We start from the raw sequence: 72089 nt of genomic DNA on the forward strand, positions 1-72089 counted from the left end.
GAGGATCCTTGAGCATGCTGACCCATGGACCCTTGTTGAAGGATATGTGATCCTGGCTGAAACATTGAGGATCCTTGAGCCTGTTGACCCACGGACCCTGGTTGCAGGATAGAGGATCCTGGCTGAAACAGTGAAGATCCTTGCGAAAACTGAGCCATGGATCGTCGATCCTTTATATCCTGATGTATATTTCAAGGATAAACTATCCATAAGACAGTTAAGGATAAAAGATCCTTAGTATAAAAATCGTTGCCTAACAAATATATCATACTTTATTATAATTTTATAATTTAGATATGCCATAAATTTATATTTAAGATATACCCTATTATATTTGATGATTAATTATATTATTGTAAATACATAAAATAGTAATTTATATTTCTACATTATTAGTTTAATTCGTATTTAAATATAGTGTAGATTTAATTGATATGAATATCATTATTTATACTTATAATCTAATTTAGGAACATTACATTTTAGTAATTCAAATTTTAAAAAATAATTAATACTAATTCCCTACTTTTCGTCCTTATTTTAACTTGATTGAGATTCCTAATTTTTGGTTTCTAATTAACTCCCTATACACGTTCCTTCTATAATCCACTCTCCCAAAATTTAATCTCTATAAATACTTAACATTCATACGGTAATTCTTACACTATCAAACCTTCTTTAACAAAAACGATTATCTTTGTTTGTAAGGTTTTTAATTTTTGTTGTGTTTATAAACTCCCATTTTGTTATGTATTTTTTTTTGCTTAAAATTCTTATTGTTGGAATTATTTAATTACGGAATTTGTATATTTTAATTAAAGATGTGTTTCACAGCCCAAACACATCTCTCAAATTCCTACGAATTTGAAGTTCACTTGTATGGACTTAAATTTGTTAGTTTTGATGAGATGTAGAATCCTCTGTTTGCAAGACGAAATGGAATTCTTACACATTCATTATTTTTCTATATCATTCATACAATTTTTTACTAATGTTAATATTAATGTTTCAGGGTAATAGAATTCAAGCATATCTACGGAAGTCTTGCATTCCCAAGCTATAACATCCTACTTTTGATCATAATAATAATATAAATTTCGTCTATTTTACTGTGGGTCGTTATCGGTAGAGATAAATAGAAATGAGTTGGGCTAGTGTTGGGATAAATGGATATGGGTCATGGACTTTGGATATAAAAGAAAGAAGTAGAGTCCATGGGCTTAAGCTCATGACCCCTAAATATAAATACCATTACTCATCACTTAATCCATATTCACACATATTACATACACCACCAAAATACACACTTAAGATTTCTCTCTAGTTCTTCCTTATCCCTGCCCGAAATCAAGAAGGAAACCGAGCACCGACCCGAGGTAATGATAGTATGATGTTGTTTTAGCTTAAACCCGTTAGATATAATCGCGAAACGGCGAGCCGACACCGTTAAACCGTTAAGTCACGAGGTTCGGATGGAATCGGATATAAACCGAACCTAAGATGAGCTTAGGGGTCACCCTAGCTCAGATCTGGATCGAACGAGACGAAAAACGGTGAAAATGGTGGAGAAACGAAGAGATCTCGTTTTTCCGGCGAGATTTCCGGTTTTCCGGCGACGACGGCGCCGGAAAGGCGGCGCCGCCAGCGAGGGGAATGTTTGAAAAGACATCTGACATTCTGTCAGATGCCCTAAACCCTAGGCGCGTGTAACGAACTGGACACGCTCATTCGTTAAGGAAAAGTAACAAATTAGCCTAATTCGTTACGCAATTCGTCAGACAATTCGCTATGGGAAATGACGAATGAACCCTCGTTCGTTAGAAGGGTCATTCGTTATAAAAGGGAGTCATTCGTTACCAGGTTCAATTCGTATAAGGTCCAATTCGTTATAGGGTTCAATTTGCTATAAAGATCAATTCGTTATAAAGTAACGAATTAGCCGATTCGTTATAAGACACAGAAGTAACGAATGAACCCCAAATTCGTTAAAGACTGAATAACGAACTAGAAAGTTTAATAAAATGACAGAACAGTCCCTGGACTTAGAAAAGAATGAACTAATTACAATTAGGCCCTTGAACTTTTGAGTTAGCGAATTAATTAATGATTCAAAATTGAAATGGAAAATGTGTTACGACGGTTAATGGAAATACATTAACCGTCACCCCAGCCAGGGGCTCTGCCCCTTGGACCCTTCTAGGGGCTGCCGCCCCTAGACCCCGCTGCCAGGGGCGCTGCCCCCGGACCCCCGTTCGTTGTGGGTTATAAAAAAGATAGAAATACGATATGAAATAGAATAGTTAATTGATACATGTAAATATTATACAGTTAGCCGTGCACAGCTCAAGAAAGGAATTACCATTAACGGTGAACGTAACCGACTTCAGGTGAGTTTCTAGCCCCATTCCTTGTTATGTTTTCGGGGTTGTGTGCATACTCGATGTGATTAGTTAATACACTTATCCTAAGTGATAAGTGTATGCCATATATGTATTATGTGAAATGTATGAATGATTTCGTGTCGATACATGAACGATCTTCGGAATAGCATGTATTGCCAGGAAATGGTTGATGTTATATGTATGTTGTAAGATAAAGAATGAATGATGTATGTATGAAACTTGCGATTAGGTATATAGAAAAGTATGTTAAAAGGTATGGAAGAAAGGGTACCGGACCCTAATAATATCCGAGGATGAAGGGTACCAGACCCTAATAATATCCGAGGATGAAGGGTACCGGACCCTAATAATATCCGAGGATGGAGGGCACCAGACCCTAATAATATCCGAGGATGGAGGGTACCGGACCCTAATAATATCCGAGGTATGTAGGGCGAATGCTCTTTATAACGTAAGGATAGATATGTATGTGTATGAAAGATTGATGGACAGGTTAAGTATGTAATGCGTACCTACGGGCACGTGTATGTGTATGTAAAGTAAGTTATGTGATTAACTAGAACTCACTCAGCGTAGCTGACTTTTAGTATGCACGCAGGCAAATAGGTTGAAGCAGCTCGCATGACTGAAGACACATGGCATAGAATCGAAGATACTGGCATCCCAAGAAAATGTTATAGTGTTTACAAAGACTATGTTTATGTTTAAATAAATTTGAATGTTGTTAAGACAAGAATTGACAGTTTTTGTAATATGTTATGGTTGAAGTTATATTCCGCGTAAAGTTTTAATTAACTCTGATATTTAGAACTGCGTTTATGAGTAAATCCAACACCAAAGTAGGGCTACCGGTAACGGGGCCTTACACCAGCATGATGTTTTATATCAATTTCAATTATTTTTGTTTTGTGTTTTTGTTTGTATTTATATTAATAATTATATGATTTTTTTCTATAATCTATTTAGGTTATATATCAAAATTGAAGATTCAATGGAGAGCTTCACTATTTCGTTTTTCCGGTAACACGATTCAAATTTTCTGGTTGTAAATTCTAACATCAATTTTACATTTTTTTCACAGGATTCAAATCTTCTATAATTTGTAATTTATTAATTATGTGATATTAATATTTAATTTTATCATTTCCGGTTATTGTCCCCAACTTGATATAGCTAATTAATTTCATGGATTGAGGATTGTTTGATAAGATGGTTTTTATTTTTGTTTAATATTAATGTATTTTTTTGTTAGTTTTCATGTATTTATTTATTTTTCACAATTTATGTAATTCAATTGATTATTATATAATCCGGAAATGAAATTTAGTTGATTATTCTATAAGACATTAAATTATCTATAGTAAGATAATGAATTAAATTGTTGTTGGTCAAAGTCCAATTAATTTACTAATGTCAACGCAATTTAAAACGTTATTATACTTTCCAATATTATTTTACGTTACATTTTTAGATTTATACACATTTAATATGGCATTTTAGAAACCGATTTTCCCCATTCAAATGTCATATATATATATATATATATCAAAATTCAATTCTCATCATTTATATGAAATTTACAAAAATATGTTATAGAGTTTGAATTTCACCATTTGTTAAAAAATATCTTTGTTAAATCCAATTTAATATATTTTCATGATTTTAATTACGTAAACACAATAATAAAGTTTCCATTATTTTCATTTCCACATTTCCATGATTTTTATTATTGGTCAAATTCTACTTAAAAGTTGATTGTATTAAGTAAAGTTCCTATGGTGTTTTAAAATTTTATATTATCTACATACTATTTCTTATTAATATTAAATGTATTTTATATAACCGTGTATTAAGCATTACAAATTTATACCATATTAAATACGCAATTTGAAAAATGTAAAACATGTTTATAATTTTCAATCTCATAAAACTTTACCTTTACCTTTTATTTATTTTAACTATATATTATTTAGTTAGTCAACTTCAAAAAAATGGAAAGTTTTTTGATTTTTGAATTCTAACAAAATATTTAATACAGTTGATTATGGAAATTAATTCAGATTCCTAATAAGTTACAAAATTTACCATCAATTTAGTCTTAAGTATAACATATTTAGATCCTATTAAATACGGAAATTGACAAATTTAAAATATTTTTTATAGTTTTAATCCCAACTATCAATATTAATGTCTTCAATCTCAACAAACTTTTCATCTTATATATTTGACAAATTGTTAATTAGACATAAATGTAAAAATTAATGTATAAAATTGAAAAAAATAAATATATAATGAAATTGATTGTTAAAGAAGGTACTAATCATCATTATTTATTTTTAATATAAGCAAATATTATTTCACCAATCTCAACGAAAGTTAAAAGATTTTTATACTTTATAAATAAATTGTTATCATTTTCCATATTATTTGTTCGATATATTTTCAAAAACCGTTTATTATTGACACAATTAACATTATATTATGATCATATTACCAAAAATCAAATTATTTAAATATTAATGATTTCCAAAATAGTTATAAATCTAATGGTTTTGACTATTAACGCTTTTCAAAACATCCGGATAATTATGGAAGTCAAATTAAATCATTTAAACTCTAATTTATTTTAATTCACACTAATAATATTGTTATAAAGATTTTTGTATTTTAAGAATAATTTCAAATATTATAATAACTAACTACCATTTGACCAAAATGATATAATCATAATTAATGATACTATATTTTGCCAACTTCGAAACCATTTAACTTTCAATATATTTAAATCGTTTGATTTTAAGCATTTACAATATATGTTGACCACTAATTAAGTTTTTAGTTATGAGTTATGCCGTTTCTTTAAAATCAATTTTGGAGGGCATTTATGACACAATTAGACGTTTTACTTTTTCAATAATTCTTAAAACGGACTTTTTTTTCAGACTTTTCAAACGTTTACGTACCATATATAATAATTTTTAACTTTTGTTCTATTTTTATCATTCGTAAAGAAAGTTTATGTCTCAAATTCCTATGGCTCCGCTGTCAGTCGTGTGTTTATTTATGACTATTTGTTTGAAATTGAAGATTACAAAAACCGGTATCATAAAAAACTATGATACTCATTAATTATACACGCACACACACATATTGTTTATATTTGTTGTCAAATTAGTTATGCAAAATGTGTATAAGACAATACATTTTTATGTTGATTTCATTAGAGTATTATATTTTAATTAACATGTGTTATTTGTACTTATGGTATAATTTATAAACATGTTTAGAATTTTCATTTATCTCTGATTGCCTTTGCATTTGTATTTGAATTAAAATAACAATGCTATGTCTTGTAATTAATGTAAAATGATGTTTTTTTTTAATTTGACATCTACATTTCTTTAAAAATATAATATATACATATATATGATTTTATAGTTTCCAATATCATCAAACTTTACATTTTATTTATGTGTAAATGTAAATAATGTCTAAATTTCAAGATTTATGCCTTAAATAAAACACACATATTTCCGATAACCAATTCTAAATATATATGCTTGTATTCACATTGCAAATTATTATCATTATTATTTTTGGTTTGAATTAGCAAGTAACTAATGTAACCACAAAACATCTTTGTTTCTATTTGTTTGCTTTCTATGGTAATAATGAAGTTATTTGCTATCCGGTAACCATTTTCTGTTTAATATTTTATCATTTATTTATAAATGCAACATTTGCATGGTAACTATTTCTTAGTCTTTGTATTTTTTTGTATTTGACTCAAATAAGTTATGATGTCTTATAATTCATGTAAAATTATCATTTATTTATAGATACAACATTTGCATTTCATTAAATTTATATAATGTTACTTATATATTATATTTTTAAATATGTTCGACCCGTGTTTAACACATGTATTATCCTATTATTAAATATGTTATGATTTTAAATATATGGTGTATATTTAATTAGGATGCCATTTTTTTATATTTTCAGGTGGTGAAGCAAAATTAGTTTCTTTTGATAGAATGTTGAAGAACTTGATGGTGGGTTAATATGAAAGAACAAGGTTAGTCTTTATGAATGTTTTTTTTTTGGTTCGGTGCACATTAAGTTATTTTAACTTTGAACTTTTATAACTAGACAATCTAAATGCTTAACTTTTTAGTCAAAAACTTGTATATCATATTTGTGTTGCTTGAATATGTTATGTATATTTATTAGATTTGTTGATATGTTTTTCCACCCGTGTATATTAAACATCGAAGAAGTTGATGGTGGGCTAATATGATGATAACATGTTCATGCCTTCGTTTGGTTTTTTAATTTAGGTGTATAGTAAGTTTGTGTAAGTATTAAGTTTTTATGTACATAATCTAAATGTTTAATATTTTGGTTACAAACTTATGTTAAATATTTGTGTTAGTTTGATATGTTAGTTATGAAATTTTATGGTTGTCTATATTTATATGGTTGTTTCTATGTTTTCAACCCATGTGTAACATGAGCTACTATTATAGAAATATATTGGTGGGTTATATACTTTTACATAAATGAATTTCTTATCATTTATGTCTATTCAAGTTAGCCGATAGTCTTCATATCCAGTTGAGTAAGTTGTGTTATTGTTGTTTTCTGTGTAATATTTCTAATTTTCATGTCTTTAATATCTCTGTAAACATCAAATATAAATAACCTACAATTGTCACTAAAGTTAATAGTACTTGGTTTTCCGATTTTCTAATTTTTCTGTTTTGTGTATTAAAATCCTTCATTTAGTCAGCAAAATTGAAACATCATGCTTTATAAATTCTGTTTTAATATTTATATTGTTCATCTTTTTAATATACTAACCATATTATATTCTATTATAGTTGTCTTCAAAATTAAAGAAAACGTAATTTTTGGTCAATTAACGTCTTCCAATAAGAGGGGTAATTCAAATAGTTAGTCATTTTAATATTTTTTAGTTACCCTTTAAAATGTTTTTAAGAATGCTTTTTTTTTTTGTAAACGTGTAGCTTCAACGCCAAGATAACTACTTATTAGCATTTTGAACGGTAACATTTTATTTTAAACGCTTTAATACATTATATTGTATTAAAATATAATTTGTTTATTAACTAAAATATAGTGAATAAAAATTAATATGTTATTAACTAAAAATTAGGCACTTGTAACAAAAAATTATAAAAGACTTTTAATATATTTATCATTAACTACATTATACCTTTTTAATAAACAAATTTGTAATAACACTAAATGTATGTTCGCAAATTTCTTTTTTTCTATTTTCTTTTTTATAAATGATACAAAACATAATTTTTAGTTACTTTTTTATTTTCTTAAAACTAATTAAAATATATGTTTTAATTAAGATGTGTATCCGAATCAATTTATGTTAATTAGAGGCGCAAAGATATTTCTCCATTATTTTTTAGTTATATTTGGTTAACTCAATTTATATTGTTTCCAAACTTTGCAGCAAAAAAAATTAGTTTGGTCCATATAAAAAATCAGTTTTTTGGTTTTTTAAGTAAGATCATACAAATTATTTTTTTTATATTTGAATTTGAACTAAAATTTTCATAAACACATTATGCTAAATAAAATCAAAAAGACCAAAATTATTTTGACTCGTAGATTGGTTCTAAAAGTCGGTGTGCCAACAATGTTACTAAGGAATATGGATCAGAAGAACGGTTTGTGTGATGGAACTAGATTGCGAGTAATTAATTTTGGTAGGCGTTTTGTTGTAGTAAAAGTTATTTCAGGTACTAATACTGGTTATCTCACTTATATAATTCGTTGTGGTTTAACACCTTCATATAAAAAACTTTCGTTTAAATTGAAGAGAGGGTAGTTCTTTCCAGTTGTACTCTGTTTAGCAATGACCATTAAAAAGTGAAAGTCAATCTCTGGCAAGAGTTGACATATATCTCAGAGACCAGGTGCTTACACATAGACAACTCTATATAGCTTTATCAAGAGCGAAAAGTGGTGTTAAAATTCTTATATTAAAAAATGAAGACAAAGTTACAAATAAAGAATAAATATGGTTTATAAGGAAGTCTTTTTAGTAGCTTATGAATTTTACATTTTTAACTTTTGGTTATGTTTTCAAATATTGTAATTTGAATGTTGTTTGGGTTTATCATCGTATTTCACAATCATTGGTTTTCGTACCAATATTATTTACAATTTAAAGTATGTTGCCGTCCTGAATAACATATAATAACTTATGTTGTCATTTCAAATGACATGAAATTTAAATATTTCTACCCGTGTCGTACACGGGTTAATAACCTAGTTATTACTCCAAGTTATGAACTTTGTATGTTATGGTTTACCCTTTCCAAGATTCATTTAAACCAAGAGTTTATTTATGTAGGACACAAGAATTTCTTACGAACATCTTTTTAAATGTTTGTGCGAAACTGATGTAGGACACAAGGATACATCAATGGCGTTTCGCTTTCATAATTCGTGGCACTTTCTTTGTTTAGTGATGTCGTGATCATGATGATTATGTGACAATAAGGTGCTACGTAAATGAAAAAACATATGTTACGATCAAGTTAATTGTGTTGTTCTGTTTTAATTTTATGTTTTGTTTTACATTTTGAGTTAAATCACACATACGGTATACCATACATTCTAGAAGAATAAGGAAACCATACAACGAATACAAGATTGTCTTTCTCTTTCCTTAATTCGAAGAATATAAATATTTTATTTTCAGGAGGCAAACATGGTATCATCGAAAAAATATAATTCCCAACACTCCTTTATATATAAATAAATGAATGAATATAAATATAGAAGTATAAACTAATACAAAATTAATAACAATGTCAGTAAATGTTTCTTCAATTTGAAGATCAATAAAAGAATCATAAAAATAAAATAAAATTAAATGTTATCTGCAGAAGCTCCAAAGATAGATATCACCATCTTCTTCTTCATAAATTTTTCCGGTACTAATTGATGAACACAAATGATCAAACTCGAAAAATGAGTTATCATACATCACCTCTTTATAGGTTGGTGAATCAAAGTTGTACCATGGTGCAACCATTGACATCAATGTGCCATCAAGTGGATCAGTTGCTGAAAACATTAATGTTTCATTTTCTTCGAATGGATTTGTTAGTAGCGGTGTTGGGGTGGAAGAGGATAAAGATGAAGTATATGATGGTGATACTGGTGGCGGTGATAGTGATAGTGATATTGTTGCGGTAGCAGTATTAGCAGCTTCTGTCGCAGCTATCTTTTGAATTGACTTGGGTGACATGACGGTTTTGGAATAGTCGTGGTCATATTCGACATGTGAAAAGTTGAGATTTGCGGTCGGGCCCTTTAGGCAAAGTAGGGCTGCATCATAGGCTCGAGCCGCTGCTTCAGGGGTCGAGTAAGATCCTAACCATATTCGTGCTTTTTGATTTGGTGCACGAATCTCTGAAACCCATGAACCCCAACTCCTCATCCTCACTCTTTTGTATTTCTTCTTGCTGATCATTGAAGACGAAGTTCTAACCCAATCTGTTTGAATCTTAGGTTCTTTTTTCACCATGTTTATGTAAACGCCCAAATAACGCGGCTTGCGATCTTGCAACTCTTTTGGAACAAATTTCGCTACAAATGTGGTGCTTAATTATGTGATTGATGCAAAGAGTGATGGTGAAGATGAAATGAATGCAAGTTCTTATTATATAGTCTTCAAGTGAACGAAAGCTAGTGACAGGTGCTAATGTTGACTCGTTACTGGTCTTAATAAATTATTGCAACAAAAGAAGCAATATAAAAATTATTAAATAATAGAAACCAAATATAATAATTATATTTACATGAGAAGCGTTGATAAGTGATAACAGGAACAATGAGAATATATTGAAGTTATCATCTTAAAAATATACATTTTAAAAATTTTAAATTCTTCAAATATTATTTAATGATAATATATCATACATTTAATGATTATAAGGGGAGGAAAAAGTGAATTTGAAGAGAAATTTGACGTTCTATTGTTGCATGGTTTTTGACTTGGAGAACAAGTCACCCTCCACATGATGAAGAAAAAAATAAATAGAAAAGGAAATATGTAGGCAGATTAGTCATTTTACAAAAGTTAGAACACATGGTTGTTAAATATAATATTTAAGAAGATGGAAAAACATTTGACATAGGATTTGGTGGTACCAAGCTTCCTGGATTTTGCGTAAAATTTAATATATATATATATATATATATATATAGGGTAGGGTTAACGTAAAAAACAATAGTTTTGTGAGAAGCATAAGAATAGATTTTGACGCTTGGATCTAGGATCTAATGGTTGACATTAGTAGTTTCTAAATATTGTATAGTTTCCTATTTACAAGGTATAGTGTTATATTTTAGTGGTGTGCTTGATTTTAAAGCATTCTCACACTTCTCACAAAACAATTGTTTTTTATTTGAACAATTTTCTATATATATATATATATATATATACATATATATATATATATATATACTAGTAGAAGAGCCCGTACGTTGCGGCGAGAACACAACAAGAAATCGACCGGTAGGGTTTGGTTCGATATGGTACCACCGTTTGGTATAACCAAATTGCAGTCGGTCTAGTTTACAATATAAAAAAATAAGGATATGCAATAAATCTAGCATTAAAAAAGAGCTTGTAAAACAAAATAAAGTCTTCAACCCATTTGGCAATTGGTAATTAAGGATTAACTAGTGTTTAGATCCCGCCGCGACGAAAAGACAATACTTTTCCCAAATTCAAGTAAATCGTCATTGAACAACGATAGTGATGATTATACTTGTTATCATTATCGTGTTCTTACATAGTTTTGTATGAGATTGAAGGATTGAAGCTCTTAGGTTGAGATTTTTTTTATACCAAAATGATTTATAGTAGTCCTATTTAAGCAAAAAATGGGGGTTATTAATTAAAAAATGTTAAATGTGAATTCATAAACAAACAACGTATTTCATCTGGGTTCCCAATCTTGAAACACCATAACAGATGGTATGAACGTACTTCTTAACAAATCTTCCAAATACAAAACGTTTCACACAAAAATAAAATAAAACAAAAAAATAACATGACCCACTCAAATCCTAAAACTGATACAAAACTTGATGTCATAATAGCAACCAACAACATCAACTATTAAAAGCACCACATAGAACATGAAATTTTGGGGGCAAAGTATACCGAATATTATCACAAAACAGATCACATAGTAGAACCAGCATAGATCAAATACAAAACTCAACTAATAAACCACAGTTCTTATTATGCAATCCTCTTGTAGTTGTCCACGTCGCAAATCGGGTTGATGCAGATAATAGCATAAAGTCCATAAATTATCCCAGGAAGATAACCCATAATAGTTTAACACCAAACATATGAACTCAAGTCGCAATATTATAGATACTTGTTCAAACATTTTATCAAACAGTTGGTGTGCATAATCGAAGTAGGGCTCACCGTGCACGAAGAAATTGCGCAACAGCAAACCAAATTTCACATTTGTTTACGACCGCTGCCATTGCTAACTTTCCAAAATCCTCCTCGACTTGCATTATATTTTTGATACATACCTGCGTATAAATAGGTCATTTTTAGAGTAGCATTCTTATAGTTTAGAAAATACAATGCACTTATTACTATCTCAAAACATGTTGTATTTATAGGCTTGCAACTACGTTTAAATATAAGAATCACATGGATTGAGTAAATTGCCACAGAGAATTTTTTACAATGTACACTAATTCAAACCAGAGATTTATAAAATGAAATCCGCATAAGAAAAATACAAATCACAGCTTGAAAATATTAGCAAACAGTAAACCAAAGTGTAGAAACAAATAAAAGAAGCATGTTCAAAAGGAATAGTGAACTTGTGAGTTATCAGTTATCACCCAAATTAATCTAAATCTAGACTCAGATCAACATCACAGTCAGTCATCGAGTCAAAGCAAAAGGCAGACCAACATCCACCTCTCCATTTCTATCTATAGAATCGACTGGCACTGGAAACAGTTGCAACATCATAACCACATGCGTCTATAACTCTTGTAGATGAAGCGTAGAAGAGGGTGAGATGAACAGTCGCCGTCCACCGCGCCGCCATAGACGGCCGGAAAGCCACCGGCAACGCAGGGCAACAACTCTCACACTTTCTCTCTCTACGAAAGCCACCGGAAAGCCATCGTATTATCCGCCGCAAAAGCCTATGACTCAACCAAAAATATTCGTCTGGTTTCAATGCAAGTTCAAACATATATGAAACATGAAACTATGAAAGCACAAAAGAATGAAAGCAAGCAGAACACGTGTGAAGTTAGGCTACGTGGAAACAAAAGAACCTAATCAGGCTCACGCTGCTACCACGTGGATGGATGCACACAAACTCTAGTACGTGGTAACCGGTAAGCTAGCAAAGCATACTGTACAACTTATCTATGCAGCAAAAAAGCAAGAAGAATCAGGACATTGGGGGTACAAAACAACTTGCATAAGGTACAGTCAGCAATGCAACATGAAGTTATAAATTAATATATATATATATATATATATATATATATATATATGTATATATGTCTACACTATAATTGAAAGAGTGCAGCAAACGGATATGCAACTTGTTTTTAAGATAAAAATCTCATCAAAACATAACACAGGACCAGGGCATAGCCATATAATGCCATTCACACATATGCCGGTTATGCTTTGGATCTTTGCCTCAATAATAGGATTGAAAGTAATAAGAATGCAAAACGTAATCCGCTCTTTTTTGTTATGCTAATGAAAAAAAATGTTTTACAGTAGCTTGAGATGAAGGTAAAAATGGAGATTTTGCATCTCTTAAATCAATCATAGAAATGTGACATTAGCAATGCAAATCAACCTAAAAAACGATTATACGAAATCATTTTATTGTGGGTGCTCGTTTATGTTCATTTGTTAATAGTATAAACGAATGGTTCCTGTGAACGAACATCAACAAAATGTATAGTTATAAGGAAATAAAAAGTGTTTTGAGTCAAATGAACTTGATAAATGGTTCATATGAAATATGCATACTCCAAAGAAACAGAAAAAAAAGTTATATTAACCATTTAGAAAATTATCAGGGTTATATATGTATTTTTTATATTATATTACAATAAAAACCTACTTTATTTAATCTAAATAAACTTAGTTTTGTCGGTTAAAATTTTTTGGTGACAATTTCTGCTATCAAAGTTTCTATTTTATAAAAATCCTTATTAAATATCTACTTATACTAATAAAAGAAAATAATTCTGACACATGTCATTATGAGGTTAATTATTCATTATCAAATTCCCTCCAAAATCACTTCTCTTCTATCAATGGAAAAAAAAATCTTGGTTCTAAATATAGCATTGATTATAAATACAACAGTATTAATTGGTCAATCTTCATTTATTAAATTATTAATACCATTAATTATATTCTAAGCATACTTAATATAAAAAAATATTAATATAATAATTATGTGTCATAAATATATTTTCTTTAAGATTGAAATGTACATATAAAAGATTTATGTTTAAAGAGTACATTAGCATTCAAATTTTTTAGAGTCTTCATATTGAAGAAAACTATAATATATTTTTTTAAATTTCTTTTACAAATATTTAGTCTTAAAACCATAGACAAATTTTCATTTTTTATATTTATTATAAGATTATTGTGATAGTTGAACAACAGTGTATATATAAAGACAATATGAAAACTTTTAAAAAGGAAAATCTGTTGTCATTTTTGTCTATGGTCGGGTATGGAACGTATAACATTTTTGTGAAAGAGTTTAGCTATATCTTTCACATCGAAATACCTTATTGTTTTAAATATTGCTTCCAACGATATTGTTTCATTATTGTATATCGATAGTAGAACAACTCATTCTCAATTTAAAATTCAAATATATTTAATGATATAAAACAACTATATCTGTAATATATTTTTTTACATAATATAAAGAGACTTAATTATCTTTTTTTATTTGTATTAACTTATTCATTGTGATTTATACATTAATTTATTCCGTGTAATACACGGGTTTCTAGAGCTAGTAATGAGATATATGAATATAGTTGGATTATACACAAGGATTTGCAAGTTGAAAAGGCTCATATACATCCACATAACTACTTGTTAGCCTCATATATAATTAGAAAGGTAGCGTAAGTTATGTTCTTTTTTAAGTTAGCCTTTTCTGAACCGTGTCAAGTTTGAGTTCGTTTACTCTTGGTTAAATCAAGTTTGAGTTCGTTTACTCTTGGTTAAGCTCCATATGATAACACCAACACCTAAATCAAAATTGGTTGTTTTTCATACAACGTAGCACACACCTCTCTTTTTTATCGCAAGAAATTTTCTTGAAGATCATATTTATTTTTGAAAGCGGACAACTATTTTAGGACACTAACATAAAAATATAAACAATAATTTTCGGACATAGGGAGTGTTAAATTATTAATTATGCATATTGTTAATACAAAAAAAAAATCTGCTTTCCTACACAAAAGGTAGCAAAGATCCTCTAGTGTTCGGTCTTAAACCTTCCACGTTGTCGTGTTCTGTGGAAGGTGGTTAAACAGATGAATGATTGGACCGAGTCCAGGGCCATATCCCATCATTTCCCCCGTATATCATACAACATCTGTAAGAAAACTAAACAATCGATGAGGAAATATGTGTGGTTCAGGTAACGGGTCAAAACTATATTAGTTTAAGAATTAGTGCCAGATATGATTACAAAGAGTTACATGTTACATCAATGCTAAACTTTTTGAAAAAATGTTTAGACCAGTGAACAAAAGAACGTTCAGTATAGCCTTCGGCTGGAAATTCGTTAAATTAATAAATGAATGAAGAGGCGTTTTTGTTCAAATTTCAAACTGTTAACGTTCATTTAGTTGGTCATGTTCGATCGCTTGTTCGGTTAAAGTTAAACGACCACACACGATCATTAAACGTGTAGACCAGTAAACGAACCGAAGGTTTAGTAGACCATTTGAAAGGAAGTTCGTTAATTTAATAAAGTTGTTCAAATTTCGAACTTTTAACAGGAAAAACCCCGTTCGTTTAGTGTAATATGGTTAAAGGGGAAGAACATACGGTTAGTGATTACAATGCATAAACCTCCACTGCACATATGCCATATGACAACATTTCAGTCACACAATAAAGAGATGCTTAAAAGAAACTGTTGGGGATTTCTTCAATCGTATATATCTTAGGAAAATCTGAGAGTCGTGAAACGCTTTCAGGTCAAAACTATTTGTTGGTTCCCAAATGTTTTGACCGGATAAAACTCAGATTGAGTGCAAGAATCAGTATGGAGAATGAGAGAGTTTAATCATATGATCAAACTACGTTATATTAGGGTTTGAAAACGCAGGGATGATGATAACTGCAAAGCAGTTATCATAACATTTATCTGATTGATAACTGAAAGTACGCTCCTTTTGATATTAAACTTTGTAAAGAAAATTAATTAATTTTCTGATACGTTTTTAATAAAGAAACATATTTCCGAAATAATTAATTTTCAGCTCGACCCCAGCCAGGGGCGCTGCCCCTCGCACCCCGTTAACAGGGGCGCTGCCCCCGGACCCCGCCAAGGGGGCGTTGCCCCCTTGGAACCCCCATGACTTAGGGGCGAAAGCCCCTAAGTACCAATAGGATTATAAATTATAATAAGATCAAATAAGTGTGCACCCCGCACCCGACTTATTTAGATTTGTATTAACATTAATTTGATCAACAAGGTAATCCTTAATTACACTAAAATCACTAACAGAAACAATATGGTTATAACTTATAATTTAGGAGTACTTACATGCATGGTGACATTTTGAAGTTAATATATTAGTTATGGGGTTAAGCTAGGGTAGTTAGGAGTTTTGCTAAAGTCGGTTGAAATTAAAGCGAGACAAAGTGGACATGCACAAGCATGCCAACAACCTGCACAAGCATGCTGACAACCAAAGTTTAGAATTCAAACATCTTTTTGAACCTGTAAACAAAAACAAATTATAAAAAAACAGCTTTTAATGGAACTAACAATCATTAATTTATAACAATGATGTTCAAGCTCAACATTTTTTGTGTGAGTAATAGCCTCTTCATTAATAAATAATCATAACTAGGATTTAGACCCGCGCGCGTTGCGCTGCGGTAAATCGCCAAAAAGAAGTCATTAATTTTAGTAACATTATGAGAATCGTATAAAAGCTTTACGCAACATTCAAAGTACACAAAAGTATGGTTTAAGCATGCATTCTCAAGCATAGCTGCTTGCATTTCCAATTATAGCTGCTTGCATTTCCAATTCCAACCGTATCCTAAAGTAGCTTCTTTAGTTTAGCCTGAACACTAAAACACAACATGTTGATCATATTTGTTTCCTGCTGTAATGTCTTTCTTGGTAAACACACCACAAAATGCAGGCATTAGGTTTATTTAACTGTAAAAGCAAGTAGAACTTAAATGACAACTCAAGGACTATATAGTCACACAAAAGCCTAAAAATCTAAAAATGTCAATTAATCGACACCCATGGTCAAAACTGAACAGGATTTTCAGTTTTGTAGCCCATCAATTTCAATCGAATATTATGATTGTTGACAACTTTCATGAACATAAAACTAAAATGGATCTTTAAAATTTGATTTTAAAGTTGTAACAGACTTGACTCGACTTTAAGTTTTAATACAAAAGTTTTAAACTGAGTTTAGACATAGTTTGATAGATCTAACTAAGTTTACAAAGCTTATGCTTCCCTTGTATATCAAAAGGGACCATATGATTTGTTATGAAAAACTTGCCTTGTTGTGGTAGTAATTTCACATGCTTGTTGTCCCTTGTTTTGTTATTTGTTGGTGTTAGGTTTTATTTTAGTTGGTTACCACTGCATATACATGCCTTTTATATGAGTAATAATACGAAGAAATGCATCCCTTTGTTATTACTGAAAAATTTACTGCATTAAATTGGGCATTCTTTATTAAAATTGTAATTGTAATACTATATAAAAACCAAAATTAAATTAACAAAATGGAAAGGGGACAGAAAATATATTTCTTTACTTGTCCTTAAACAAATCGACACAGTTAACATAATTCAAGCTTCAACACACAAAAACAATGTTAATACCTGGATACCTAGCTCATTTGTGATAGATACATGCAATCAAACCCTAAGGCAATTCAATTTATACATGCAATCATTTGTGATAGAAATGCTTGCGTGATCAAACACCAAAGTGAGGGCAAGAAAGAAAGAGAGAAGAGGACATCAATTTGTATACAAGGAATCTGGGTACACGTGTGAACAGGACATACCAGTAAGTCCAGGTGTAAAAACTGAAGATTATTAAAGCACTGTACAACACAATCTACATGATGTACAAACAGTAATGCAACAGAATGTTGTAAATTAATATATAGTATAATAACAGTTAGTAATAGAAATAAACAAATTAAATGCCTAACTCAAAATACAACACTAATAAGCGTCAAAAGATTCAGACATAAGGCAGAGTTTCATATTGAACGTTTGGATCAAGCATGTTAGTCTTGAAAACATGATCCACAACTTCAACATCTATTAACACATTTCATCACATAATCAAATTCTTAATATTGCAATTTCAAACCAGAAAATATATTACTATGATACTGAAAAATTAAACAGATTCAAACTTACGCATAACAAGGGGTTATAGCCAATCAGTCCGGTTGCAAGCAATCTATTTACAAGAAAACATATCAGTAGAATGAAGGCCAACACAAACCTAGAGAAAGTACCAGAAGTGTTATAATCTACACATAAGAAAAACATTAAAAACAAAGCATTAAATTAAATCAAAATGCATATATTGGTATATTTCATATTATGATTGTTTGTTAATATTAGCATCAGTGCTCTCAAGACGCACCTTTGTTCCCAGTCTAGAACCAATAAGTCCGCTAGTGCAAGCACCGTCCAAAGTTTTATTTACCTTGAATCTAACTACCAAATTCATAAGAAAAATTAATAAATAAAAAATAAGAATATTATAAAAAAAGTTAATAAGACTACCTCAAGTATTTTTTACCCCCTTTTTTCTTCAAGTATTTTGTCCCCCTTTACCATGTCTCGAACTTTTCACCTTTACCTCCAAGCTTGAGCCAATTAGTTCGCCAGCATTGTTGTCCATAATAATCAGAGGAATGATAAGGAATTGGATTGAGGAACTTGTATTCTTGTATTTCTGTATATCTTTTACAAAGAAAACAATGCAGAATTTATAAACTTTTACAATATGCTAAGAAAGAAAACATAATCACAATATTAACACAAATGGCTGTCAATTAGCTTGATCCTAAAAATCAGTTCTTTTATTGTGGAAAGGAATCAGCCTCTTTAATGGATGTATTTTGGGATATGATGTTGACTGATCCACATATTCTAACATTCCCCCTCAAGTTGATTAGTGGGATTCCCAATATTCAACTTGTTAAGACAGTGACTAAAAATCTTTCCATTGACTGCCTTTGTTAGTATATCTGCAAGCTGATCTTCTGACCGGACAAACGGAAGTTCACTGATCCCGGTTTCAAGTTTCTCTTTAATGAAGTGTCGATCTACCTCAACGTGTTTCGTACGATCATGTTGGACCGGATTTTCTGAGATTTGAATAGCTGCTTTGTTGTCACACATTATCTTTCTGGTTTGGGTTAGAGGGTATCCAACTTCGGTCAAAAGTTTTCGTATCCACAATATTTCTGCTAGCGCTCGTGCGATTCCTTGGAATTCGGCTTCAGCGCTTGAGAGCGCTACCACCTTTTGCTTCTTACTTTTCCACGTGACTAGGTTCCCCCCGACGAGTGTAAAGTAACCGGAGGTTGATCTTCGATTTCCTTTGTCCCCCGCCCAGTCAGCATCAGTATAGATTTGGGTGTCAAGGTGTCCATTAGCCTTGAATAAGACTCCATGGCCAGGTGTCCCTTTGAGGTATCTAACATTCTCCGTACAGCTTCCATGTGAGACGCTTGAGGTTGGTGCATGAATTGGCTTACAACACCTACTGCGTATGCAATCTGGACGGGTATGTGAGAGGTAGATCAACTTTCCCACCATCCGTTGGTATTGCTCCTTGTCGGCCAACTCAGCATCTTCTTCCATATATAGTTTTTGATTCACCATCATAGGAGTATCCACAGGTTTGCAATCGATCATTCCTGCTTCTGCTAGTAAATCAAGAACGTATTTCTTTTGGCAGATAAAGATACCTCGTTTAGACCTTAGGACTTCAATCCCAATGAAGTATTTGAGTCTTCCTAGGTCTTTCATCTCAAATTCTTGGAAAAAACTTGCTTTCAATTTTGTTATCTCATCCTCATCATTACCAGTGATTATCATATCATCAACATAAATAATTAAGCAGGTTATGAGTTCACCCCTTTTCTTAAGGAACAGGGTGTGATCTGAGTTACTTTGTTTATAACCATATTTTTTCATGGCTAGAGTAAACCTGCCGAACCAGGCTCGAGGAGACTGTTTTAGGCCATATTAGGATTTCTTCAAGCGACACACTTCTTTAGAATTTTCGGTGAATCCAGGGGGTGCTTCCATATAGACTTCTTCTTCAAGTTATCCATGTAGGAAGGCATTTTTTACATCAAACTGATAGAGAGACCATTCCTTATTTGCAGCTATTGAAAACAGAACCCTGATTGTGTCAATCTTGGTCATGGGAGAAAATGTCTCGGAGTAGTCAATTCCGTAGGTTTGAGTGTATCCCTTCGCGACTAGTCGAGCTTTGTATCGTTCAATGGTTCCATCTGGTTTGTGCTTGATAGTAAAGACCCATCGGCATCCCGCAGGTTTTTTTTCTTGGTGGGAGGATACATCTCTCCCATGTGTTATTTTTAATCAGTGCGTCTATTTCAACTTCCATTGCTTCTCTCCAGTCTTTGGATTCTAGAGCTTGATCAACTGAAGTTGGAATTTCTTCAGAGTATAATGATGCAAAAACGCCAGAGCTTCTGATGATAGATTTCCCTTAGCTATGTTCGCCATTGGATATCTTGAGTTTCCTTCTCTGGTGAGTACCTTTTTGGAGGTACACCTCTGTTGGTTCTTGGGGGTAAGACGTACCCAACTAGTTCTTCTTCGGTTTCGTTTCTCGCTTACCCTGTGATGACTCATGTTTTTCCTCATGTTCATTGTTAGGAGTTAATTCAAGTGAATAATTATATTCTTGAGTATGAGAATTACTTACCTCTGACATCCGGTCGGGAAGATCATTGTTAGTGGTACTGTTTGATGTGTTCATTGGTTGTGATGGTGACCCGGTTTCGGTACTGTGATTTACTTCTTCCGAGGATGGCATCCATTTCAACCAACTTACTGTGTCATTGTACTCCTCTTCCCCTTTACCAGTGTGTTGGGCATTGTAAAAGTATTCAGTTTCCAGAAAATCACAGTTCATAGTGGTGAACATATGGTGTTTTTTGGGACTGTAACACCGGTAACCTTGTTGATTAATTCCATATCCAATGAATACACATTTTTCAGCACATGGATCTAGTTTGGAACGTTCTAATTTTGGTAAATGAACAAAGACAGAACATCCTAAAACACGTGGTTCAAGGGTAAGTGTAGACGGGGGTTTATGGAATTTGGATAAGGTTTGTAGTGGGGTTTGTAGGTCAAGAGCTCTGGTTGGGAGACGATTTACAAGATAGGTTGCTGTGACAAGTGCTTCAGACCAAAATGTTTTTGGAACTTTAGACTCAATGAGAAAAGCACGAGTTATTTCTAGAAGGAAACGGTTTTTTCTTTCAGACACCCCGTTCTGCTCAGGTGTATGGGCATAAGAGGTTTGGTGAATTATTCCTTTTTCTTGACAGAACGGTTTCATGGCGGTATTTATAAATTCCTCCCGTTATCAGATCTGAGAATTTGTACATCTCTTTTGAATTGGTTTTTAACCATGGTACAAAAACTCACAAATTTGGTAAAAACTTCGGATTTATTTTTCAAGAGATACGTCCAAGTCATGCGGGTGCAATCATTAATAAATAGCAAAAAATAACGAACATTTTGCTCTCCCCCTCCAACTTTTGCTGGTCCCGATACATCCGAATGAATTAAAGTAAAAGGCAAATCAACTTTAGTATCACTCGATTTGAAAGTATGTCTATGACTTTTGGCTAAAATGCATGTCTCACAGCTTAAGACTTTATTTGAAGAAAATAATTTAAGAAATAGACGTTGCAAATAACCAGTGGATGGGTGCCCCAATCTTCGGTGCCACAACCATGCCTCCCTATCCGTAGATCTATGAGCAAGCATCACAGTACCTTCTCGAGTCACTTCATCCACATAATACAACCCTTGGCGCTCAGTACCACGCCCAATGATCATTTCCGTCCTGATGTCCTGTAAAACACAAAAAGTTGGGTGCATTAAAACAACACAATTAAGCTCCTTCGTAACATGACTGATGGACAATAATTTATGAGACAGAGAACGGACATAAAGGCAGTTTGACAATTTCACGTTTGGTAAAATTTGAATAGTCCCTCCTCCTTTAACTTGGATAACTTCCCCATTTGTAGTGTGAATTCGAGTTTTTTTAGGTTTTGACTTTGAGCATATGTCCGAACTTTCAAATGTCATTGTGTTGGTAGCCCCCCACAATCAAAGATCCATGAGTCATTATTGTTTTCATCTTTTGTTGCCATGTTGGCTTTCCCATAATTTTCTGTCATTTCTGTAACTTGATTTTCATTTAAAAAATCCAAAAATTCAGGACTAAAAAACTTAGGGCCAGAAACGGAAATATTAGGACCAGATGGACGAAGGGGTATTTTTTTTGAAAGAGAAGGGTTTGAGGAAAAGAGCTCAAACCCTATACCTGTGTCAGCTCCCCCTTGCACCATTCCCTCAACAGCAGCAAGAAACCCTAAACCTGGTTCGTCTTTTCCGGCTTGATTGCCGCCATCGCTGATATGTCCTCCGCCGCTGCTGGTGGTCGATTGACTAGTCACAGCGGATGAGGCTTTGCCCCTTTTGTGGCCATCAGCCCACCATTCCGGGTACCCCACGAGTTTAAAGCACTGCTCCTTAGTATGCTTCGTCATGCCACAATGATCACATTTCAACTTGGTTTTATCGATCCGGGATAATGACTGACTGGGTTTTTGTTCTGACCAGTGACCCTTTGACACGAGCCCTAACCCATCGCTGCTTAATTCCGAAGCTACCCCTTGTTGAAGATTTCCGAAAATTTTCTGATGGGCCGTTTCTTTTCTTACTGCTGCGTACGCAGCCTCGACCGATGGCAGGGGGTCCCATCGGAGTATTTCCCTTTTTATGGGATCGTATTTCTGGTCAAGAGCATTTAGGAATTGAAACAATTTATTTTCTGACCTCACTTTGTTGTAAGTTTTGATGTCGGCAGGGCACGTCATCGGGTTCGGGTCTATGCGCTCAATTTCTCCCCAGATACCCTACAAAATAATCCAGAATTCTTCTAACGGTACACCATTTCGCTTGAACTCGTTCGCCTTAACGTGGAGATCGAAAGTCTGGAGTTTGTCTTTGCCGTTGCTGTATGTAACTGTAAGAGCATCCCACAACATTTTTGTTGTGGGAAATTCTGTTAGGTTACTAGCAAGAGATGGCTCGATATTTTGGATTAGCCAAGAAAAGATGATCAGATCATCTTGTTCCCATATCTTTGACAAAACTGGTCTTAACGATCTGACCTTAAAAGAGTCAATTGGTTTGTAGATAAAAAAAAAAAAACCTAGCGTCGGATATTAGCTAAACCGGGGTAACACTTCACACAAATAAACCTTCATATATTCCTACCACCAAATCCTAAGCCTCACTAAAACTTCCCGCTATAGACTCCTCTTGATTTATATAACCATTACATGTTAAATGGCGAGATACCATTGCAAGCTTATGACAATGTTGCTTTATGGCTAGGCGTTTGAGCGATCACTAAAAAAAATACTAGTACATTATTTGCTAGTTTACATAAAGAAACCGAGTGAGAGAGAACGTGAGGGGTGCAAAAGAGTGAATAATTGACTATCAAGAACTCCATCTAAAACAAATACACTTGGTTTAGTCTTTTTCCTATCGCTGTCATCTTTAAATATTTTTAAATCATGTATGTATATAAATCTCTACATAAATATGCCAATAATTTGTCTACCATTGATGATCACTGTGACCTCTCGTTTTTACATATTAAGGCATTGCTTGAGGACAAGCAAATGTTTAAGTGTGGGGATATTTGATGTGTGCAAAATTATACACATTATTTATATCATTTATCCCCGATTTTATACACTTTTCATTACAAATCCATTGAGTTTGATACTAAATTATTTGTAACATGGATTTGTAGGTTCGAATGACGAATTGGTCCAAATAAACAAGAAATAACAACCAAAAGGACGCAATTCAGAAACCGAACAAAACCGGGAATGAAGTAACAAGGTCCAAAATGGGAATGAAGCAACTTGGTCCGAAGGAAAACTGATGAACAACCGATAGAAAGAACGAAGCAGGAAGAAATGAAAATCAAAAGCAAAGACAAGACTTGAAGATAAAAAGAATAACAAGACACTGGCAAAACTTATGGCCTGTAAAGATTTGAAGACTAACGACCAGCTGAAACTTATGACCCATAAAGATTTCCAGCATTAGTTGACACTTATGGGTTGTAAACACCCTTACGAACCATAAAGAACCGTCGGTCATTATTGTATCACAAAAGTCGTCGTCGGTGCAACCAAGATCCAGAAAATCCGGAATAGATAATATCAAGACATTAAAAAATAAAACTTATGGGTCATAAAGCAACCTTACGACCCATAAAGACTGTCAGTAGGAAACACAATCCTAAAAAATCTGGAGTTGGAGATAAGATAAGATAAAAATTTACTCTTATGGGTCATAAGGATACTGTTGAAAATATTACGACCCATAAGTATTCTAGATTTTCAGCTATAAATAGCAGCCCGAGTTTTAGCCAAAATCACACCATTTCTCACATCTCTTCTCTCTAATTAGCTAAATAAACTCCATAGGAGTGCCAAGGAGGTTCCAAGAGTCTCGAGAAAGTCCAAACCACTTCCCGGGAGTTCCGAAGTTCTTCCCGAACACCCCACGAGTAGTATGTCTTTACTTTGTAAGTTTACTTTGGTTATGTTAATTGCTATGTTAGGCTAATAATCTACTAGTTTCGACATTAAGGGCTCTATTTTGTATTATGATTCGAATGTGAAATAGTTATGTGATTTTATTATTGAAAGGTTTCGTTTGTATAATTTCTTGAACTTTAAATCCGAAACTCTGTTAGGATTCAAATTAGTTTGTTAATGAAACTGATAAATTTATTAATATGCTAATGACGTTCTTCAAAGTTAAAATATGAAATATGATTTTAATCTTGATAAATAAGGATCAAATGACGGTTTTTTGTTTGTCTATGAATTCAATCTCGTTATAGAAATTATACAATGTGATTTAGTATTCCAAACGGCGTGAACACTAAATGATAATTAATACTTTCATCGCATGCAACTCGCACGTTAAGATCCGAACGGCGTGAGCTTAGGGTAGCGAGTTGGCTCTATCTAACGAACTGCGCTTAGTTAGACATAGATGGAGAGAACGTCCGAACGGCGTGACGTTTAGTATTGATACAAATATTTTAATAATAAAAATCATTGCATCATAATTATTGATGATCGTAACTCGAATTAAAAGTATGTAATACCCCTTGTGTCGAAACTATCTTTAATAATAGTATATTTCTAAGTTAGCTATTTTATCTTTTAGTTATATGTTAATCATTTTTACTACCACTAGTTAGTTTTATTATTATATAATTTATATGCACAAATCCCCCTATTACGAATACTAGTTCTAAATTGTTCCTGGTTATAAAATTGTTAAAACGCATTCCCAGTGACTCATTCTATCCCTAATAGTGTGTAACAAAGTAAGTTCACGTTTATAAATTTATTTGCTGGAGCTGACGACTCCCAACATTCAGCAATCATCATAATCCTTGGTTTGCTTGACAATCGGATGAATTTTTCTGTTATCATGTATGGCTTATAATCAAGATTCATCTTCATCGCCGCAGTTTCTTTCTTCAAATTTTCACGATCGTTCGTCGGCATTCTCTTGCAGGTTTTAAATCAATCGCTGCTATTGGCTAGATCTTGTTCGTTTCTATTATGGGTTGTTTGATTTGGAGTATTACTGTCTGTCTGGTAAGCATGTTCAGTTGTATTTGATATTGTTGTCAGTTAAAAAGAGACGAGATTCATGGTTCGCTATTGAATTCTATTCCAAAGCAGCCATTGTGATTCGATTGGTTTATATTTCTACCACTTTTGTAAGTTTCAAAATAATGGATTTTAAAGTTTGTTTTATTTGCGGTGTACGTTTATATGAAAGATCTCAATTTTATTAAGTGTTACCAATTGCTAAATGTTCCTGAATCGTTTTCAAGCATCATCACAATTCCTTGTTTTTATTCCTTAACTATAATCTAATTATGTTTGCTTTTGTAGGTAGCAGCAAGTACACGTATATATTTCAATGTTGGAGAAGCATAAAGACGTGTGGTGGTTGCGTTTCGTCATCGTCGCCAGCTCTGTTGAGCATCAGGCCTCTCTTCTTCCAGCAACAATACTAGGTATGGTTCTTAAATTACACCATTCGATTCGTTTGTTAGGGTATATGATTATTAGTAATTCAGGTTTCAAAAACCTGAATTGTTTGGGGCTTTGTACATATCCTGCTTTTGTGGGGTTTGAATTTTTATATGTTATATAGGCTTACCGGAGTTTACTTTGGTTTTTTTTGTTGAACATGAACAACTTTTATTTGATGATTTGATCCATTATATGTGTATTGCAGCTGGATTTGAGGTGTTTTATGGTTTAAAAACATGAAACCAAGCTTTCATGTGTCTTAATAATTCAATTTCAGGTGATTCACGTTTTTAAAACATGAATCGAAGACTATATTTGAATCGAGGTGAGATTGAGATTCTCCGCAACTTGGCGAGACAGTAGGATGGCAAATGTGAGATGTATCTTTAGTTCTCTGCTTGCAACCTTCATTGCAGCCGTTGCGGTGTAATCGTCCTGTATAAGCCGTTAAATTAAAGCCGGCAACTGGTACACACATACAGACTACCAACATCTAAAGTAGGGTATTTTATTTAAGTTTGACCAGTTAGATAATCCGTGCCAACTATCCAAGTATACCTGTCAGCAATAAAAGATAACCGAGATCGGATATTTACGGGTTATGTATTATCTCCAACGAGTCAAGGGTTATGTATTATCTCCAACGAGTCAAACTCAAAGCGGCGCCTTCATTGACTTGACTTTCTACAAAGGAATTATTAATAGTTTTTTTTGGTGAAGACCAAAGAACAAATAGGTACGTATTTGTGAGCAATTTCTGTGTATGCATATGTATGTTTGTGGTGTGTTAGTGTTATAAGATGTTTATTTCTAAAAGAGGAACCCATAAATTTAATTACTTATTTTCATATATGGCATATTCAATCCAGTACATGGTTATGAGTTGATTTTGGCTAGAAAATTGTTTTAAAGGTCTTCAATATTCTAAATTGGTTTATCTAAACAACTTTGATATACATTCACACCATATTATTTAAAAATGTTGATAGGTCAGAGTTCCATGTGGCATGCTATGAGGATAATGTATATGAGCCTATGATAATTAACCGGCCCAGCAACGCTGGGGGTTAAAATCTTGTTCCATATAAAAAGGCAAAAGTTTGAATTTTACTAAACACAATGGTGGCAAGATGAGTTCTAAAAAACAGAGAAATAAGGTGAGTGAAGGATAAAAAGGATAGTTTGGTCATATTGACAATTATGGAAATAGGAATAAATTGTCGCAATTTTGACTTTCTCGTTAAATTTTACTCTCTCGGGTCAAAGTTAACTTATAAAATAAACTTTTTTTGGTCATATTTGACCTAAACTCAATGGCGAAATGTTGACACCGGAAAATAATGATAAGGTGTTGAATCTTAGTGTTTGTAAATATGAGAGTACTATAAACGGGCATAATTGTTCTTATGGTTTTTATTTAACAAGTAATCGTACCCGCGCGTTGCGACGGAGCACGTCAAACGCAGTGTAGAATTTGTTCATGTACATTTTCAACTTGACATGTTACCAACAAAACACAATTATTACTATATAATAATTAAGTTTGTTGGTGCCGCAAGGATTGGGCCACGTGGCGGCCAATAATTGGGTCACATTAAATTTTTGTTTTTTGTTTTCTTTAATCTTATGTTTTACTTTTCATAAACTATCAAACATAATCGAAATCAACAAACTTTGCGTTAACTCACTGTTTCAACGTTCGGAACCAATAACGCTCAGGTTTTACCCACTGATCATTGCAACACCCGAGACCGACAATGCTCGGGTTTCACCAGCGTCCGGGTTTTATTGATCGAATAAACACCGTTTTAAGTATTTTATATTTTTATATGTTAATATTTCTATATTTTAAATCGTCGAATTTATATTTTGGGTTTTAACACTTAGATTTTACCAACGTTGCTTATACGGTACTGTAATGAGCGTAACCGAAACCATAGAAATTTGGGTCAGCTACCTCTGTGATATGTAAGGCCCCGTTACCGGAAGCCCTACTTTCGCGTCGGGTTTACTCATAAACACAGTTCTTCAAATCAGAGTTTATTAAAACTTTTCGCGGAATATAAAACATCAATCATTTGTTACAAATCATTCAATCTTTTCTTTGATACCATAACACAAAACTTTATATTTAAAACATCTTTACTTCTTTCTTCAGATGCCAGCCGTTCAATCCATGCCGTGTGTCATCCTCATGCTAACTCTATAATCAGCTCACCTGCGTGCATACTAAAAGTCAGCTACGCTGAGTGAGTTCTAGTTAATCAAGCAACTTATCATACAACCACTTCATACAATATATATATACGTATCCGAAGACACATAGTCCACTGTCTAACATGCCACTGTTTAACCACTTAATTACCCCTACAGCTTAGCCACTTAATTACAACGGCACGTATAGGCTTTCCCTATCACGCACTCACGCTATGCCACTTAATAACGAAGGCACGTATAGGCTTTCCCTATCACGCACTCACGCTATGCCACTTAATAGCGAAGGCACGTATAGGCTTTCCCTATCACGCACTCACGCTATGCCACTTAATAACGAAGGCACGTATAGGCTTTCCCTATCACGCACTCACGCTATGCCACTTAATAGCGAAGGCACGTATAGGCTTTCCCTATCACGCACTCACGCTATGCCACTAACACCCTTACTAGACTCCTGCTACCTCTAACACACTCTACCTCAACCTGCCTTGGTCACACTCATATTAGTTTAGTATTTACGTAGTGAACAAGTCACATCACATCATTCATACACACTATCAACCACTTGGCAATCGCTATCCTTGGCGATACGTGCAATATCCGAAGATCGTTCACGTACCGACAAGCATTATAAATATATACCTCATATAACATCTATAGCATACACTTACCACTTAAAGTAAGTGGATTCACACTTCACATCGAGTATGCACACAGCCCCGAAAACATAACAAGGAAATGGGGCTAGAAACTCACCTGAATACGGTTACGTTCTCCGTTGATTGAAATTCCTTTCTTTAACTGGGCTCGGCTAACTGTATAATATTTACACATATCAATTAACTACTACTACTCGTTTTCGATAACTGCCTTAACACATTTTCCATTAGGTTTTTAATTCATTTTATAAACGAACTTCGCTTCAGGCGAAGTTAAACCTTAGGCGAACTCGGAAACAGCTTGGTTCTGGCTTGATTCGATCGAATAGGAACACGTTCGATCGAATAGGAACACGTTCGATCGAATAGGAACACGTTCGATCAAACAGGAACACGTTCGATCGAATACAACACTCATTCGATCGAATACAAAACTCATTCGATCGAATGAGTTGGAGACTATTCGGTTGCTTCCCTATTCGGTCGACTGGACTTGTTCGATCTACGCATTCGATCGAATGGACTGATTCGATCGACTGGTTCGATCGAATAAGTCTGATTCGACTCCTTCAAGCTGGGCGACGGAGAAACCCACGGGTTTTCCAGATTTTCCAGATTTTTGACCCAAAATCGAAGTTTTTGACATGGAAATGCTCGGGATTGAAAGGGCTATCGATTCCTTGTACTTTTAAACACAAAAGCTTGCATTTTGACACCAAAACAAGGCGGTTTTTGACCCGAAAACTCAAGTTACGAAAATGGGAGTTTTTGCTCGATTTGAGCTCGAAAATGGTTATGAAAACGGATGATTTCCGAGAGGGACTTACCAAAAACGATTAGGAACTAGATTGTGGACTCGGATTTGTGATTTGAGAACTTTCTCTCTCTAGCTTCTCTCTCTAGAAATGAGAGTGTTTGGGTGGGTGTAAGTGAAGGAAGATGGTGAAAATGGTGGAAGTGTCAAGAACTTTCGTTTATATACTACGGGTTTGGTTAGGCTCGGGTTGGCTTCCTACGGGTCGAGACAGGCCGAGTTCATAAAATAACTAAGCCCAAGACCCGTTCCTTACTCGACATTAAATAACTAAAACGTGAAATTACTAAACATAACTTTCTTTTATTTATCAATATAAAAATTTCGGGATGTTACAAGTCTTCCCTCCTTAAAGAGGTTTCGCCCCCGAAACCTAACTTATTCCCTAAAAACGGAAAACTTCTTATATTTACACGCTTTACCATCACACAACTATTTATTATAACCAACATGCATTCAAGTTAAATTCATAGATCGTTCATACTAAAGCACAAGAAGTCACAAGTACTTCATAACAAAAAAGGAAATCATTCAAGCTTGCTAAACAACATAGGTTCAACTGTAACATAAAACACTCTTTAACTACTAAACATAAAACAACTGTGACATGCCACTTATTCTCCTGCAACCTCCTCAGCAGCTAATAGACCATCCCTTCACGCGTTTCCTCTTCCTTCCCTCACTGCCACGGCTTCTCTACACTCCCTAGCTATGTGACCTGACTTACCACACCTATAACACTTCTGGTCCTCGGTGCATTCACGGGAGAGGTGCCCCTCCCTCCCACATCGGTAGCACTGGTTTGGACCAGCCTTGCATTCCCCCAAGTGCATCTTTCCACACACCTTACATGCTCCACTCCCTGCCATCTTCTGTGTCCTTCTCCCTGCATGTTCCACGATATCCCCAGCTCTTTTAGTTCCTTTCCCTTTTCCCTCATCTTCCACTCCCACATCATCCGCCGCCAGATCATCATAGACTATCTCCGCCAACTCGACCGCAGACTCAAAGGTAACAGGTTTGTTGGCCCTGACCAACATGCGGACCTTCTGGGGAAGTCCTCTAACGTAGCACTTGATCCGTTTCGCCTCGGTGTTCACCATGTCAGGTACCAACCTAGACATGCGGTTGAATTCAGTGGTGTACTCACGATGTGTCATCTTGTCCGCCTTTAGATTCAGAAACTTCATCTCGGCCCTCTCAACCTCAGCATCAGCACAGAACCTTTTCATCACTAACTCCTTAAGGTCATCCCACCTCATGGCCTTAATCTCCTCTCGGGTCTTCCTTTGTTCGACCGTTTCCCACCAGTACATGGCCTCATCTTCAAATGACTGAGTGGCATAACCCACTGCTTGGTCAGGACGACACTCGCTAATGCGGATAACCTTATCCATGGCGGTTATCCACTGAAGGGTAGCGATTGCGTCTCCCAAACCAGTCAACTTAGGCGGGTCACAACCTTTGAAGGACTTATAGTTGCAACCGCCTCGGCCCCTCTTCCTTTCATCATCTTTCACAGACTTTACCTCACTCGAGTTATCCCTTTCCCTCTCGTCATTCTTTCTATTATTACCACCTGCCCCTTCAACGGTTCGTTCACGGCTTCCAGCAGACCCTTCGGGATTCAGGTTCTTCACAGCAGCAACTACAGCTTGAACAATGGCTGCTTGAACTGCAGGGCTAAGTTGAACTTCTTCGTTGTTGTTCTGGTCTCCTCCAGCTGCGCTTCCTTCATCTTCGGTGTGGGAAGCTTCTTCCACCGAGGGTTGCCGGACAAGACGAGGCCTGCCACGACGCCCAGTGCGACCCCCAGTTTCAACAAATTCTCCAGCTCCAGCCATCGTAATCTAAAAGGGAAAACACAAACATCATCACTCAAGGATCTATCTAGTACAAGGATAGTAAGGCTAACAGGTAATAACAGTGGCCAGTTGTGATTAGCTGATCACGTTACTTTCCGTGTCCTATACACTTCCCTTTATGAGTCCATTTGTGCTGGTTCTACATAAGCAGTTTGTCAAATCAAACAATCAATTATTCCTATCCCTAACGTTCACATATCTTTCTTTTCTCATTAACATATATCATTTAATCATACACCTTACCTTTACTGATCTTGCTTGAGCGACACATGGCATTCTTGAACTGGCATCTTCTTTCCTTTCTTACTTAAATCCCATTTTCTGTTCGAGTCTAAGCATGTAGGATGCTTAAATCTCTCGAACTTATGCTCTGATACCAACTTGTAAGGCCCCGTTACCGGAAGCCCTACTTTCGCGTCGGGTTTACTCATAAACACAGTTCTTCAAATCAGAGTTTATTAAAACTTTTCGCGGAATATAAAACATCAATCATTTGTTACAAATCATTCAATCTTTTCTTTGATACCATAACACAAAACTTTATATTTAAAACATCTTTACTTCTTTCTTCAGATGCCAGCCGTTCAATCCATGCCGTGTGTCATCCTCATGCTAACTCTATAATCAGCTCACCTGCGTGCATACTAAAAGTCAGCTACGCTGAGTGAGTTCTAGTTAATCAAGCAACTTATCATACAACCACTTCATACAATATATATATACGTATCCGAAGACACATAGTCCACTGTCTAACATGCCACTGTTTAACCACTTAATTACCCCTACAGCTTAGCCACTTAATTACAACGGCACGTATAGGCTTTCCCTATCACGCACTCACGCTATGCCACTTAATAACGAAGGCACGTATAGGCTTTCCCTATCACGCACTCACGCTATGCCACTTAATAGCGAAGGCACGTATAGGCTTTCCCTATCACGCACTCACGCTATGCCACTTAATAACGAAGGCACGTATAGGCTTTCCCTATCACGCACTCACGCTATGCCACTTAATAGCGAAGGCACGTATAGGCTTTCCCTATCACGCACTCACGCTATGCCACTAACACCCTTACTAGACTCCTGCTACCTCTAACACACTCTACCTCAACCTGCCTTGGTCACACTCATATTAGTTTAGTATTTACGTAGTGAACAAGTCACATCACATCATTCATACACACTATCAACCACTTGGCAATCGCTATCCTTGGCGATACGTGCAATATCCGAAGATCGTTCACGTACCGACAAGCATTATAAATATATACCTCATATAACATCTATAGCATACACTTACCACTTAAAGTAAGTGGATTCACACTTCACATCGAGTATGCACACAGCCCCGAAAACATAACAAGGAAATGGGGCTAGAAACTCACCTGAATACGGTTACGTTCTCCGTTGATTGAAATTCCTTTCTTTAACTGGGCTCGGCTAACTGTATAATATTTACACATATCAATTAACTACTACTACTCGTTTTCGATAACTGCCTTAACACATTTTCCATTAGGTTTTTAATTCATTTTATAAACGAACTTCGCTTCAGGCGAAGTTAAACCTTAGGCGAACTCGGAAACAGCTTGGTTCTGGCTTGATTCGATCGAATAGGAACACGTTCGATCGAATAGGAACACGTTCGATCGAATAGGAACACGTTCGATCAAACAGGAACACGTTCGATCGAATACAACACTCATTCGATCGAATACAAAACTCATTCGATCGAATGAGTTGGAGACTATTCGGTTGCTTCCCTATTCGGTCGACTGGACTTGTTCGATCTACGCATTCGATCGAATGGACTGATTCGATCGACTGGTTCGATCGAATAAGTCTGATTCGACTCCTTCAAGCTGGGCGACGGAGAAACCCACGGGTTTTCCAGATTTTCCAGATTTTTGACCCAAAATCGAAGTTTTTGACATGGAAATGCTCGGGATTGAAAGGGCTATCGATTCCTTGTACTTTTAAACACAAAAGCTTGCATTTTGACACCAAAACAAGGCGGTTTTTGACCCGAAAACTCAAGTTACGAAAATGGGAGTTTTTGCTCGATTTGAGCTCGAAAATGGTTATGAAAACGGATGATTTCCGAGAGGGACTTACCAAAAACGATTAGGAACTAGATTGTGGACTCGGATTTGTGATTTGAGAACTTTCTCTCTCTAGCTTCTCTCTCTAGAAATGAGAGTGTTTGGGTGGGTGTAAGTGAAGGAAGATGGTGAAAATGGTGGAAGTGTCAAGAACTTTCGTTTATATACTACGGGTTTGGTTAGGCTCGGGTTGGCTTCCTACGGGTCGAGACAGGCCGAGTTCATAAAATAACTAAGCCCAAGACCCGTTCCTTACTCGACATTAAATAACTAAAACGTGAAATTACTAAACATAACTTTCTTTTATTTATCAATATAAAAATTTCGGGATGTTACATGATACCCGGATGCGACAATGCTCGGGTTTTACCAACTCACCACTAAGGGTGTTCATCGGATCGGATAACGGATTATTCCTTTTATTCGGTTCGGATTTGAAATTTTTAGGACTCCATCCGAAATCCAATCCGAATTAGGGGTGTTCCTATCCGATCTGAATCCGATGATTTCTGATCAGATTATGATAATCTGAATAGCCTGAAATAAATCAAACATTCAAACAAATGTCTAATTAAATAAAAATAGAAAACCGGGAAATAAAATTAAACATACACAAAGAAAAGTCAAACTTCAAACAAAAGTCGAATTAAATCCATAATCCATCATTATTCCAAAAATTAAAACATATACGAATGAAGTCAAACTTCAAAATAATCAAATCACATGTTATTTATTCGGATATCCGAATAATCCGAACTATCCGATTTTTTTTAAAATCTCTATCTGAATCCAAATTAGTTATTCGGATCGGATTATTTGGGTTTCGGTTTCGGTACAAATTTCGGTTATTTTGGGATTTCGGATTTCATGAGCACCCCTACTCACCGCTGCAAGCCCAAACTTAACCAATACTTGGTTTTACCGATCGAAGAAACGTTGTTCTAAATAGTTTATTTGTTTATATGTAAAACACTATTATTATAATAACTATAATATATAACTTTGGTACAACAAAGATATGATTGGGCCAAGTGGCGGTCCTACACCAGGCACCTTCACTTTTTTTTAGTTTTGATATTGTAATAAAGGATAACTTCGTTTTTGTTTTAATTTTGGTTCCGTATAGAACGTGGCAGTAATCTGACTGAACTCGCATAGACTCACTTCGTTTTGTTTTAATTCTAGTATTGTAACAAACTAACGAAAAACCGACCGAATGCCAAATTTTTTTTGTATTTTTTGACTTAGTTCTGGTTACGTACCGAACGTAACATATACCTACTGAATTTGCGTAGACTCGCCTTCTTAATGCTCCGGGATCGACAACAACACGCCCCGGCGCAACGCGCCGGGCAAAATATACTAGTTTATATACAAAATCCAAGTCAATCCGACTCGTAATCAATAAAATGTAACCTAACTTGTAATGTAACTCTTTAACAATGAACTTCAAACAGATATTGGTATAGTGATTCTCCATTGTCTTGTGTCTTCCTATCCGAGTAAGGGGTTCTCTCAAATCTCGAAGAATATTTACTTACCTAAAGCCAGAAAAAACAAATAGTTGAGTCTAAATCATGCTTATACACACTTTAATTTTTGGAGTCCTAAAATAGAAAAGCAGAAGAAAATATTACTTACTTCTCTTATCTTGTATTAACCTGCCTTCTTCAGGTTCTGCACCAATCAAACCACCAAATCAGACAACCAGTTATCAAAACAAACAAACTCGTATATACCCACAATTGTTTCAGAACCAATACTGCAGGAATGACCAAAATACCCTTCAAGCAAAATTAGGTGAATCAGTATCTAGGCTTAGTGGCACCACCATCATTTGCTTAAGGAGTGATATACTCCATGGTCACTGCTACCACATGTCCTTTGTGCTCGTCACCTTACGAAACTGCCTAAACATATCCCAAAACTCTAATATTATGAATTTTACTCGATATTCGAAAACCTGCACCTAATACTGAAATTAAAAGAAGATAATTTAAATACAATACCTCATTGGCATAAAATGGGTGTCGTGAACATCAAATACATAGATAGCAGATGCATAAAAGTAGTGGCGTTAACATGGAGTAGCATATTGGAACTGTACTTGACTTTCGGACACTAAAATCGGCAGTAAGGCTTAGCTGGTCTATTTTGTCGGCCATATTTTTTGAAAAAAAAAATAATGTTAACTACTTCAAAAGCAACTAAAAGTAGGGATGAGCTCGTACCGGTACCGAAAATACCGATCCCGAAAATCGTGAATTCTTTGTACCGGTACCGAATTTGCTCATCCCTAACTAAAAGTTATTTTAGAAACAAAGATTGTAGTTTACCTCTAAATATGAAATCTTATGTATACCTGAAAGGAAAATTAAATTGATACATATGAGCTTAATGGTATTAAAAAAAAATAGGCATGCAGGATATGATACATAACTCATGAAGTGCAACAACAAAAATAAAGAAAAAAACAAAAGAAAAGTAAAAGAGGAAGCTGTATTTTTTTCTTGATTTGATGTTATTGCCTATTGTGCAATGTAGTAGAGAGTAGACATCTGCAATGAGTGGCTGCTGCTCTGCTCTGCTCTGGTATAGAAAATCAGTAAATCACCATCACCATATAGAAAACGAAAATAATAAATAAAAAATAGGGCTTTTTATGGAATTAGCATGTGGAGAGATGTAATCGTCGTTGAAGGAATTCTTCTTTTTTTGGTTTCCAAAGCTATTTATTGTTGGTATGCAATGGAGATCTGTTGCAGAGAGTTAAATGAAGAAGATCTAGTTTTTGAAACATGTCTTTCATCAGAGAGAGATGAGACACATAGAGAGAGGTAGGAGGAAACACGTGTTATGCTAGTTTACTTTGTATTATCTACCTATGCATCAGATTATTGTACTACCTGCATGAGAATTTGTCCAACTTTGCTACAGTAGATTATTATGTGAGTGTTGCTTGAGATACATTTTATTTTAGTTATAATATAAATAAGTAACTTGATGATTGAGTTTTAAGTAAACGTGCCAATTTCAACCTGAACGACTAGATGTGCTAACAGGTTAAATAGAAACTTTTTTTGTGTATATAGATGTGCCGATTTCAACCTAATTACTTTTGACATTAGTAATGGCCAATGGGCATAAAATATTCTTTTAGTAAATATGTATACCAAAATGACATTTATACCCTTTTTCTTTTTTTTTTCTTTGTTCAGTATCACATTTATACCTTTAATTATTTATAATGTGTATGTAAACATAAACCCTTTTGAAGAAAGATTCCACCGTTTTTAGTTCTTTTTTAAACAAAAGGTCTTTTAATATCATTATGACACTAAAATATATATATTGTTGTTTGAAATTATATACATCTAAAAATAACATCAAATATATTAAAGAAATTGGTCCTAAAGATAAAATATGAATTTCAATTATATTAAAACTGATGTTTCAGTTACAAGGAAATGCCCATTATATACACATACTAGGTTATGTACCCGTGTTTTACACGGGTTGGACAACTTCAATTTCGAAAGTGATAACTTTTGATAAATAAAGTTGAATAATACATTAAGTAAGTACAAAGTTAAATTATAACTACTATTCACAAACTTAAATAGAAATTATAAATCTTTAAATACTTCTTTCGATACAAAATTAAATAATACACTAAAAATATGGTTGCAACTAAAGTAAAATAGTATTATGAGAACATAAACGGTACAATCGATACGAACCAACCATCAATAGAAGAAAACGTTCGATTAGTTGAAGAATGTACAGTAAAGGAGAATCGATAAATTTTTGATCGACAAAATTTGGATAGAAAGAAAGATGTTATGGTTACATGTGAAAAGAAGGCGGGTCGGGTTCAATTAAATATCCACGTGTTTTTAACAATGAACCCGTTAAATAATAAAAATGTTTAATAAATAAACCTAACATTTTTTAAAAAATATATAAAAAGAACTTTAAAAAGTATGTATAATTAATAGGAGAGAGAGGCGGGAAGAAAGAATAAGAATGCATAAGAGAATGACATGTGGCATGAGAAAACTTTTATTTATTATATAGTATAGATGGGTCAGATAAAAATAGTAGGAACCACAATTAAGGCTATAAATCTGGAACTATGTATAGAGATAGCATATTCTGTTTATTATATTTAAGACCACAAATACGAAAATAATCTCCTAGGCTTCTTTTCCCACCAATGGCTGCCTTATTCATCTTAATATCCTCACTCGTTCTATTCAGTTTTCGATGCCTTCATTCTGATTGTTATTATTATGCGCTCTATATTGATGTCTAGATGCCAAAACACAAAAAACCATGAAATTAATAAATCCCAGAATCGCAAGAAGCCAATAGAAATTCTCCAATTTCCCCTTATTTAAATTATCTGTTAACCAGCTCCCGTGTGTTGCCATGTCGGTCAACGAAACCAACAGACCGCTCATAAAAAAGCCCATTGCTAAACTACTCAAAAATAGGCCCGTACTCATTGACTTCATTCTTTCGGGACCTTCTCTTATAAAGAATTCAAGTTGGCCTACATAACCAAAGGCTTCACCCGCACCCACCAAGAATAACTGCGGGACTAACCAAAATGCCGAAACCTCCTTCTTTTCGTACATTACCCGCCTTTTTTTCTCTACACCAGCAGAAACAATCATGCCCATAACAGAAAGAACGAGCCCGGTTCCAATTCTTTGTAAGCTTCTGAGCCCTTTTGGATCATGGGTTATCTTTCGGGCTAAACGCACAATGACCCGTTCGTTAAGAGATGTAAACAGGAGAATCGATATGAACAGGAAAACTGAAAACGAGCTTGCGGGTATGCTAAAGGTTCCAAGTTTTCGGTTCATGATTGTAGCTTGTTGTATAGTGAATGTGCTCATTTGAGAGTAGACTGTCCAGAAGAGTATGCAGGTTGCCCATATCGGGATTAGGCCAATAACCATTTTGACTTCTTCAACTTGTGTAACAGTTGACACTATCCGTGGGTTGTTTCTGTTTTCATCTGAATTTGCATTATCAAGTAGGATGGCTGCTTTGTCAAGTGGCATGTATCATCAAATTGCATAGAAGAAAATTTTGGTTAGTTTCAACGAAAATATTACATAATATCTAGGGCAATTATCGGGTAAAAGACCATATGGACTTCTATTGAATTTGCATATTAGTCCCTATATCTTATTTCTGCATGGTTAAATACTTCAAAACTATGCGAAAAAATCCCCGAGTTTTATTATTAACATGAAAGCTCTTGTTTACTTGATAAAATCTAAGGAGTTTTTAAAATTTGATGAAAAGATCTTTTTTACTTGATCGGATTGTAAACTTTATTGAAAGGACACTTTTAAAAGTGGTAACACCACATGAAAAAGGGTTTTCTAACACCTGCTTAATAACCAAGTCGTGTTTGGGTATGACCTGGTTAACCTGTTTAATTAACAGCCAAACAGGTCCACCCCCAAAGGTATTTAATTCAACAGGTCTAACCGCTAACCTTCTATGACCAGTTTTATCATGTACTAAAGTTTTACCAGTTACCAGACCCAGCCACTGAGACACCCATTTTTCATCTCTAGTGATAAATCAGGTTAATATTGTAACATCCGGCCCCTCGCACCACCAATATTGTCCGCTTTGCCCACGAAGAGCTCACGGATTTGTTTTTGGTTGCCCAAAACGCGTTGGTGATTGAAGAGGTAGGACATTACTTATGAACCAGTGATCTCTCTTGTTCACGGCCGATGTGGGATAGCCTAAGAGTGGGACAATGTTGTGTTTGCCAAGGGTGTTACAGACAACCCCCCTTTGGACTCATCGTCCTCGATGAGGCGTGTCCCAACATCCCGAACGGCACAAGAGTGACTTTGATACCAACTGTAACATCCGGCCCCTCGCACCACCAATATTGTCCGCTTTGCCCACGAAGAGCTCACGGATTTGTTTTTGGTTGCCCAAAACGCGTTGGTGATTGAAGAGGTAGGACATTACTTATGAACCAGTGATCTCTCTTGTTCACGGCCGATGTGGGATAGCCTAAGAGTGGGACAATGTTGTGTTTGCCAAGGGTGTTACAAATATGTTCCTTTAGGAAGATATATAATAATTCTTTTATCTTTTTCCCTCAAAATCCTTCTGGGAAAAGTATATCTGCATACCTGAATTTAGTCGTATTTTCGAGTCGCTATAACCATTCAAAAAGCCCGGGTTCGCAGGGTACGGCTGATTCCTATTCTTGATAGCCAAAAACACAACTCTCCATATAACCGTAAACGGGCTGCCTTGCGGTTTCTTGAACCGATAAATATCCGGTCCCACAAACCAATACAATAATTGCAGTAATCATGGTCCCAGTTGAAATCCCATACCCCCATCCTCCACCCTTATGTTCTTGTATATAAAATAAAATTGTAACCGTAGAAACAGACCCAAGGCTAACACAAAAGTAAAAACGGTTGAAAAAGTAGACCTTTGATTTTTCCTCTTTCCGGTTGGAAGTATCGAACTGGTCTGACCCGAAACCTGAAACGCTTGACTTTAGTCCGCCACCACCTAATGCTATGGTGAAAAGTGCAACATACAGCATCGCGAGTTGACTTCCGCTAGCTTTTATACATTGGCTCTTGCTCCGGGTCTCCATGTCACAATGTGGTGGTTTCATGCTCGGGATTGTTGTTGCTAGAGTCAATAGTGTCACACCCTGTTCATGATGAAAAACTTATGGTTACTTTAAAGTTTGTAATCTCTTATGTTAAACGCAGATTTTAAATCGTAAAACTGGACCAAACCGTATAGACTTTAAATCGACTTAACCGAGCGGTTTTCTTTATTGTTTTGACGGTTAGGCCGGTTGTGTTTACTTTAGGGACCTATTGCTCTAACTGAGATATATTAGTGCTAATAAGGTATAAGGTTTTTTATGATTCTTTACTTAAACCATGCAATTAATTATAATATATAAGTTATATGCTTACCACTGCACATATAGATGCAAAGATAACAATAACGGCCAAGTTTAGCATCCGCCAAGAATCCCCCAAACAAGGCTAAAATATTGAGAACCCCATGAAGGTTGTCATGGTTACTGCAGATTTTGTGGCTGAGATATTCATTTCTGTTGTTAGATATGTTACTAGGCTCATCGAAATCCCGGTCACACACAGTCTTTCTGTGAGCTCGATTACTACAAAGAAAGATACATACATTGGTTAATACATAATAATTAGACTTACTCAAGTAAAAAAAAACTTAGTGAAAAACTACCTAGGATGAGCCCGGCTGCAAGCCACCCTCCGATTTTCGAGTGGTCAACAGGATTTCCTCTAAAATCAACAGCATCATCTTTATGGGTTTTTGAAATAGCCAAAGACGCCTGTTATAAGAAAAGTTTAGCATCAAAAATTACAGAATGAATGTTATGATATGAAGAGAAGAATTACCATTGGGAAAATTTATAAGACAGAATTTAAAGAAGGTATGGTGATACTGGCATGCACAAGTTAGTTGGTTACTTATAAGAAGAAGAAGATGATGATTTAGGTTTAGGTGTTGCTGTTATGCACAAGTAAGTTATTAGTTAGTGACTTATATAAAGATAAAGAAGATCTCTGTTAGTCATTACAAGTTGATCCTTGAATTTACGTGTTGGTTTGTGCATTTTCCTTTAATGTTATGATATACTTTTATCAAAGTTTGATACGATATGAAGATGATTTGTTTAAGAAAAAAGGATAGGAAACCAATTCTCTAATATTGTTTTCCAACCTCAAGAAAAAATTCTGGTTTTGGAAGTGGGAGGGGGTTATTATGTAAAAATAGTTGTTATACTAAACTTTAAAACTCTGTTTATAAAAGGAAATCATTTTTATTTTTATTTTTCGGAGGGGGTTATTACAATTACATACCCGGAAGAATTTGGAACTGATAATCGACTCCAATTGTATTGTTTCAACTCTGTAGTAGTAGATATATATTTTTTTGGCAGGTCAGAGGAGACGATGACGATGGCTGCCTTTTAGAATAAATAAATCCTTAAAAAAATAAATCCTTAAAAGTTTTAAGGATTTATTTATTGATTAATCTAACTGCTCATCCTATTTTTGGGTACCCGGGATTTCCAAATCATTAGAAATATTTATTTATTTTATATCAGATCATCTGTAACCAGTGTTTTAATAACATGTTCGTACTGCCGGTTATACCGGGTAGCCGGCATTTAGAGCCCGATACTTTTAGGTGGTTTGCTAGAGCATCGAACCGCCGGTTGTTTTTAAAAAAATTTACCGCTTTAACAACATACCAGTTTTAAGCCCAACATATTTTTTATATTTGTTTGCGGCCCATATTTTTAAAAAATGAATTTCAACCTAGCTGACAAAATTAAAACGAGTAAACTAGTAAACTATGTCATAACCTGTTGCACACTTTTGGATTTTTTTTATTATGAATTACCTTTTGGATTTTTTTTATTATTGAATCATGTACTTTTAGGCTATTTTTTGAGAAAGTTGTGTGTATATGATATTATAGGGTAAATTGTTTAACCCGGTTATACCAGTTTTACCCAATCAGGTACGAGTAAAAATACCGGTTTTTAACTTACTAAAAATATGTTTATAACTATATAGTAGTTAGATCTGTGTATAAATATATAGTTCATTCTAGTACTTATTATAAATCATGTTTATATTTTATTAATTCTGTAAGTTGGTTCTTTCTCCGTCTGTCCTATTTTTATTATTTTACATATGTCACATGAAGGAGGACTAATGGAATAAAATGAAGTTAATTAACATGTATGAACTAATAGAATAGAATAAAGAGACATGGACAATTTCGAAATTTCAGGGAAGGGGATTTCGTACTTTTTTTTATCTCCCGAAATGGCAATCCTTAATTTACTAAAACCTCTATACCCTTAATTTAGGATTTGATTTTTGAAAAGAATAATTTAGATAACCATTGCTTTTTCTTTTTCATCTGATAATCTTTCAATGAATGATTCTCATGTTGATAAAAGAATGATTTGGATAACCACTGCTTTTTCTTTTTCATCCGATAATCGTTCAATGAATGATTCTCATGTTGATACCATTTTTTATACTACCTATTTGCTGTTTACTTTGCTGTTAAGTATTTGCTGTAAATAGAATGACACATTGTTAAGCATAATGTCCATTGTCATAAGTTAGAGGGTATTTATTGTAACTAGTAGAACATATATATACCTTCATGTAATCAGTTTTTAATTCAATGAATAGAATTATGAGTTGATATGGTAACAGAGCCAATCAACTTTTAAACCCTAACACCCTATGCTGCTGTCACCAATCTTTTGCCGCCGTCCCCAACTGTTCGGCGGTCATCCACTCGGCGATCAACCACAACAACTGCAATCAACAACTTGGCAGCCCTCAATCCAACAACCTGCCGCCGTAATCAACAACACCGTTTCTCGATTTCCTTCAGGTATTAAATCAGTCGTTTCTCACCATGACAACGATCAATGTTTTCAATCTTCAAGAACGCACATCCCATAACTCTCACAAGTTTGCTTTCAACCTTACATATGGCTATTGGAAGGCCATGATGGAACCGTTTTTGAAAGCAAACAATTTATATTGCTATGTTGATGGAACCTTAGCGTGCCCGGAAGAGAAAATTACAACCGGAGACGCTATTACCACAAACCCCAATTTTACAAACTGGGTCGCCAACGACGCACTTGTTCGTATGGTTATCATATCCACTGTTTCCGAGTCTTCGTTCCAACACATCCAAGGCAACACCGCTAGGAATGTATGGTCAAGCCTAGCCCGTGCATACGCTCCGTCGAATGCATATCATGAATTTATCTTAAAAACGCAGCTTCTAAAGATTTCAATGAAAGATGGTGAAAAAGGTATTGATTATCTCAGCCGTGCTCAAGAATACGCAACCGCTCTTGCCAATATTGGTGAACCCTTCAAAGACAAAGATCTCGTTATGTTAACCATAGCCGGTTTACGTGAGGAATATAATGGCTTAAAAAGTAACTTGCTAAACCGATCACCACCGGTTCACTTTAACGAACTTCACGGACTCATTGGTGATTATGAATTCTTAACTCGGTCCACTGTTGCTCCATCACCGGCGTCTCCACATGCTTTCAACGCCATCGCCGCGGTGACCACAACTTCACCGCCGGCTTCTGATTTGGCTTCCATCCAGCAACAAATGGCAAACTTGCAGATTCTGGCCAATCAACTTGCCACCGCAACTTCACCAACCGGTTCTTCATCGGGACCGCAAGCAAACATCGCCACACGGTCAAATTCATCACGTAATACCCGCGGCGGATATGGTCGAGGTTCACGCGGCCTTTCTCGCGGGGGTCGCGGACGTGGTGGTTCCATGTCCCAAGGCTCTCGTCAATTCGCTTGGGCGTCCACGCAAAACACTGTTTACGGGCATTGCAATAGATGCGGTATTGCTCACATTCCTTCACTATGCCCGAATCACTCTGGACCGTCTCGTGGATCCCCTCAAGCACCCTATGCAAATTCGGAAGCTGCCTCATACACTACTTGGAATCCGGATACATGCGCTAATTCCCATGGTTCTCCTGATCTCGCCAGTATGGACAACTCGGACATCTATTATGGTAACGACTCTCTTTATGTTGGTAAAGGTAACTCACTCCTAATTATTCATGTCGGTTCAAAATCTTTTTACACCTCCAATAAAAACTTACGACTTAACCATATTCTTCATGTTCCAGCCTTACAACGTAACCTACTTTCCGTTCACAAATTTTGCAAAGATAATAACGTTTTCTTTGAATTTCACACTTCTTTTTTTGTTGTGAAGGACGAAGCTACCAAGGCTACCCTCCTCACGGGCCCCAGTGAAGAGGGACTCTACACTCTTCGCTTACCCTCTTTTCAACCGGTTTCCAAGATGGCGTTCACCGCTTTTCGAGCTCCATCTAACATGTGGCATCAACGACTCGGGCATCCTCAATTTCAAGTTTTTCAACATATTGTTAAATCTTTTTCCTTACCTGATTTAGATAAACCTTGTCCAACTTTATGTACTTCTTGTCAGTTCGGAAAAATGTCAAAACTTACTTTACCTGTTTCGTCTTTTCGTAGTAAAAACATATTGGATTTAGTTTATTGTGATGTTTGGGGGCATACTACCACATCATTTGATGGATATCGTTACTTCTTGTTATGTGTTGATCATCATACTCGTTACATGTGGTATTTTCCACTCATGCAAAAATCAGATGTTTTTACCACGCTTACCAATTTTATTCGCCTTGTTGAACGCCAATTCAACACTAAACTAAAAAGTGTTCAAACCGATTGGGGTGGCGAATTTCGAAACCTTACAAACTTCTTCACCTCACAAGGCATCTCACATCGTCGCTCGTGCCCTCATACAAGTGCACAGAAGGGCATCGTTGAGCGTCGTCATCGCCACGTATTGGAAACTGGTCTCACCTTACTAGCCCAATCCAACCTTTCTCAAACTTTTTGGTCCTTTGCCTTCCAAACAGCCGTCTATCTTATCAATCGTCTACCATCACGTCTGTCTTCAAATAAATCCCCTTATCAACTGATTTTTCACCGTCCACCCGATTACTCATTTCTTCAAATCTTTGGATGCCTCTGTTTTCCTTATCTACGCCCTTATAACCAACACAAAATTGATTTTCGTTCAACTCCATACATCTTTCTTGGTTATAGCCCGTCCCATCATGGGTATCTATGCCTTGATCACGTAACTCATCGGATTTACATTGCTCGTCATGTTCGTTTTAATGAACATGTTTCCCTATCTTACGGAAACATTTAACGAACTACCCTCCTCCGCCACTCCTACTTCTTTTTCGTCCCTCCCCGACCCGCCTATTAATATATTTGATGAACCGACATCACAATCCCCACCTGTAACACCAACCGTAATACCACCCGGCGGAACTTCTACCTCCGCCCCGACCACTGCCGCCACCACCACCTCTACTGTTCCACAACCTACACCTTCTACCACCTCTTCTCGGTACCGTCCACCTCATCTTCGGCAACACCCGAAACCGAGAAAATTTTTTGATCCTTCCGCTAATATTGCCACCACTATTGCCCCTGACTTTGAACCGACTTCTTTTACCGTTGCTAACAAGTCCGCTCCTTGGCGTCAAGCCATGGCTGCCGAGTTGAACGCACTGCACCGGAACAGGACATGGTCTTTAGTTCCACCGAATCCTACTTATAACGTCATTGATTGCAAATGGGTTTACAGGTTGAAGGCTGATCAGCATGGTAACCTTACTCGATACAAAGCTCGCCTAGTTGCCAAGGGTTTTTTACAACAGTCTGGAATTGACTCATGAGACGTTTAGCCCTGTGGTCAAACCGGCCACCATCCGCACGGTTCTCTCACTTGCTGTCTCAGACAATTGGTTACTCAAAACAACTTGATGTGCAAAATGCCTTTTTGCATGGGGATCTATACGAAAAAGTTTACATGCGCCAAGCGCCGGGTTTTGAGGATCCTAAATATCCAAATCATGTTTGCCGGTTACACAAATCTCTTTATGGATTGAAACAGTCGCCCAGGGCTTGGTTCACAAAACTCTCAATAGTCTTACAGAATCTCGGTTTTCGGGGTTCCAAAACCGATCCATCATTGTTTATTCTTAAAAACTCGGGAGCCACTGTTTATCTTGTTGTCTACGTGGAGGACATCATCATAACCGGCAGCAATCCGACAGTTGTTAACCGCATCATCGCGTCTCTTGGCCAACAAGTGTCTCTCACTGACATGGGACGGCTCACGTATTTTCTTGGCATTGAGGTGCTTCACACTTCTTCCGGGCTTATACTCTCCCAAAGGAAGTATATTCAAGATTTGATTGAACGTGCCGGTTTAAAAGAGTCAAAATCGCTAGCAATCCCTACAAATACAAAGGCCGAGATGATCAAAACCAATGACCCCTTAATGTCCGATCCCACTCGCTATCGGCATTGTGTGGGCGCGCTTAATATGCGACGTTATCTCGGCCAGACATCTCCTTCGCGGTGAATCGGGTGTGTCAATTCATGCATGAACCTCACGAGTCCCATTGGACGGCTGTTAAACGCATCATTCGTTACCTCAAGGTACGTCTAACTTGGGTCTTCAGTTCCGATCGAACTCCACATCCACCCTGCATGCTTTTGTAGATTCACATTGGAATGGTCGTGTAGTGCCTATTAACGCGTATTCGGGGATTCTGACCGGGCTGGTTGCCCGATCGACCGTCGATCCACCGGGGGCTATGCTATCTTCTTACCCCAACTTAGTATCATGGTCAGCGCATAAGCAGAAAACTGTCTTGAGGTCTTCTACTGAATCCGAATACAAAGCCATTGCTGATACAGTTGCGGAACTAATCTGGCTAAAATCACTTTTAGAAGAACTGGGAGTAAAGATGAATAAACCCACTCTTTGGTGTGACAATCTGGGAGCCACGTATCTTTCAGTGAATCCTGTGTTTCACGCTAGAACTAAACATGTAGAGGTAGATTTTCATTTCGTTCGTGAGCAAGTTAGTCAAGGAAATCTGAAGGTTCAATTTATCAAAACGGATGATCAAATTTCCGACATATTTACGAAGCCGTTATCAACTCAAAGATTTGAATTCTTAAGGTCAATGTTGCAGGTCGTTACTGTTGGGTTCGTAGGCCTTGTTGGCCCGGTTTATTATATGAAGTCAAAAGAGGAGACGGGTGTGGGCGGTCGGGCCCAAGCCCGGCCCGGTTTAGATTTCTTGCATAATAATTTACTAACCCTAGTTCAGTCTCTATATAAACAACATTATGTACTTGTAATATTTGTCACTCAATAAAGATATACCTAGTTGCCACCCGTGGACGTAGGTCAGTTTAGACCGAACCACGTTAAATCCTCGTGTTCGTTTACTGCTTTCGTGTCGTGTTCAGTTTCGTGTGTGCGTTTAATCCTAACAAGTGGTATCTAGAGCTTAGGTTCGGATCACACGAAGAACACGGTGAACCAGTTCCGCGTGTCGCCACCGCACCAGTGATCGGGGCTAGGGTTCCGCCGCGTTACCGCTAACTGCTGCTAGGGTTTCGCTGCCACCAGTTGCCACAGGTCAGATTCAGGTTGTCGATCTAGGTTTTCGGTGTTGGCAGCTAGCCGACGTATCCAGCGATCGACCGGAAGGTTGAAAAGAAGGCAGAAGTTTTGCGAGTCGAGATCCTACTTTGCAAAGTACGAGTCAATAACAGCGAATCAAGATCCTATTTTCGTTGAAGAACAGTTTCAAGTCAGAAGAAATTTAAAGAAACTTAGAACCAGTGCCAACCGCGTTTGTCAGGTTTATCGTTTCAGTTTCTGATTTTCAGTTCGATATTCCGCTGCGTATAAATAGGTTGATTTTTTAACAGAGTTCAGTAGAACAATCGTTAAGTTCAGGCTCGTGTTGCTGTGTCTGTCTCTGTTTTATCCAGTTTTTCGTTTTAGTCATTGCTATGGCAGAATACGGAAAGGTTTCGATACAGAAGTTTGACGGACAGAAGTTCGGTTGGTGGAAGATGCAGATTGAGGCACTACTTTGTCAGAAAGACTTGGATGTAGTGTTTGAGGATGAAAAACCAGAAAAGTTGTCAGAAGCAGATTGGAAGAAGTTAGATAAGAAAGCTAGGGCTTGTATTACTTTGTCGTTGTCGGAAGATGTGGCGTTTAACATCATGAAAGAACCACAGCCCGTGGTATGATGGACGCACTATCCAACATGTATGAGAAGCCTTCGGCAGCGAATAAAGTCTATCTTATCCGAGAGCTAGTGACAACAAGAATGAATGAGGGTGGGTCAGTTACAACTCATATCAATAATCTTAATTCGATCTTGTCCCGCTTAGTGTCAGTTGACATTAAGTTTGATGATGAAGTTCAAGGCCTCTTGTTATTATCCTCTTTGCCCGACAGTTGGTCTCAAACAGTGACTGCAGTTTGTAGTTCGTCTACAAATATTACTTTCGATGGGATTCGAGATCTGATTCTGGGAGAAGATTCAAGACGCAGAAGTTCAGGTGAATCATCAGGCAATATGCTAGTCACAGAAGGTAGAGGTAGGGGAAAACAGCGAGGCAGTGGGAGCAGGAAGAGGAGTCAGTCTAAGACTCGTAAGGATATTGAATGTTGGGGTTGTAAAGAGAAAGGACACTTCAGGAATCAGTGTCCGAATGGTAAGAAAGAGGTGAACGTTACAGAAGACGACACAGATGACGGGGTCAGTAGTGATGAGGCTTTGGTTTGTAGTGTTGAGAGTAGCGTTGATGCTTGGGTGATGGATTCTGGTGCATCGTTTCATGCCACTCACTGTAGTGAAACGATGAAGAATCTTAAATTTGGGGATTTTGGAAAGGTTCGACTAGCGAATGATGATATTTTAGAGGTTACGGGTATGGGAGACGTTGATTTGATAACTTCAGCCGGTACTTCTTGGACTTTGAAAGACGTGAGGGTTATTCCAAGTTTGAAGAAACGTTTGATTTCAGTTGGGCAGTTGGATGACCAGGGGCACGATGTTAAGTTCGGGAATGGGCAGTGGAAAGTAGTCAAAGGGAATCTCGTGGTTGCTCGTGGCAAGAAAATGGGTTCGTTGTATATGGTCGATATGTCACCGAAAGGAGTGGATCCAGTTTTGGTGAAAGACAAAGTCCGGTTCACAGAATCTCGTGGGCAGAAGAAGGTTCGTTTTGCAAGTAACAAACCCAGAGCCAAAGTGAAGATTCAGGACGAACGAGCTAGGAAGGTTAAATCAGTTGGGGGACATCGTGACAGTGGGAGCACAGGTCGTGTTTCAGTTACAGTTCCAGGTCGACAGTGGATTAAGAAAACCAGTATTCCAGCTGTAAAAGTCTCTCCAATGAATTACTTGCTGAATATGGAGAGTGTTTGTTCTCAGGTTATCTCAGGATCCGGTAGTTCGTTACAGTGGGAGCCGGTAGGGACAGAGAATGGGTCAGGGGCAGTTTCAGCCGTGACTGACGTGTTGGAGCTCCGGGGAGCTTCAACGGGCCTTCAGGTTAATTGATGAGAAGGCGGTGGCAACTAGAAGAAGTTTAATGTTCAGATTACAGAAGTACAATCAGGAGTGCAGACGAGAGTACTCAAGGCCTCCGAGTGGGAGATTGTTGGGTTCGTAGGCCTTGTTGGCCCGGTTTATTATATGAAGTCAAAAGAGGAGACGGGTGTGGGCGGTCGGGCCCAAGCCCGGCCCGGTTTAGATTTCTTGCATAATAATTTACTAACCCTAGTTCAGTCTCTATATAAACAACATTATGTACTTGTAATATTTGTCACTCAATAAAGATATACCTAGTTGCCACCCGTGGACGTAGGTCAGTTTAGACCGAACCACGTTAAATCCTCGTGTTCGTTTACTGCTTTCGTGTCGTGTTCAGTTTCGTGTGTGCGTTTAATCCTAACAGTTACCCGCCCTCAACTTGCGGGGGAATGTTAAGCATAATGTTCATTGTCATAAGTTAGAGGGTGTTTATTGTAACTAGTAGAACATATATATACCTTCATGTAATTAGTTTTTAATTCAATGAATAGAATTATGAGTTGATACACATCTGCTCACATAACCCACTTATATCATATATGTGATTTGTTGTTTTACAATTTTGCTGTTAATAAAATGATTTAAGATTTTAGCATAATATAATGCGAGTTTATTGTTATACGTAACTTGTAATGCTGATATGTCTTTGCCATGCCAGTATGTGTTTTAATTAAAACTGTCATTAATTTAATAATATTTATTTATTTGCTTTAAGTAATGTTATTATAAGGTTGATAAGAATTTGCTGATATGGTCAACAAAATAGCAACGTTTCAAACATAATAATATAATATATGTAACTTTATTCGCCCTTATATCTTCAAAAATGAACAAAAATGCCATCAACTTATTAATAACCATGGATTAGCAATATTCAAGAGCCCAGATCGTTTCCTTCATTCTCATGTTAGCAATTGTTTATACAATAACCGCACCCTGTTATTTTATAACATGACTTTTTAATGTTAAATGTTGTGTTTAATGCTTAGGATAACTTATAAAATGATGTTTGATGTTAAATGTTTTGTTGACTGTTTAAAAACCTTGTCATATATGTTAGCTTATTGTCATATATACTATTTTTTTTAATATAGACACCGCGCATCGGATTGTTGGACTAAACGCAACTTAAAATCAAGATTGTGATAATATTGTTGATGACTTTCTGTCATTATAATTAACATGATAAATAAATATTAGAAAAAACAAAAATGATAATATTGTTTGACTTGTACTAAAAATGACCTGTTTCAGTTTAATCCCATTTGGTCGGTTGATACATGCCCAGCGAAAGTGGGAGGGTCCATGGAGCAGACTTAATAGGTTTTTGGATCTCACCTTGACCCATGGTCAAAGTATTTCCAACATTTAAGCCTTTGACCCACTTGGTCAAAGTATTTCCTAAATGCAAGCTTAATGGAGAGTTAATAGCAGTTTTGTAACTTTCCATTTAGTAGAATAAACAAATAGCTGCATATTCTATTGTTTTTCATATCCATGTTTTATCAATTACTATGAATAAAATCTAATTTTATTTTGGAGATCTAACCTATCTCGAATCAGCCCAACTATTCCTTATTTCATCAATTCGATTTCCGGGTTCTATCACCGGTCCAAGAGTTAAGACTGAGGTTTTGAGCATAGTTATTAAAGGCGACCGACTCTTGTGCCTAGGCGCATTTTTCAGGCGAGGCGAGGTGGTGGCGCTTTTTAACTCTGTCGATGTTTCAGGCGTAGATTCAGGCGCTGATTTTCTAGGGTTTGCAAGACTGCCAGAGATGTGAACAATGAAATTCTATAGTGACTTATTATTTTTTAGTCTGGGCCGGTGTTGCTATCTCCTTGGGCCTAACCTAGGTTTATTAATCAAATCTAATTTTTTTTTTAAATATTTATAACATGATTGTTCTATTATGTATTTTTTTTAGAAATTATAAACTTTTTAATTCCCAAAGACTGTTAAATACCAAATTCTCTAGCTTATACTTTTAACACAAACTTATTATATGTAAGTTAATCTATATTAAAATAATATGTAGAAAAATTATGTAATTTTATAAAATAAATATGTCAACTAATACTACTTTTCTAGACTAAAACACTAATACTTCATAATTTTTGGTACTAATTATATGATATTAAATGTTATATAAATAGCTTTTGTACATTTTAATTTAAGAGTAGTATTATTTTTCTAATACGTAGTATATTTTTAATTTTTTTATTGTGCGCTTTTATTTTCTCAGGCTCTCGCTTTTTTTGCGCCTTGCGTCTGGGCCAGACGAGGCCTATGCGCCTTGAGTGCGACTAGCACCTTTGATAACTATGGTTTTGAGTATATGATTATGACCCCTAAAAGCATGAGAAAGTTCACATACCTTCCAAATACAAGTGTGGTCAAGAGATGCATGGTCAGCTTTCATATAAGCATTCTGAATCGCCTTTTCTAAACATATATACAGGGAACTGAGAATCCTCAATAATGAACTTTAATATGTTTTTTCTAACATATGTTGCCATCAAATACCTGTTGTCAATGAAAACAAATTTCAACAAATTAATGATGACAGTTTTTATAACCTAGCTGTCATTGACATAAATTCATGCAAAGTTGGAACTAAAAGGGCAAAATGAACACCACCTCGAACGTGCGAATGACTCCGTTGTTCCCGGTTTTACTCGTTCGGTTATAAACCCTCTACGATCAGCACCAGTTAACCACCGATTTCATCCCTGTAAGACCTCCGATGTAGCTGCAAAATACCTCTGATAGCCATCAAGACCAAAACATATACTAACATTAGAAATATCCATAAAACATCCCATATATTTACTTTCACATCGTCCACAAGAAAGATGTTGCTAAGTCATTACTTCATGCATAATGTTTTGTATTTTTCTAGATGTCTTGTCACAAAGTAGATAAACCTAGTATATCATAACTCTCATTGGCTGCTGACAATTCTTTAGCCAACATTGCATATGTATGAAAGTTAGGAATTCTGTTTCTTGATTCCATTAAACGTAAAAAACGCACACATGTATCCATGTCAGCATCTTTAGCAACCCCATCAATCAGATGCGTCCAAACAATCTCATCAGCATCCCATTCTTGATCCAACATGTTCTCAAATAACTCACCAGCTTTACCCGTTTGCCCAATTTTACACAAACCACAAATTACCAATTTATAAGATTTAATATTAGGTTCAAAACCGTCTCCTCGCATCAAATTAAAGAACTCTAAAGCGGGTTCAATTTTTAAAATTCTCACATCGCGAGTTATTGCCTTTTCTTCCATTTTGTGAAACATGTCAACCGCTTCTGTAATCTTACCTTCCTTACACAAGCCCGAGATTATGTTACTGTAAGTTTCAACCGTTGGTTCACACTTGTATTCTAACATTCTATCCAAAAGATTAGCAAAAGTCGACTTTTCTAAACCTTTCATCAAGACACAAAATGCTTGGTAGCTCGGTTTGCATCTCCTGTTGACCATTGTTTTAAGAAGTGAAAACGCGCGATTCACTAGATTTGACGACACGTAACCATCGATTAACAAAGTATACGTCACGTGATCAGGAACAATTCCTTTATTTTCCATTTTGTTTAATAATATCTCTGCTTTATCTACACTTCCTTCCCTACATAACCCGTAAATTAACGAACTATACGTTAATAAATTTGGCATGCAATTCTTGTTCCACATTTCATCAAAAATCTTGAACGCAAATTCGACATTACCGTTTCGACATAACCCGTCGATTAAAGATGTGTAGGTAATCACATTTGGGGATAATTCTTTGTCGACCATTTCCTCAAATAACTTTTGTGCTTCGCTTAATCGATTCGTTTTCGATAAACACGATATTATCGGGTTAAAACTTTCAACATCGGGCTTGCAATTACTCGTTTCCATCTTTTTTAACAACGAAAGTGCAGCTTCTACTTCGCCCTTTTTGCAATAACCGTCTATTAAAGTCGTGAAATGGACTTTATTCGGTTTCAATCCTTGGTCAACCAGGTCATTAAAAAAAGTCAACGCTCGATCAAGATCCCCAGTCTTACATAACCCTGAAATAGCTTCAGCATAAGACCACTCATCTGGTTTGCATCCATTTGCCTTCATCAAACTCAATAACCTAACTGCGTTATTTAAATCCCTTTGTATGATAAATCCAAAAATTAATGTGTTATACGTAACAACAGTCGGCAACGGGCCTACTTTCATCATTTTACTCAAAAGAACCATACCCTTTTGAAAGTTTTCCATCAAGCATAACATATTAATGATTTCATTATGCGTCTCGGTGTTTGGCAAATTACCATTTTGCCCCTCCATCCAATCAAAAACCATAAAAGCAGCATCAAACCTACTTATCATACCTAACTCATGTATCAAAGCATTATAACTAACTGTGTTCGGAATCAAACCATCTTTTAACATCTTATGGTAAAAACCGACTGCTACTTCGGGCTGCTGCGTACGAAACAGTCCGCTTATAAGAGCCGTGTAGGTATGCACGTTTAACAAACAACCCGTTTTCCTCATAACAATTACAAGATCAATCGCCTCCTTCACGCGCCCACTTGCACATAACACAAAAATCGGCACCGTAAACGTATAAACAGTCGGTTCAATGTCCTTATCCATCATTTCATTCAACATATCCAGCCCCTCATCGACCCGACCCGCATTGCACAACCCGTTTATCAAATTCGTATATGTCGCCGAATTGGGGTTACACCTGTCCTGAATCATCCGATCAAACACCCGAAACGCAGATTCCAAATCACTAACCCTACAATACCCAAGAATCATCGAACTGTAAGTAAACACATTCGGACACAAATCATAGTCAACCATCTGGTCAAACAACACCTTCGCTTCCCGAACCATCCCCCGTTTACCCAACAAGTTAATCATCGTGTTATACGTTAACAAACTCGGGCTAACATTATACCCACCATTTGAAACTTGGCCATTTGAATCAACAACGCATTACAAACATATAAACTATACCGGACGCCTTTATTGTTAAGCTCATTTAAACATTCAACAATATCCATAACTTGTTTCTCATTTCGACACTCTTTGACCATCAAAAACCGAATCTGCTCGGTATCGGCTACCCGGGACTCGCTGACTAAGCGATTCAGCATGGCCTTGTAACAATTGAAATCGTGTTTGTAATAATACGTTTTAGAGATCAAGTAAAAGAAGCGAATGACTACATCTAGGTCTTTAACGGTGGTTAGGATTCTGGTGACATGAGAGTGGGTGAGTTTGTGGCTGACGTGTTTCAATTCGAGGTTTTCGAACCAGCGGGGATTGGAGGATAATAACTTGGAGACATTGGTGACTAAATTAGGAGGGACGTGAGATTGTGATGAAAATGAAAATGATAATATAGTTGTACGGAGAGTGAAGAGAGATTTTGGGTTTAGAGGTTTTACCATTTCGTTATGAATTGGTGATGGGGAGAGGTCATTAGCAGTGTTGATGATGAATGGTGGATGTGAGAACGTGGTCGATTCAAGACCATATCAAATACCTGTTGTCAATGAAAACAAATTTCAACAAATTAATGATGACAGTTTTTATAACCTAGCTGTCATTGACATAAATTCATGCAAAGTTGGAACTAAAAGAGCAAAATGAACACCACCTCGAACGTGCGAATGACTCCGTTGTTCCCGGTTTTACTCGTTCTGTTATAAACCCTCTACTATCAGCACCAGTTAACCACTGATTTCAACCCTGTAAGACCTCCGATGTAGCTGCAAAATACCTCTGATAGCCATCAAGACCAAAACATATACTAACATTAGAAATATCCACAAAACATCCCATATATTTACATAAAACCAACCGTATAACTATGTAGCTTTAATTTCAAAAAGCCAATAGCCATCAAGACCAAAGCTAACATACGATTAACTAAGGGTGTTCAGAAAAACCGGAAAACAAATCGTATCGGTAATCGAAAAAAATGAATCCGAATTCAGAATTCGATTTGGTTATAACCGAATTCCGAATTCGATTTCCAACAGAGTATAATTCACTTGGAATCTGAAGGGCAAGACTCTTTTACCATAATTGATCAAAAGATCCTTTCAATTGGCTAGAATCCCTTACTTGAACGAAACTAGATCTTGTGGAATCATTTCTCTTTATCAGAAACCAATAAGCTAATTGGGTCATAGAATAACCCATCTAGGGTATTTTTCTTTTAACCTTTTTGTAAATACCGGAACGGGGGGTATTCAGAGTGGTGACCTGATTATTGCCGACATCTTAAGCTACGAAAATCCTCATCCAAATCGTTTGAAGGTACCGTTGACAATTGATCCTATTCAATTGTTTGAATATATAACCATCTAAACAAATCGATTCAAATATATTATCATCGTTTGAATATATTCAGCAAAAGATCCCTTCCTAAACACATCGAATTCTTAATAAATTAATGTTAACCAGTAGAAATTGCTACCATACTGATAACAAAATTTATGTTTATTTTATTCAAATTGTTAATCGATGAACACATAAGTAGGAATTGATTTTAAGGTTTTTGCTATATGATTGCTATATTTTTTATATTCATTTTTTTTTTTAAATTTAGACATTATATACTTTCCTCCATATGTAGATACAATGGATCCATCTTTCATTTAGGTGTCACTTAAAATGATATTCATATCAAAGCCACATCTTATATTTCTTGATATGGGGATGACCGCTTAACTTTCAAATAGTGATATAATTAACTTATTGGAGTTTTTACAAGCAGTTGCTTGTAGAGACGGTGCCACTGCATCAAAGTGCACGTTAAGGTTGTCAAAGAAACAGAATTGCCCAAATCCTCGAGCGCCTATTAAGGTATTGTGATTGCAGTAAGCGAGACGGCATCGGGTCGTTGTGGATGGAAATGTATCCACTATCATGGTCACCACTTTGGTTCTCAAGGTATTTTATTATTATTTTTTTTTTCATTTTTATGCACTTTTTAATGACAGTTGTGAAAATGGTTGATGATTTTTGGTGGTGCAGGGTTGGTAGAGGAAGCTGGATCCAGATTATGATATTACACAATTTTTTGTTACATTAACGGGTCAAAATAAGGTTTTTATAGCCTGGTCAAATTTAATCCAGTAACGGGTCAACTTTTTGTAACATTAACAGGTCAACAAAAGGTTTTTGTAGTCTGGTCAAATTTAACCTGTTAACTGGTCAGTTTTGTTTACTTAACTACTCAAGAAAAAGTTTTTGCCAACAGTTCAAATTTACCCGTTAACGGGTCAATTTTTGCTTTCTTTAACATGTAAAAAGTTTAATGTTTTTTTAATATATAAAATGTATTATTGCAGCACCGTAGGTAACGGGCTGGGCTTAACCCTTCACGGCTGGATTGCAAATTTAACTTTGGTCGGGTTTGTTTCTTGCAGGGATGTTACAATAACCGACTCGAGACCGATATTTTCATAGCAAGTACCTCCGGGTTTGATTTCTATCTGTTTTCTATCGGGTTTTTTAAGGCTTGGCTGCCTTATGCTCAGCCCTCATGTATAATGGATGAATTATAGGTCTACAAAATGGTTTATAGATACAAATTGTGGTAAGGCAAATGGTTTTTGGTTCTTAATCGGATTGTCAATTTGTTTTTTTTTAATAGATTTTAGTGGATATCGCAAATCAAAAGGTCCCATGCAGCATCGATTATTTGTTGAGTATATGGTCAAGCAGCGATTTGTCAATGTTTAACCAAGAAAAGTCAACTGCAATTGTGGTAGATCTGGTTTTGCTATTTGAATTGTGAAGAAGGTAGTGGGGCTAATAAGAGTTTGTTAAAAGACTTTTTATTATAAGCTTTTTTAGCTTATGTCTGGCCATATTATACGAGTTGGACCTTATTTTTTGGGACGTATTATATGAGTTGGGTCTGGTCGTCAAAACGCATTTCTTCTTTTTATATTATATATTCTACAAATGAGTAATGTGTTAAATTTGATTGTTATCCTATAACACTAATAGAAACTTGTATCTTGTAGAGTAATTTTGAGGATTTTACACATACGTTTACATTTGGAGCCAGTGGGCAACTCTACATATTTTTTCATTCTATGATCGTTTTTTATATTAAAGACCAAAATTCATTGAATAAAGATGGAAAAGAGCAGACCGAACCTAAAATTATTAACGGACCTTATTTATTTTTTATAAATACACATAGCATAAATTTCATTTCTTTCAAATAATGGACCTTACTTATTTTATCACTTGAGAAATCTCGTGTAATACACGGGTTCAAAAGCTAGTGTTCATTATTATAAGATATCAATCAATCAATCAAACCCAGAAAAAATCCCACCATAAGCAAAGCTATTAGTAGGGTTTAGGGAGGGTGGAATGTAGGCAAACCATACCTTTATCCCAAGGAATATAGAGGTTGCTTCTAGAGAGACCCCCAACTCGAAAACCATATATGTGACATTGTATAAAAGAACCTCCAAAGGTCGACACTCAACACCAGACCTCTAGACAGCAGAGAAAACGATAGATAGACAAATAAATAAATAATAAATAGGTATCAATAATACTAATTTAAAAAACAAAACTAATTTAAAAAAATAATGTATTATAATAATTTATCATTTAGCACTAACTATACATTGCTCCTAGAATAAAAGCCCCCTAAGATACGTTTCAAACCAAAAACTATACATTGCTCCTAGGAGTCCTTAACCTTAACCCTAAGATATAGCCTTACGAAATCTAAATGACTATTGTGTGTAAACCAAAACATATTACTCTTGTCTCCAACATAAAATGATGTTCACCAAAAGAAACTCCTAGAGAGAACTCAATGTCAAAAATTCAGGCCTAAATGATCAGTCTCTATTACTAGAATGTAAACTATAATTAGTATCTCATTAGTTACAAAATAAATTTATCAGAATAATAATCAGGCTTTCACAAGAAAATAGAAATCATATGCAGTGGTCTTGCTCAAATCAAAAGTGCACACACTCCAATCATCTGTTCCGCTCATAAGAAGCATCATAATGATAGCATACATTTTCATTAACATAACTATTAAGCTATTAAAAATAAGAGGTTATTGATTGAAAGAAAAATTCCTGTTTTCATAGAGGCAACCTATATTATATATTATGAATTAGATATCCTAATCTTCCAGCTCTTAAAACAGTTGAGAAGACTCATCTGTCAATCTGATAGAGCTTTAAGCAGTTCTTATTTCAGTACTGATTAGCACGGATAAGATTATCATCATTAGTTCCACTCAAATTCCTCTAATTATCCTCAAAAATCAACAATCATGATCCAATTATCTACTACTAATATGGTGAATACTTAACAGACAGCCTGATGAATGAACAATAAATCTATCATACAATACCATGACCATGTAGGGCATTTAGAAACGAGATTGTCACCGGCGATGAGGAATCCATTGACGCTAAGAACACCTTTCTCTTTGAAGGCCGATACGGTCCTTTACAGATCCGAACAAATCTGTAAAGGACCGTGTCGGCCTTCAAAGAGAAATGTGTTGTTAGCGTCAATGGATTCCTCATCGCCGGTGACAATCTCGTTTCTAAATGCCTTACCTGGTCATGGTATGAAATTTTCAATTTTGGTTCGTGAATGCAAAGATTAGTAACACTAACTTGCAATGCGATGAAGAGAAGGATGCAATTTAGGGGGTGTCGGCGATTGGTTTGATAGTAGAGTTTGAAAGAAACGCCGTGTAATATTTAGGTCTGTTTGAATTAGATGGTTATTATCCAAAACTCAGAGTTGCGTTTGGAATGGAATGGATTTCTCCTTCAATTGCTACTTAGCTTAAATGAATCCAATACTGAGCCTTGTTATGATCATAACAAACTTATGACTATGGTGTTTGTTGTTAACAACACAAGTAAATCATCAATTTCTATGAGAATCAAACGGATGAATTGTACAAACAAACCTGGTGTCTTTGTTGATTCATATAACAGATGAGGAAGGTTCAGATCCAATTCAGTGCTAGCGTTAATCAATTCAATGTTAATCGATGACCGAATTCAATTCAATCTTTGTTTGCGTGTTATGACAGCTGAAACTCATTACTTCTTGTATCGTTACCGATCCTAGGCGTTTGAGCTGTTTGTTAATATATTATGTTTCGGTTATGTTTATTATCATACCAAAACTAAAACAAAAGATATATGAAAACCAAGGTCAAACCAATCGGGTCGGTTGTTGGCAAAGCCCTAGTGTTGCCGGTCTCAGGTATTGAACCGGTAATCAGTTTACGTTACACTCATTACGGTACGGAAAATAAATATATAAAAAATAAATGGACAAAAGAGATGTCACCACTTGGCCCAATGAGGGGCTATTCGCACCAAACAAAATTCTATTAAACCACTCTAGCAAGAAGCTAGACACACTAATACAACCATCATGATACATCCAAGATCCAAGTCACAACACTAAACCGCCCACCCAGTTACACCCGAAAAACTACTCCAAACCACCCAAGACAACTCCACCTTGTGTGACTAGAAAACTAACTTGACCACCCTCGCCCACAGCAACCAATCTCACCAATTCTCTATGATTTCCCATGTTGACCCCTAGGACTGCCCCAATTTGGATCGTCTCTTGCATTTCCTCATCCAATAACAACCTGACCAATCAGGATTGACATCGCACACACCTGGACGATCATCCCTAAAAGTCGAAACCCTTGCTATCGACGGAGCCAAATCGTCAAAATCCAAAAGAGGCGTGTTACGTGAGTCACCGATAGACTCGGTAATCAAATCTTGAAAAAGAAGACATTTAGGCCCTTATCTCCAAGCCCACCACAAGGGATATCCATTGGACTTCCAGAACCTGACCTTCTAATTCTTCTAGACTTTTTTCTAGAAGCGTGAGTAAAAGTATGTCCCACAGGTAGCCTAATAACATCACTCTTCTAATAAAAAATCATGTTGCCCCTACATTTAGTGAGACCAAAATCCTCATGCAAAAAGGACCTGTCTCCGCATGCAAAGTTGTAAGATTCTTAAATTTTCAGACCCGAAAATCCGCCCATTTTAAATTTTTGGTTTTGTTTATAAATATACACATATAAATATATATCTCAAGTTTCATTTCATGTATTTTATATTTTTGTATGTGTATTCTTTAAACCGATCCGTTTTGTCGTTTCAATATATTTTTTTATTGTTGTTTATCAATAATACATTATTCACGATGATTTAAGATTATTATTCGGTCGTTTTCCATTCATTTTGTTCAAATAACGAAACGCCGAGGTTTAGAGTTTATTAAAGTTAATCGATTCGCAAACTATCAGATATAATATGAAAATAATCCAAGTGTATAAACTTTTATTAAGTGTATATAACATTCCAAAGTCCAATGGTCAATTTGTATATTCAGTTTTAATATAACTTGAAAGGTGAGGGACCAATTGTATAAATATAACTCAAAATATAATATTAAAATAAAAACCCAACCCACCCCCTCCCCTCCCCATGTTTTTCTGACGCCACCTCATGTGACTGGTAAACGGTTCCGGCGACCCAAAAACCCCCTTAAACGTGTGTTTTGACTCGATTTTAAGCCCATAAAACTCGTAGAACGTAACGGAAAAACTTTAATCATTGAATAATAACGCTTAACCAACATCTAATCCATGTTTATTTCGAGCCGTAATGTAAGGCCACGATCTCGGTGCCCTACTTTAACGTTGGATTTACTCATAAACACAGTTCTAAATATTATAGTGAATTAAAACTTTTCGCAGAATAAATAAAATGTTAACCATTCATTACAAAACATTCCAAATCTTGTCTTTAAATTTTCAAATTGCCTTAGCATCATAACTTTTCATCATTAGATGCCGGTCAGTTCAGTCCATGTCATGCCATGTGTTCCCCTCAAGCTAGCTCATTCATCCTATTTGGTTGTGTGCATACTAAAAGTCAGCTACGCTGAATGAGTTCTAGTTAATCTGGCAACATACATTACATATATATATAGAGAGAGAGAGATCAGGATCATGAGAGAACTTTTTTGAAATTGAGAACTATGAGAACCATTTTGGACCACACAAAACCAAAAAATAATAAAAAATCATAAAATAAAATAAAACACAAAAATCAAAAAAGTAAAAAACCAAAATTCTTATTTTATCATCCCGGTTTCATTAAAAAAACTCGGTTTAGCTAAATTATATACACATATGTATACTAATACATATATGTACATTTACATGTTTTTTTTGTACACATGTGTATAATTTAAGATAAATGATAATGTACATATGTGTATATTACGTAACTAAAAATTATATAAAATTATACATATGTGTATAATACGACGTTTTTTTTTTTATTTTTTTATATTTTTTTTAATGATACTGGAACGAAATATAAGAATTTTGGTTTTTTTACCTTTTTAAACTTTTTATTATTTTTTGTTTTATGATTTTTTTAAATATTTTTTAAAGGTGTTTTTAGTGGTTTAAAATAGTTCTTAAAGTTCTAAATTTGTAAAGGGTTCTCTTAGGATCCTTACCATATATATATATATATATATATATATATATATAATATATATATATATATAAATATATATATATTAATAAATAAAGGTTTCCTTATGCCACGTGTCATCCATCTAACCCACCATTCCTCTCAATTTCCCGCCTCCCACCACACTCATTTTACAAACCCGGTTCATATCCATACTCGAACCAATTAACATAATATATACCATATATAATAGCTATTATAATTTATTATTTTGTCATTTACTCGTAATTAGAGTCAACTAATTTAAACATACAATACATCTTATTTAAGCATAAACTCCTAAGTATGTTATTTCCGTAATTTACGTCATAATAATACTTTTCTAAATTAAAAAGATTCAACAAAGATTTAAATATTGCTAATTACACCTTATATTATGTTTGAATTTTAAATTACAAGTATTTATGTTAATTGCATATTTTTGACATTTTAATTAAACTAAGGATATTTTTTTAAATTACATGTAATCTTTTAAAAATAAATTGATTGATGCATACTCAAAATAATTGTTTTGTTTCCAAATTACCGATTAACTCATTAAATGATTCATAATTCTATAATGCTATAAATACCATAATGTGACGACAAAAATTTATAGGATTAACTCTTCTGCATCTTTTGGTAAAACGTTTTTACCATCCAAGTGTGTTTTTCGGTTTTCCTGCATTGATCATCATATTTTGTAATATTTTATTAATTACCATACACAATAAATTATGTAATTAATTCTTCTATCAATGTCTCTAATGCATAATGGAGCAAAAAAAAATTGTGATTAAATTGAGAGACAACAGATAAAACCAAACAATAAATGTGCTAATGAAATTTGATAAATTAAAATGATTTAAATGATGAGGAGCTAAATATAAAATATTTAACATCATTTTTTATTTATTTAATATTCAGCTATCACAACTACGTTAAACTTTCAGGGAATGAAGATCCACGTAAGCGTGTTCAAACCTTACTTTCCTAAGTTTGAAGAACATCTCCAAGAGAATTCATGCTACTTTATTTATAGGCTCGCACTACCTAACAACGACGCAAAACCCAAGCATGTGAAGAATGCCAAGAAATCTTCCGTCTGCAAACAGATCTAAAAATTGCACCAACTTTTAAGGGTCGAAATACAGTTCCATTTTAGAATACCAACTAATTCAATATTCTAGACTTGGGTTGATTATGCATTATTGTATTTATTATTCACACTTAATTTTTTAACAAACATTTATTTTGTGTTCGGTCATTTAATATTTTGCATGTTTTGTGATAAATTTATTATTAAAAAAATATATATTATTTAACCGGAATGTATGTTTGTACCTTTTATATTTAATACTCAAATTTGTTTATCAAGACTTTTTATTATTTATATTTCAAATGTTTATAAAATTAATTTATTTAACCCGTGTTATACACGTGTATCTAACCTAGTATATATATATAGAGGGAGGTTATAATAAGAAGTAATTTTTTTTCTAAAAAGTTTAGGAAGTGTTTTCAACCATTAGATTAAGATCAACAAATAAGGGTAGGATTGTAATATTGGTTTTTTGCTTATTATGGTACGCAAATAACTAATTAATATTCATCCATATCTTCTTGATTCTTAATAGACGATCAGTTACAATTTAAAAAAAAATTAACAGCTAATAAACTTTCCTAATTATAATCATTCGCGAGCTGCATTAATAATTTTCACCATATCTACTTAAATATTATTATTCTTAGATATAATTATTCTAAGAATTAAGATAATGTTGAAACAATATTAAATATTTGTTAACAAGATTTGAGACAATCATAAAGTCGCCCAGATGTGACAACGATGATGTCTACGGATATGTTTTCATCCAAATTATTAAAGTTATAACCCTTTTGTTTTCATATGTATCAGATTGCGGATATTAATTTGTAGCATTCATGTACAATATCACCATTATATTGCCTCTACAAACCGACACGTATTAATCTTAGTTCTTGTTGTGTTATAATCTTCACGGATTTTGTGGTATGATTCATTCACCATGTTGTTATTAGATATCGAAAACTAAACACCCAATAAACCTGGCCATCCCTTACAAACTGATCCAAAACCTTAACAGCGAACGGCGTAAGTTAGGTATTTATAAGCCACGACAACTTCGCCTAACAGGTTAGGCGAAGTTATCCCTAACTTCGCCAAACACGAAGTTCGCTTAAACCAAAAGTACAAACTAACAAGTTCACCAAAACGTAATAAGCAAAGTAACGATTACAGACACGATATACTCAAGACTAATGAACTACTGGCATAATGCACCAACAGACACCCCCTTGGCGGTAGCTTCATTTCTTTTATATCTTCGTTTCGTCTTGTAATCCAAAAAGTCGTACAATTCATCTTCAAGCATGCACCCCTTGTCTCACACAAACTGAGATCACCCTTTGATACTTCCTCGCTTCATCTTTTCCAAGCTGGAATATAAAGGATCTTCTTTTCATTTAGTACATGCAAATCAACTTGAGACAAATTAACCAGGTGCATCGGATCATACACCCTCAAGATCTCATGTTCATCCTCATCTTCCATTACGGCTTCAGCGGTCTCACAATCAACGTACCACCATTTAAGATCTTTCATTACATATTGAGGCATGGATTTCATTTGAGCCTCTTACATACATCGAATCGGTTTGTACTTCATCACCATCCATGACTTGCCATCAGCCTGCATTCCTCGTTCAGTATCTTCAATCAATTTCCTCTTTTGAGGCTTCAACAACTCAAACTTTTTCTCTTTAACAACTTTACTCCACACAATCTTACCAACCCAGCTAGCAAACATGTCCCACTCCTATTAATCAACTTTAATTGAGCCAAATCCTTCACCTCACATTCAGGCAACGTATTGAACAATCTCAATATCTTAGAAAAATACTGAATCCCATCATATCTCTTAACCACGAACACCTTAAGTTGATCATCATACAACCAACAGATAATACTTTTCTTTGACTCAGCATACCCCTTGATATTGTAACTTCTTTTGAACAATCGGAGTTACCTTCGGTTTCTTTGTCTTGACAAACCATTTAGCACACTCTTCTTTCCACCTTGGTTGATCTTCCCACTCAGACTCCCCAACTCCACTATTATCTTGACTTAACTATTCCTGACCACCACTTGGAATATCATGTTCAACACTATCATCAGGTATCTCACCTTCTTCTAATCCACTGTCAATTTCAATCTGTTCACCAATCTTTTCAATCTCGCTAAAAGGCAACACATCTTCATCCATATTGTCCTCATCATCTACCACAACAGTCTCACCCCTTGCACTGCCAGATGGAACAGTACACTCCCCCTGAGATGTGGAAGCCCCAAGAGTTTGTTCAGTTCTTGGCAGCTCACCACCTGCATCTTTCGATGCATTGGGATCATCATATTTCTCCTCTCTCCTCTTTGTTCTCAACTCATCACCTTTGCAACTGGTCTCCCCCCTAAGATGCTAAGAACTGTTTTAGAGCATCAAAAAGTTTACCATGTTCAATAATAAGAGATGACTGTATTTGATTCTCAGCTACTAGTCGTTGAATAGCGTGCGTCTGAATGAGATCAATTCTTGATGGCTCAGCCACTACACGTTCTAGAGCCACTATCCGCTCTGAATCAGACAACGAAGCATCAAAAGCAAATGACATGTGAGAAATGTCTTGAGCATATGGTGGAGGGATATCTAAAGTCACTGGAATCTCTGATGATGGTGGTATAGTAACCGGAGGTGGAATAGTAGCCGAGGACCCAGCAATTGCCACCACACTAGATTCAACAAACATAGCCACAACTTCAGATGGAGTAACCGTACGTTGTAGTAAGGAAACAATCTCTGGTACTGATGTCTCAACTATGAATGGTACACTAGACGGTGCTGACAAAGCCATAGTTGGTATACTAGATGACACTAGTAATGGATTAGATGAGGTTGGGACCAGTGTAGACATACCAGACAACTATGGATGAGTAAAATGAACAACACTCGAGCTTTACCTGGCCTGTCCTTCTTTTTTTCTACGGACTAAGTCATACAGCTCCTTTTCATAATCTGACTCACTATCATCATTCGAATCTTTCGTTCATTTTCCTTGGATCCTCTCTTGTGCAGCCAGAACTCTCTGAGCTTCAACAGCTTCATCAGTGGAAGAATCAGATAATGTTTCCTCAGAATCCTCAACAGAGGGTAGAGAGTGACCAGCTGAACCGACGATCGAAGAAGATGGTACCCCGGACACTTCGATTAAGGTAACCTGAACATCAGAAGACACCAAAAATCACTTGTACCCCCAAAGCAGCATCAAGATCTATCCCCTTTGCGGTAGACATAACATGATCAATAACTGGATCATCCAGTACTGGAACATCTTGAACTGGAGCAACATGAACTGGAGCATTATGAACCACGGGAGGTGGTTGAGGAATATCAGCTTGTGCCGGAACATGATCAACAAAACCATCATCTTGTGGAGCAACATAGTCTGGATTCACAAGATACCCAAATAAAGCTGTGTGCCTTGGACGACGATAAACATTACTTCGCGCGCTCGATGTTTAACACTGAGCAAAAATTCTCTTGTTCACACTTTCCACGAAAGAGATAGGACGACGTTGTGGAAGATTAGGAGCAACGTGATTAAGAATCATCTATAAAAATCTGGGATACATTAAGAAACATTCCCTTGCCACAGCTCGCCGCTGACGATCAATCTCATAGAACACCATTTGGCTGAAGCTAAATGGTTTATTATATGTCAGTGCGGTCATAGCAGACTGCATTGTTGCAGCCATACCATCGGATCCAGCTTTCCGACCAGACATGCACACGATCAACATGTGCATCAAGAAACGCCATTGGTTTGATAGAAATCCCTTTCTACGTTGTGAGTCTTCCAACGGACCCGAGTACCCCATACGAAGAAAGGCCCCGTTCCTAAAAGTAGCTGAATATTCTGTGGGATCCTGAGTGGTTTCAACTCCAAACTGTAGAGCTTCCTGTATTTGATTTGCAGAGAACTGGACCACTTGTCGATTGACTGTAGCACGCATAACTGGAGGCTCAACACGACAGTCATACTCAACCGTTCTCCATAAGTCTTTAATATTTGGTATAGAGATTGGAAGAGTTGTAGTGATAGCATGAAAGATCCTTGAGCGGATGAGAAACAAAATAATCTCTGAGTAATCCTCTGCTCCACGAGTATCTGGGTCTAAAGTCACATACATGTTGTGTCCGGAAAGAATTGTCGCTTATCTCCGTCTTCTCCATCACCACCAGTGCCACCAGTACCCGCTACCGCATCCATACCTGCAAAGCAAACGAGCTAAGTTAGATGAAAGTTAATCAGTTGGTAAATTCTCCTAGCATGTAAGACGCGAAGTTAGTATTGCAGCGAAGTTAACATGTCTTCAAGCTGACGTCACTTTGGATGCAGCGAAGTTAGTTTACAAGCGAAGTTGATAATAACTTCGTTGTTATGTTAACTTCGTCGTAAGAACAGGTGTGAAATCAAAGTATTTTTCTATTGCAAACACGAACAATCAGAAGATCAAAAAGGGACAGCAAGGTCCGATTGAGACCATGGAACCTTTAAAGTCACCAATCTAGTAACACAGAAGGAGAATTAATGATATATTAGAGATAACCAAGAAAAACATTATAAACAGTCATTTTTAGGGTTGTTAACGAGCAAAGGCAATAAATTATGAAACGTTATGAGTGTATAGACCTTTTACATGCAAGAATGCAGACTAAAACAATGGTTGATTAAGATTGATTTGAGAGATAAGTTCGCCGAGGGTTTGTGAGGGTTTATTTGACCAGGTTTGACCCATGAGGACCTTATATAGTTTCTGAAATCCCCAGAGGCGAAGTTAAGTTAACTTCGCCGTTACAAACAACTTCGCCATAGCGAAGTTAACCTTAGAAAATTTTGAAAATTTAGATCAAGAACGAGTAACCCATGATTTATATGTAATACAACTTTAAAACAATCGTATAAAATAAAATAAAGTAGAATAAAATAGACGGGATCAAATTTCATTCTTTAGAGAACCCAACATGTTTAAGAAAAGATCCAAACATGGAATCATACTGATTAAGAGGCTGTCACTAGGATTCATGTTCAGCGTTATTATGACATAGAGAAACAGGTTGAAGGCAGGTATGAAACTTAGCATGGTTTTCATTGCTTCTGTGATACTGATTAGGTTCAATTAGGCTCAGAATTTAGATGGACATCACTTAAGGAACTGTGATGCCTCCTATCTATTCTCAAGGCGTATTTTCTTTCCCCAGATCACCCCGATTTGACTTCGACCTGTAGTGTCTGATTAAAAGATGTACATGTGAGTCGGCTTTACAATCCTTACATTAAGTGTGTACAAGTCTCAATTGGTGCCTCATCCTTGTCGTATTAGACTTTTTGATTTTCAAAGGCAACAAACGCCATCAATTTTATTATTATTATTATTATTATTATTATTATTATTTAAGAGCAATAATGAACACCTGCAAGTCCCGAATTTGGATCACTGCAATAAGTTAACACAATATACGCAGGGATCAAGACACTAATGGGCTCGTGTATGACTGGGTAATCACTTTTCTGCCTATCATTCTGAGAGATATATTTGGAGACATGCACATTTTGAAATGACTCTCCACAGTAAATTGAGCAAATTTAGTTTGTATCACTTCTACTTTTACGCACCATGGAAAGTTACCGTGCCAAACAATGACTGTTCTAAAGTCTTTTAAGCTTAATAACTTCACCCGTTAGGTACTCAAAATCAATTTATCTATCATTTTCCAAAGGTTGGATCAATTTTCAATTTAAAACCAACTTTGAAGCTTCTTGAGAAGATATAGACTGAAAAAGTATATCATTTCCCTAAAAAAGGTTTACATTTAGACGCCCCGGTCACTTCTAAGCCTTTGGGTAAATGGCTATCCCAAAAACCCAGTGGATTAACAGGACCAAACACATACGAATATGTGTCCCTCCAACTTAGTGTAACCGACATAATTTTCAGCTAAGGAATAAAAACTCATCACAACCGCCCCAGATGCTTTTAGTTATTAGGTTAATGGCTATCCTTTGAATATACAAGTAGATACAAGGACCAAACACATTCAAGAACATGTCCTTCAAACTTAAGCGACCGACATAGTTCTCAGCGATGGTGACGTTTTTTTAAAGGATAAAAAGAAACAAGGTTACTCGGGATTGAGCATCCCATTAAGCTCAATTAGGTTTTGAAAACGAGACCGGTCAAAAGCTTTTGTAAAAAGATCGGCAAAGTTTTCCAGCGAATCAACCTTTTCAAGCAGATTAATTTCTTCTCAGCACAATCCCGTATAAAATGATGACGAATGTCAATATGTTTTGTTTTACTATGTTTAACGGGATTGTTAGTTACTGATATTGCAGCAGTGTTATCAATGCAAATAGGAGTTTGAGTGAAACTCAGACCATAATCTCGCATTTGTTGTTTATCCATAAAACCTAGGAGCAGCAATTTGTTGTTGCCATGTACTCAGCCTCACAGGTGGATCCAGAGGTCTGCTTCTTGCACTGCCACGACACCAATCTTTCTCCAAGAAACTGACAGCCACCGGTTGTCGATTTCTTATTCTGATTGCATCCTCCATAGTCAGAGTCCGTGTATGCTACCAGATCCAGTTCTCCTCCTTTTTCCAGATCCAGTTCTCCTCCTTTTGGATACCAGAGACCCAAATTAGGCTTTCCTTTAAGATACCGCAAAATTCTCTTCACTCCCTTCATGTGCGACTCCCTTGGATTAGCCTGAAAACGAGCACAAAGACAAACTGCAAACATAATGTCAGGTCTGGAAGCTGTTAAATACATAAAAGAACCTATTATAGCCCAATACCGAGTGGGATCCACATCTTCATCACTGTCGGAGTCAGCACCTAGTTTGTGGTTGACACATATTAGAGTGTCAAACGGAGTGCTTTCTTCCATCTTAAAACGTTTGAGCACATCGTGAACATATTTAGTTTGATGAATGAACATGCCATCCTTCTTCTGATCTACCTGTAAACCCATAAAGAAAGTTAATTCACCCATGGCGCTTATCTCAAACCTTTTCTTCATGACCGCCTCAAATTCCTGACACATAGAAATCTTTGAGGCCCCGAAGATGATATCGTCCACATAGACCTGAACAAGAAGAAAGTCCTTATCGTTCCTTACAAACAATGTACTGTCTATCTTTCCTCTCACAAATCCATTCTCCAGCAGGTAATCATATAAGGTTGCATACCAAGATCTTGGAGCTTGATGTAGACCATATAACGCTTTACTGAGTTTGTACACATGATCTGGAAAGTCTGGATCAGGAAAGCCTGGAGGTTGCTCGACATATACCACTTCATCGAACTTACCATTTAGAAAAGCACTCTTAACATCTAGCTGAAACACTTTCATATCTTTGTGAGCAGCGAAGACCAAGAAAAGTCGAATTGCCTCCAATCTCGCCACAGGAGAAAACATGATGTACATAGAAATATACATCTTTTCAGCATCAAATAATCTCTAAAAACTGCAATTTTTATCTAATAACATAGCATAAAAGGCTACTTATCATAATAATACATAATTTCAGGTGAAACCAAGCCCCAAACAAAGAAACAAGCGAAAAGACGAAGAAAAATAGAAGAAAACATAAGAAAACAAAGAAACACACCCCTATGCCTCAAGAAACACGCCCCCATGCTTCTGGACACAAGAAAAGACAAAATCTGAAAGTAAAAGCACGGGGCCGTGCCTACCAAACACGGGGTCGTGGACGGGAACACAGAAAAGACAAAGAAGAATTGAGCACATGTCACTAAAAACCACGGGCCGTGCCTACCAATCACGGGGCCGTGGCTACCTCACAGAAAAGATAAAACAAATCTGGCACCTGTCATAAAATTGCACGGGGCGTGCCCATCAAGCATGGGGCCGTGCCTCACTCTCCAGATTGCCTATAAATAGTGGCTCATGTTGCACTCATTTGGTGTGCCTTGAAAAGATATATATTCGGTTTTCACTGATAAAAACACACACTAACACTCACTTTGAAGATCTAGTGAAGAGTTTGAAGGCTTGGAGGTCATCACCATCAACCATCATCATCAACCATCATTACCATCATTAAGAAGGAAGATTCATCTACAATTGGTTAGACTGTTCCAAGTTTAATCATGTATTTGTTATCATCATTCATCCTAATGTTTATCATCATGCTCATTATGAGCTAAACTCCTTTTACCATCTAAAATCTATGAAGAAGCTTTGTTTTACTTGATAATTAATAAAGACATATGATGTAGTCTAGTAAAGTACATGGTTATATTACAATTATCTTTTGATGAGAAATGTTTCACCATCTTAAATCACTAATTCAAAGTTGGTGATTGTCAATTCTATTGGCA

The 72089-nt window shown here is 35.7% G+C and overlaps 3 pseudogenes across 1 annotated transcript; all 3 read right to left on the minus strand.

Moving 5' to 3' along the window:
• Positions 1–9330: 9330 nt before the first annotated feature.
• LOC143591189 (ethylene-responsive transcription factor ERF014 pseudogene) lies at positions 9331–10254 on the minus strand (annotated as a pseudogene).
• A 27857-nt stretch (positions 10255–38111) lies between these two features.
• LOC143591187 (protein NRT1/ PTR FAMILY 6.4-like) lies at positions 38112–43051 on the minus strand (annotated as a pseudogene). Its single transcript, XR_013145613.1, has 5 exons — positions 42995–43051; positions 41137–41245; positions 40848–41056; positions 40048–40573; positions 38112–38927 (listed from the first exon to the last, which is right to left on the minus strand). The product of XR_013145613.1 is annotated as a protein NRT1/ PTR FAMILY 6.4-like (transcript).
• Positions 43052–52904: 9853 nt separating this feature from the next.
• Positions 52905–55458, minus strand: LOC143591188 (uncharacterized; annotated as a pseudogene).
• Between the last annotated feature and the right edge of the window lie 16631 nt (positions 55459–72089).

This window comes from Bidens hawaiensis, unplaced genomic scaffold (genome assembly GCF_021521415.1).
Source record: "Bidens hawaiensis isolate Kalapana, Puna unplaced genomic scaffold, B.hawaiensis_p1.1 tig00039453_1, whole genome shotgun sequence".
Lineage (NCBI taxonomy): Eukaryota > Viridiplantae > Streptophyta > Magnoliopsida > Asterales > Asteraceae > Bidens > Bidens hawaiensis.